Here is a 72,089-nt window from a genome sequence, read left to right on the forward strand (position 1 = left end):
ATGTTAAAACCTGTATACTTTTAATGTATAATTTTTTTTACTGGACTTGGGATGGAAAGCGCAGTCTATTATGCTATTCCATACCATTTTTTTTAATATAAATACGTAAACCAGCAGACGGAGGCCAAAAGGACACTCTTTTGGCCTCCTTCTCACAATGGAGCCCTATGGATACATTTAGCGTGTGCATCGGGAGCGTTCTCAATGTACACGCTAAACGCAGAAAAAAAATTAACGTGAACAAAGCCTAAGAAAATCCCATTTATTTTACCTACACCATAGACAGCAACCATACATTTCTGCATCATGGGTTAATGTGGAACATGTATGATACATCCCTATATAAATAATAGACCTAAACCTGCTTTGTATTGTTCCAGATGACAGGTATCAAATGCTCATTTATTCTCTTTCACTGCTTTTCATTGGACTTTTTTTTACAACAATCAGATTATTCCTGAAATGAATTGCTGAGACAGTGAAAGCTGTAGAACAATGAGACAGAACTCTCCATGATAAATAGTACAAACACGATGTTCTAGAACTGCATATGACAAGATGTAATCCAAAATGCAACAACAAAAAAAACAACCTAACGTTGAGAAGGGAATCCAGACCGTTTGAGAGCAGGGACAGTGTGGTCAGAGTCTCCTGCAGCAATGCCTTTTCCAAGGCGTAGGTCATCTATCTTGGGGCAACAGCTCCCTTTGCCTTCTGCTGAATGTTCTGGGCTTACCAATCGTAGGGTCAGCATTGGCAGTGCAAGTAACCTTCCCAGGCCACCAGGTGTGTATGTAGGAAGCGTTCCAACTGGAGGTGTAAGTAGTCTTGGCACTCGGGTATCTCGAAGGGCCCTGGGCATCAGCAGTGTTTTTATGCAGGGACTACGCAGTTCTGGCCCACCTGTTCCTGTTACCCAAAGCTTGGAGAGAGGAAGAGCCCCCACATTTGAATCTTTGAATGGCTGCTTGGTGGAGTACATAGATAAAGTGAGAGCCTTAGAACAGGTTAACCGTGAGTTGGAAGAACACATCAGGGTTTATCTGGATAAAAAAGCATCAACTGTAAGCAGCTGGGGATCACTCAGGGACAACTGGGAGAATATATACCATCAGGTAAGTGTTCTCTTATGTGGTTATTGCACATTTTTAGCTATGGACTACATTATGTATAAAAATAAGTGGAAATTTATCTTAGAAGATTATTTTATAGAACAATAACCCACTAATGTTAAACTACCACAAACAAGCCTTTTCTCATGCTACCGTACATTAATAGTACTCCAAGTACTGCTTAATTATTTTTTCCCACAATAATTTTTTCTTAGATCCTGAAGGTCTATCTGACTTTATTGTATTTGTCTAGGCCACGTAGACAAATGCAATGTAGTCAGACAAGCCTTAGCAGTCAGACAGACTTTTTCATCACATTTGTCCCAGGCTAAGATTTTTACAGCCAATCATCCAGACTAGGTGTTTGTGCAGTGTACATGTTATATAGATGTCATAAGCTTATGCACTGGATGATGGTCTGTTAAAATAACTTTGCCTGATGACAGTGAGATGGTATGTAGATACTTGTCTGTACATGAGGCTAAAATAGTAAGGGCTGGCAAATTGTACTTTAGTATGATGGGTGCAGCACAAATTTCATACTGTAAAGTCATCTGCACCTAAGTCCTAGGAATAAAGGCTACACTGGGTTTTGCATTAATGGTAGAAATACATCCCGTTTCAGATATATGGAATAGATTTTTGTTGAGTATTATGCTGCCATACACTATGTCCAATATGATAACAGTTTTTTCTAATAGGAAACAAATATTATCAAACACCTACATCACACATATTGAAAAACTTCCTGCCTCCTTACTTATTCAATGAACTAACTTATCAGATGTAATTTTTATTTAAAATTCATCGACTGAACGCAGTCAGGCTTCATTGCAGCTGTTGAATCTAAGGTCTTATGTACATTACCATATTATGACACCCTACAACCTTCAAATTGTATGTAGCCATAATATGACACCTATAGAAATCTATAGGGCCTTACTATACCTCTATATGAATTCAATTTCATACAGAAACAGAGGTCTTTTCAGACAGTTTACGCATAAATCTAACAGGAAAATTGTGGCATGGTCCATTGGATACTGAATGACGAAGCATTAGTTCTAGGGAAGAATATCTCCGTAATATGGTGCTGGACAGAGTGTCTACAACTCCAAATTACGGATCCACATATGTGTGCCTCTGCCATTTGCATAAAGTCTAAGGTTCAGACTTCATGGCAACTAAAGTCTTGGAAAATTTGAGGAAAAAAACGGTTGCAAGCAGAATTCAATCATTCTCAATAGGGAATAGTCATAGGCAGGGCTTCATAGGAGAGTGTCAGTATCACGAAATACTGCAAAACATTAGTATTGGAGTATATCATGCAAGTGATTCAACGATCCCTGGTTAAAGTCCCCTAGGAGGACAAGTAAAAAAAAAGTACAAACAGCAATATAACGTTTTTTTTATAAATAATAAAAAAAATATTAAAAGTAAAAAATAACTTTTCCCATTTTCCCTTTAAAAAAATTAACATAACTGGTATCGACACACCATAGAAGTCTGCACTATTACAGTATATCATTATTTAGTCCGCACAAAATAAAAAGTTATGGCTGTCAGAATATGGCAACAAAACTAAAATTTTATTTTTAACAATCAGTTTTTTCCTTGTTAAAGTAGTAAAACATAAAAATTACTATATAAATTTGGTTTTGACGTAATCGTATTGACCCGCAGAATAAAGTTAATAGGCCGTTTTTATCGCACGGTGAAAGCTGTAAAAATAAAACCCCCCAAAAAATTGAGGAATGAGTTTTTTTTTCCTCTTCCATCCCACAAATTTTTTTTTTTTCAGTTTCCCACTACATGATATGGTACAATAAATGGTGCCGTGAAAATCTACAACTCGTCCTGTAAAAAACAAGCGCTCATATGGCAATATTGATGGAAAATAAAAAAGTTATGGCTTTTGGAAGGTGGGGAGGAAAAAATTAAAGTAAAAAATGGCTGGGCCGGAAAAGTGTTAAAAAAAAGTGACGTATATTCATCTGCAAAGGGTTACAAAGCTATTTATATGGCTGTGGGACTTCAATGAACCACAGTAAGAGCCATTGTCACCAAATGGAGAAGTGGTATTATGTGGTGAACTTTCCCAGCAACCTATTGTCCGTGAAGTTGTAAAATATCCAGATGGACTGCAGGCCTCCTTAGCCTCAGTCAAGGTCAGTGTCAATAACTCTACAATAATAGAGACTGGACAAAAAAATGCTTTTATGGGACAGAGTAACTTCAATACTCATCTGGGTGATGCCCAAGTGCTTTGGAATAAGATTCTATTCACAACTGATCACAAATGATCAGTTATAAGTGGAACAATTTGCACATACATGGTGGTAGAATTGTGATTCTGACAGAGGGGGATGTTTTGATGCCACAGGATATTAACAACAGTTCTATTTTTTATTTTTTTTTTAAATGTCTTGTCATCTGTCCAGGGACTTAAGTGTAGCTGAGTTATGCAAAACGGCAATAATTCAAATACAAAAGTAAATTGTACAGTATATGCAGCACTCACTTCAGTCTGTGTGAACAGCAGAGGGGGGAGCAGGGGACATGCTGACAGCATTCAGGGAGAGGAGAGAGGTCTGTGATATCCTCCTGTCCCTGTATGGCTTCAGATGACCCCAGGTGGAGGGGTAAAATAGACTTTTGTTATGAATCAGAGAGCACACATGCTGTTAGATTGTCACTTATGAGGTCCTTTTTTTTTTTTTTTAATCAATAACCCCAAAGCTGACTGCAGCACCTAAGTGGTTTTATAGAAAAAAAAACAACAAAAAGCTTTTTTTCTCTTACACAATGTTTTCTTATTATTATTATTATTATTATTATTATTATTATTATTATTATTATTATTATTATTATTAATAATATTATTATTAATATTATTACTTAAGAAAAAGAGAAAAAAAACGACACATAATTATTATGAATACATTACTTAAAACACCTAAAAATACAATGCCGCAATAGCTTTTTTTCTGTTCATCTCACCTCGCAAAAACAGGAATAAAAAGTAATTAAAAAGTTACATGTACCAGAAAATGGTACCAATGCAAAGTAGAAGTCATCCCTCAAAAAACAAGTCCTCATAAATCTACATTGATGGAAAACAGAAGATGTTATGTGTCTTGGAATATGGCAACATAAAAAAGGAAAATTTTGTAAAGAAAAGTAGTAAAATATAATAAAAACTATATCAGTTTGGTATCACCATAATCATACTAACCCATAGAATAAGTTAACATATTATTTATACTGCAACAATAAGCAGCAATCTTGAAAACGTAGAGTAATTAATACAGAAAGTATATTGGAAAATTATATAATTTTTAATTATGCATAAACTAACATTAATTTGGATAAGGCTAAAATTAGTTATGTCACTAAGGGGTCAAAATGCACTTAAGGCACCTGAGTGAGGTGCCAACTATATTTACTTGAAACAAAAATTCAAAATCTACAATAAAAGAAAGTAACATTTTCATGAGGGTTTTTCCCATTTTAATGTAACTGTCAAAGGGTTAATAAATGCACTATTTAAAACTGTTATGCGTTACTCATCTTCCCAGATGTTAAAAACGACATTTTGTTCAAGGTTCAGAACAAAATAAGTGTGACAAATTCATATAGTCACAAGATGGCAGCAGATGCAAAAAAAAATAATGCCATCACCGCTCACCTCACAGCTTCATATGCGCTTTTTTTACATTGATCTCATTTTATTGCAAACTTAAATAGTAAAGCAGACTTCCAGTGACTATAATAAGAAAACACCAGGAAATGTGCCATAGGGTATATAGTAAAACTGCTGTATTTGCTTTGGAAAATCCTGTCTTTTCTTAACTGAATCTGATTTAAGTGCTGAAAGACCTGTGATCTATTAATTTCAGCAGACACTGTAGGGGCATGGCAAGACGTGGCGGAATTGCTCTGGAATTCCGCTGCGGCCAGTCCGCTGCGGAAATCCGCAGCGGACATCTTCTCCATTGCTTTCCACTGCTTTTCTCCATTGCTTCCACAGGCTGCGGTGCGGAATTTAGTGTCCGCAGCATACGCTGGCTGTTGCGGACGTGTAGCAGACTTGTTGCGGACTCATTGCGGAATTTCTCCATTGACTTCAATGGAGATTAAAAATTCCGCAATGAAATTCGCAGATGTTATGTGTGTTGCGTAGTGTATTTGTTTTACGAACATGATATTTCTTCATTCTGGCTGGACCTATGTATTTCTAGGTCTATAGCCAGACTGAGGTCCCATGCACACTAACGTAAAAACGCCCATAATCACGAGCCGTTATTATGGCACGGGCCGGCCCATAGAAGTCAATGGGGCTCCCGTAATTACGGGTGACTACGTGTGTGCACCCGTAATTACGGGAGCGTTGCTAGGCGACGTCAGGAGATAGTCACTGTCAGGGTGCTGAAAGAGTTAAACGATCGGCAGTAACTGTTTCAGCACCCTGGACAGTGACTTCCGATCACAATATACATCAACCTGTAAAAAAAATAGAAGTTCCTACTTACCGAGAACTCCCTGCTTCTTCCTCCAGTCCAGCCTCCCAGGATGACATTTCAGTCCATGTGACGGCTGCACTCACAGGCCAATCATAGGCTGCAGCGGTCACATGGACTGCCGCGTCATCCAGGGAGGTCGGGCTGGATGTCGAAAAAGGGACGCGTCACCAAGACAACGGCCGGGTAAGTATGAATTTCTCTTACTTTTACTAGGGAAAGGGCTGTCCCTTCTCTCTATCCTGCACTGATAGAGAGAAGGGAAGTACTCTTCACCTGAAGACGCAACGGCTAATCCGCATAAATTTCCTGCCCATTTTAGGCAAAGCCGCAACAGAATCTGCAACGCAGATTATGTGCGGCATTGATGCGGACAGTGGCGGCAGAAACACGCCACGTCTGGCCATGCCCTAATAGAGGCTTCCCTAGAGCCCTTCTGGGACTTTCTCAGAGTGATGTCACAGGTCAGCGGTTCTTTTGCAAACGGTAAAGATACAACTCAGGGTATGTTCACACTGCCTATTTTCAGCCGTTTTTCGGGGCGTAAACGCTCCGAAAAATGGCTGAAAATAAGGGGGCTGAACGCCTCCAAACATCTGCCCATTGATTTCACGGCGCGTAAAAAAAAGCCCCGTAAAAAAAGAAGTGCATGTCACTTCTTGAGCCGTTTTTGGAGCCGTTTTTCATTGACTCAATAGAAAAACAGCTCCAAAAACTGCCGTAAAAAAACGCATCAAAAAACGCATGATGCGTAAAAAACGGCTGAAAATCAGAGGCTGTTTTCCCTTGAAAAGAAAACAGCTTCGTATTTTACAGCCGTTTTTTGTTTGCCGTGTCAACATACCCTCATATTCATTTACAGAGAGAGAGAGGGAGGAGGATGGGGTAGCAAGGTCCAGCGCAGAGGAGTGATGGACCAAGAAGACCCTCCATCATTATTACCAACCAGTAGCATAGCTGAAGGCTCATGGGCCCTGGTGCAAAAATTAAGCTTGGGCCCCCTGCTAGCTATGACTGGTGACATTTATATGGCCTAATACGTCAAATGGACAAGAGATTTCCATCCTGAGAAAACCCCTTTAACATTCCATCCTCCTTAGTGCCCCTTTTGAATGTTCACTCTATACTAATATTTCTATTTTAATGACTTACTTGACTATACTCAATAACAAAATACTGCTATTCAGTGCCCAAATATTATTGCTAAACAATGCCTAAATTAAACTAAATCATAAACTGTCCAAATAATACCATATAATGCCCATATAATATTACCATACAGCACCCACATAATATCATCATATACAAAGAAATGTATCAACTTTTCTATGTCTGTTTTCTGGCCCAAAAGGCCCAAAAGTCGCAATTAACTGTGCAAATTGAGACTTTTGCCGTTTTTACACTGCCCTTGCCACTTTTGTGTAAAGGAAGCATGACTTCACAAAAGGGGACGGGCCAACATCGGCCTCACAAGTTGATTCGAATTTACACCAGAAAACGTATAAAATTATAGCAGAAATCAATGCCAGCTCCTAGCTGGCGTAGATTTCAGTCTTTGGGGCATGGCCCCATACCTTGCCCCAACAATCTGACTACCCCTCACCTCCTTCCCAATTGGACACTTTAAAAAATACATATATTTATACTTATTTCACGGATCCGTTTCTCTTCTCCCCACTAGGTCCCCCCTGGCTCCTTCTTCATGCCACGGCTCATTCAAGGTATTTACACTGGGCAGCATCAGTACCTATGCGGCGCAGCACGCAACGTCATCAGTGCTGCGTCACATGCAATCAATGCTGCTAGGAGTCCCTGCCTCTCCGCGGGAATACTGCCCCATACTGTAATGATATTTTCAGTACGGGACCAGGGACAGTATTCCCATGGGAAGAGAGAGACTCCTATTATTATAGGTAACTGTGATGCTAGAAACTTGGCTCCCTGAACTGTGGTCGGTCCGGGAAATATGGTCGATACACGGTCCGTATATCACAGACCGAACATGGACGTCTGAATAAGGCCACTAACTTGTCTCCTATTTTTGATGCGGATTGCGCACTGAAAATTCACTACAAATTACAATATAAGGCGATATTCAGACCAACGTGTGTGAAATCAGACGTGAAGAACGGCAGATTTGCACCCGTGCAGGACCCGTTTTCACAGATCCATCATAGGCTTGAGTCTATTGAGGGATCCGTGAAAACGCCCAAAAATAGGACATGTCCTATTTTTTTACAGGCCCTTCACATGATCCGTTAAAACAACGACCATGTGAATAACCCCATAGAAATACATGCAGCCGTGTGATGGCCATTAAAAAAAACATCCTTCACACGGACGATTAACCCGTTAAAAATCTGCATGGAATTCAGGACGTGCTGCTGATTTGTAACCCCTTAACGCGATATCATGTAACTGTACGTGATAAGAGTTAGGTATGTATGGGAAGTATAGAGCGAGCTCACGGGCTGAGCTTGCTCCATACACAGTGGGTGACGACACCTCACTGCAATGGGCGGAATCAAAGATCATTTTGATTCCGCCCCTTTAACACCTTAAATGCCGCGGTGAATCGTGACCACGGCATTTAAAGTGTTAGAAACAGGGGGCGCCCCCTAAAACAAGCCATCGCGCCAAAAAAATTCGTAATCGCTGTTTTTTGCCCATTTCACCCCACAAATATTTTTTTTTAAGCTTCACAGTACATTATGCAGTATAATAAATGGTGCCATGAAAAACTACAACTTGTCCCGCAAAAAACAAGCCCTCATATGGCTATATAGACGGAAAAATAAAAAAATTATAGCTTTTGGAAGGTGAAGAGGAAAAAACAAAAGTAAAAATCCAAAAAAAGGATGGGAAGGGGTTAAATCAGCTGCATGCCTATTAGGCTATGTTCACACGCTTAGCAAAAACCGTCTGAAAATACGGAGCTGTATTCAAGGGAAAACAGCTCCTGATTTTCAGAAGTTTTTTAAGCAAACTCGCGTTTTTTCGCTGCGTTTTTTACGGCCGTTTTTGGAGCTGTTTTTCTATAGAGTCAATGAAAAATGGCTCCAGAAACTTCTGAAGAAGTGACATGCACTTCTTTTTCGCGGCCATTTTTTTACGCGGCCGTTTTTCAAAAGGCCCATGCAAAAAAAACGGCCCGTCGAAACGTCGTTTTTTCCATTGGAATCAATGGGCAGATGTTTGGAACCGTTCTGCTTCTGATGTTTCGGCCGTTTTTCGGCTGTTTACGGCCCAAAAAATGGCCGAAAATAAGCCCTGTGAACATACCCTAATGTTGCAGAATTGTAACGTATTACATCCTTTACAATGTAAAGGGTTAATTTGCTGTAAATCTCTAGTAAATTCTGTAACGCACACATTGAGGAATTTGGTGCACAAAATCCGCATCAAAACCGCAGGTAATTCCGCAGGTAAAATCTGCACCTAATAGTGCGTTTTTTGATACATTTTAGGTGCGCTTTTTACATTTTGATGCGGAAATAGGTGCAGGTTTTATGCTGCAGATTTTTAAAAAAAATTTTAACTAGTCAGAAACAATTTGCAAGTGGAAACGCAAGATAAATTGACATGTATCATATTTTCAAATATGCACCGCAGGTCAATTTTTGTGCAAAAAATGCGACATGTAGATGAGATTTCTTGATCTCATTTACTTTGCTGGTACTGTATTACACTGCGGATTTGCCGCACGAAAATACCCGCGACAAATTTGCACGTAATAAGTATCGTGTGCATTTGGCCTAACAGAGTTTTTTTTAACTCACCCTAAGGCCACGTTCGCACATGTTGGATTTGATACGGATTCCGATGACATGCCGATGATTCTGCATCCCATGCATATGAGGTTTCCGCAACCCAGATCACATGCTGCGAAAAATTTTCCACGTGTATTTTTGTCCGCACCATGAAAAGAAACCTACCACAGTAATAAGTAGCATGCGACTTATATTACATGGAAAAGCCAAGGATGAGCAACTTTGAATGACAATGGGACTTAGGCCTTGTTCACACAGCTTTTTGCAGGCGGAAAAATCTGCCTCGAAATACCTTCAGGCTTTCTCTGCCTCCCATTGATGTCTCGCGGGAAAAAACGTCTTCGTCTCCCGTTGAAATCAATAGCAGGCGATTTCGGCTGTTTTTTGCCGCTGTTTCCAACGCGGTTTCCGCTGCAAAAAATGGGCCAAAAAACTCTGTGTGAACAGGGCCTTATTCTTGTGCGGATCTGCTACACGCTTGTGGCATATCTGCGTCAGAAATCATAGGGAAAGCCTCAGATTTTTGCTGTGGAAAACACATTGAACTTTAATGGCAACGTAAGAACGGAGCATTAGGGTATGTTCACACGCTTAACCAAAAACGTCTGAAAATACGGAGCTGTTTTCAAGGGAAAACAGCTCCTGATTTTCAGATGTTTTTTAAGCCACTCGCGATTTTCGCTGTGTTTTTCGCTGCGTTTTTTACGGATGTTTTTGGAGCTGTTTTCCATAGAGTCAATGAAAAACGACTTCAAAAACATTCCAAGAAGTGTCCTGCATTTCTTTAGACGAGCCGTCATTTTACACGCCGTATTTTGACAGCGACGCGTAAAATAAAGGCTCGTGGGAACAGAACATCGTAAAACCCATTGCAGGCAATGGGCAGATGTTTCAAAACCACAAAAAAGGCCATACTTACTAAGTGGGTGGGTGAAAACCCGTTCCCAGCAGGATGCAGACAGGTCAAGAAATGCTGCAGAAGGAGGGTGCATTAAATAGTGATAGCCACTCCCACTAGCAGTGAGGGGAGTGGCGAACTAAGTGCTCACAAGTGTGCAATAAATGTGTGTCAGTGTAATACTAAGGTGTGAATGTGTGGTAAAAAAGAAATGTGTATGCATGGAGGTGTCAGAACTGTGTGATAATGTAATAAAAAGTAAATGTGTGATGAATAGGGGTCAGTGCTGTGAATAGTACATGGGGTGTCAGTACTATGTGTAATACGTGGAGGGATAATGTGCTGGTCGGCAGGCATAGCATATGTTGCCGAATCACAGCCTATTTGTAACGCCACTACTGTTAGCTAAGACGGGCTCCTCTGCATGCCAAACCAAACGCCAGCACATCATGCCCTCCCAGTATTTAAGACCTGGCCGCATCCTAAAAAAAAGTATATATAGTAAAAATATCCATGAAACATGGGGTATTAGTTGTTATTTTGGCCAAAATACGCAAAGCTCGCAACCCAACGTCAAGGGTCCCCAGTGCCTTGCGAGTCCCTAACTAGAACTTTTCGTTCCTAATTTAAAAACACCAGCAGAAAGAATGGGATATAGATAACTTCAAAACCACAAAAAAAGGCCATACTTACTAAGTTCCGAATGGGCAGATGTTTGTAGGCGTATTAGGTGTGTTTTTTCAGGCGTACTTCGAGGCGTAAAACGTCCGAATTACGTCTGAAAACACTGCGTGTGAACATACCCTTAGTGCTCCTCACATCCTCACAAGCGCTTCCCCCTCCCTTAAGGCCCCTCCACATCATGTTGTTGCCCTAAGTTTATCGTGTACGTCAGGAAATCTCCTAACGTACACTATAAACAACATAGACGATAATTCACAGGGCTCCATTATCTCCTTATAGACTACGTCGGGCTGGTAGATGTCAGTTTACCTTATTTTTGAAGGATGGAATAGCGTAGAAGACTTTGCTATTCCGGAGTCCCCAGGCAGCATCACAAGTGCTCTACCCGTGAACTTTGTCCCTGTGAAAGCTCCTGATATCACTGTCCATATATGTAAAGTAACATCAGGGGATTCTCCAGGGCCGGAATCCCTGGCCAGAGTGTTGCCGACGCTCCGGCCATGTATTCAGTGTTTGCAAAGCTTCGGACGTCACTTTATGTATATGGACATCAGAAACAGCGCCATAGTCCCTGGGCAGAGCGCTAGTAGAAGGCTCCAGCCCTGTTCATGGACAGTGACTTCAGAAGTTTCCCCTGGGCCATTCCCCGGGCAACGTATCCCACTATATGCCATACAGTCGGATACGTCTTGGCTAAATAGATCAAAATCCAGAGCATTAACCGGTCACTGCCTGCTCCACGATTTCCTTCACTGTAATTGACATCAGACCAAAATCAGTTAATGCGTATAACGTACAAATGTGAGCGCCACAATTTCCGTTGTCCACTCCCGGTAATGGATAATGGAGTGAGGGGGGCCAAGACATCTTGGCTGTATGGGGCCCATAAATTCCTGATGGCTGCCCTGGAGCCATGGCATGAAGAGGGACCTGGAGGGGACCCAGTGGGGAGAAGAGAAGGGGATGGATGGTTTTCGGTCGTTAAATATGAAACCTTCTGACTTTCATATCTTTTATATCAAAACGATTGTCTCCTAAAGTAAGCAGCAGAGTGCAGGGCCAATAGTGGCAGATTTACTCCTAGTTACGCATCAGTTGAGTCAGTTCAGGAAATAAGAGAGAAGCAGCATAACTGTCTTTTTCTCCTTGAACCCGATCAAGATTAAAATCAGTCTGACATATCCTGTTTATTTAATTTCATGTACAAGGAAGAAATAGTCCAACCACATAAATCACACATATATTTCAGTGTTTGTCTTCATGTTGGGAATTTGAGGCAATAAACATATTGTACATTCATCAGGTATATGATTCATTATATGCTCATTTTATAAGACATAAAGACAACACTCAACTTTTGTCTATAAAACCTAAACATTAGAATTGTACTAGTTCCATCTAAACCTTTCATTTACCAATTTAGTTATCTTTTTATAGCCTGATTTTTTCCATTTATTTCTTTTAAGAGGCTTGTTTGTTTTTTTTGGGGGGGGGGGGAATGTTACACCATAGGTAGGATGATATTACTATTCCCTGTAGCAAAACCTCTAGAATAGAATGTTTGTATAATTTGATAACCACTGGTGTCCCAGAAAGAGAATATTCTCATTCTGTTAATTCATGCAACTCAGGAGCTGAATATTTGCCAATTCCTGATATGTAATATCAGTTTTTCAACTTTTATAAGATTTTAATTTTATGCAAGTTTTAACCCTTATATTCAACATATAAGAACATAACTTAAATAGGACCTGTCACCTCTCCTGACATTTAATGGATAAATTGACAACTGGGTGCCGTTGTCTTATAATCCCCTGGCATGCGCGATGCAGCCGGGAAGAGTACACCTCGCTGCACGGTGCGTGCCCAAATAGTAAAGGCAATGGTGCTTCTGAGAAAGTTGGAGGAGGCTGCAAGTGATATATAACAGCCAGGGGGATGTTAATCAATCATGGAAAGGTGGGTTTGGAGGCAGTAACTATGTGACTCTTCAGGATAGTGACACAGCCCCATGACCCTTTAATGAGTAATTAGCATATAGTGTGAACCATTTTAAAAGTTGATTTTATAGATTTTGCTGCATCTGAAAAAAACATACAAGGAAATGTTTGGAAATATTGTCAGGTCACGTATTACTGCTTGGTGGCGATTCAAGGGGTTAAAACTACCTGACAGGTTCCCATTAATTATACAATGAATTGAGAACAATTTCATCTGCTCTGCAATTTTGTTATTATAAATACATCCTATATAATTAGCTTCAGAAGCGAGCTCATACATATGTACAGTAGCAGAACAAAGCTCAATACATATATACAGCACCAGAACCAAGCTAAGTACATAAATACAACATCAGAACAAAGCTCAGTACATATATACAACACCAGAATAAAGCTCAGTACATGTATACAGCACCAGTACCAAGCTCAGTACATAAAAACGACACCAGAACCAAGCTCAGTACATAAATACAGCACCAGAACAATGCGTAGTACATAAATACAGAACCAGAATCAGGCTGAGTACATAAATACAACACCAAAACCAAGCTCAGTACATAAATACAATACCAGAACCAAGCTTAAATACATAAATACAACACCAGAACCAAGCTCAGTACATAAATACAGCACCAGCACAAATACAGCTCAATTTATGGCTTAAAACTACAACTCCCAGCATGGCCGAACGGTAAGGATATGCTGAGAGTTGCTGTTTCACAAAAACAATCATACCACCCATCATCTCGCTGCAGATCATACATTGACTACAGTACTGATTAGAGGCAGAATAAACATTTACATTAAGTGACTCACAGGTGACATCTTCTCAGATTCTAGTTGTTCTTTTTCTCTTTTCTTCTCCATCCGGTCCAGACCTCTATGATGACTTTTCCCAGCCACAGCCCACTTCTGCAGTTTGCCGCTCAGAGGTCTTCAGCTTCTCACTTTTCAAACATTTCTGTACCTATAAACAAAGATAAAATTCTCATGGTGCCACACACTATGCCCCTAAATACAATAGCGCCATACACTCTACCTCTTATTATAATACCACCATGTACTGTGTCCCTGATTATAATAGCACAATACACTGTGTCCCTGATTATAAAAGCACCATACACTGTGTCACACACACACAGTGCCCGTTGTAGATAGTGCCCCCCATAAAGCCTCCTGTAAATAGTGCCCCCCATAGAGCCCCCTGTAGATAGTGCCCTAGTGCCCCATTATAGAGCCTCCTGTAGACAGTGCCCCACATAGAGCCCCATGTAGAAGATGCCCCACATAGAGGCCCCTGTAGACAGTACCCCACATAGAGCCCCCTGTAGGCAGTGCCCCACAGAAATCCCCCTGTAGACAATGCTCCACATAAAGCCCCCTGTAGATGGTGCCCCACATATATAGTGCCCCAATAGAGCCTCATGTAGATACTGCCCACCCTAGATAGAGCACCCCATAGAGTCCCTGTAGATAGTGCACCCCATAGGGCACTCTGTAGATAGTGCCTCCCATAGAGCCCCTGTAGATAATGTCCCTGTAGATCCCTCTGTAGATAGTCCTCCATAAATCCCCCTGTAGACAGTGGCCCCCATAGAGCCTCCTGTAGATAGTGTCCTACATAGATCTCCCTGTAGATAGTGGCCCCATAGATCCCCCTGTAGATAGTGCCCTACATAAACCCCCCCGTAGATAGCCCCCCTGTAGATATTGCCCCACATATAGCCCCCATGTATTTAGTGCCCCACATATAGCTCTCCTGTAGATAGTGCCCCACATATAGCACGAGTGTAGATAGTCCCCCACACATAGATTGTGCCCCACATATACCCCCCTGTAGATAGTGCCTCCTGTGGATAGAGCCCCCCCCCCCATAGATAACACCACTCACACTTTTAAGAGAAAAAAAAACTTTGCATACTCCCATTGATCCCATTCCCGCACCATCCTCTTGCAATGCAGGCCAGCTCTCTTTTAAGCAGGTCTACTGGGGCTGAGCGACGCTTGCATCATTAAAAGGCGCTGAATGGCAGGGCAAGTATTTTTGCCAATCAGCGCCTTTCAACAACGCAATCGGCGCGATAACATCATCGTGCGGCTTGCGTCATTGAAATGCGCTGAATAGCAGGGCACGAAATGTGCCCTGCCATTCAGCGCTTATGCAACACTTAGTCATGTCATTGTATTTGCGTCCTATAGATGCAGATACAATTATAGTGCAGAAGGGGGTGGCTTGTTTCAGTGGCGCTGCCGCCCCCCTCAGAGAGGCAGCAGGCCTGATATGAGAAACTCATCTCGCCTCATGACCCTGGTAACACCCAGTTGTTAATTTATTCATACATTTCTAAGAGGAGTAATGGAGGAATGGCAGAACACAGAATTTTAAGAAAATATGTTCCGGTATTGTTTGTTTTATGGAGAATACAAGTATTTACTAAAATAGACATTTCAGGAGTGGTGTCAGATCCTCTATAATGTAATGCTATATAAACTAAAAAAAAGGAAGCAAAACCTTTAAAGTAGAAACTTTTCATGTCAATAATTTATTGACCCCAGTGAAAAATAGCTTTTCTCACTTCAAGTGTCTCAAAAAATTAAAATCAGAACTGTAACCATTCAGCAAGCGAAGAGTCCCCATCATATTTTGTTAATTTTTGTAAACAAATGTATTCCCTTTACATATATGTATAAACGACACAGTTTGTTTTTATCTAGAAGTAGCCAATATATCACAAAATTACCACCTTTTTTGCAGGTGGGAGATTCTGTTTTGGAAAATGCTCGACTTATGCTGCAGACAGAGAATATACAAGCATGTGCTGAAGATTTCAAAGAAAGGTATTCATATTTTTTAAATCTATGAAAAATATGTGTGTGTGCGTGTTTGTATGTGTGTGTGTGTGTGCGTGCGTGCGCGCGCGCGCGTGTGTGTGTGTGTGTGTGTGTGTGTGTGTGTGTGTGTGTGTGTTTTCAAGAATTTTTTTTCAAGTTTTATCTCCCAACACAGAACTGCTGTAGAACAACAAGGCATGAGGTTTAGGAGCAAAGCTGTTACTCACACTCCCTAAGTGCCACCCACAGTAAGCTGCTCAGCATTGTAAACAGTGAGCATGGCAAAAAAGAGGCTAGCAAATCTCAGTCTATGCCTTTGTAGCTAGAACGCCGGAGCTATGAAGGCCAAGTCCCGCCTCCTTGGTCGCGTCTCCCGGACCACTCACCACTCAGCGTGCAAAAGTCAGAGTGACGTCCGCTGATGTGGTCGGCCCCCTTGTTACGGCGCAGCCAATAGGATAAACATGCAGAAAAATTAATGGTAACTAGGGGAACTTAAAGCGGCCCATATTTTCTAAGTGCCGACATTATACATAGGAGATGGAATGATGCAGAAAATAGTAATAATGATAATAAGGTGGATTTTCTGGGAAGCCATCCTCTATGCTCTAAACCAAAAAGCTTTTTGATATAGCAATAGAAGACTTGGGTACATATCGCCACCACCCAAAGTGCATCGATGGTTTGTAAGACTGACCCTGATACCAGCCTCGAGACTACGATCAATAGATTTGCTAAAGAAATGGGAGAAGGAATCAATCGAGTCTTCCCTAAGATTTATGGGCATTCTTTTGGAGGAGGAGAAAATTCTCCTCACATGTAGTACCAAGGAAGGGAATGGAATCTGTGAAAGAATTTGCTAAGAGGTCTGAATTTGAGAAAAAAAGAGACAGTATTACAACAAGCCATTGAAAAGTTCACTGCACACATCAATGAAAGAAAACATTTCCAATTTGTGAGAGATACCCTGGATTTAACCCCTTCATGACATCCACCGTATATATACGGCGCTGTCGGGCAGGGCTTCCCGCAAAGCGCAGTACCATTACGTGGCGGTGATAGTGTGCGCTCAGGAGCTGAGCCCTCACCATCAGCGCCGGGTGCCAGCTGTATGTTACAGCTGACACCCTGATGTAATGGCCAGGACCGGAGCTAGCCTCCGATAGGCTGATTAACCCCTCGGATGCTGCGTTCAATAGAGATCGCTGCATCTAAGGGGTTTTTAGCCACCGACACCCCAGCAACAGAGGCGGGCTCAGAGGCGGGCCCTAAAAGGCTTCCAGTACTAACGGCAAGATGGCGCCGGCTCTACTTCCGGCTCGGAAGCTGAGCCGGCATCATCAGCAGTGGGCGTCCACTGTATGTTACAGCGGACACCCCGCTGTAATGGCAGTAACCGGAGCTAGCTCAGATCCCTGCCATTAACTACTTAGACGCAGCATTCGAAAGCGATTGCTGCATCTTAGTCGTTTGTAGCAAATCGGCAGCCCTGCCATGCGATGGTAGGGCTGCCGACTGCTACTATGGCAACAGTAGGCCTAACAATGGCCTCCTGGTCTGCCATTACGGAAGCCGATTACGCCCCACCCGGAGTCCGAGCCTGATCGCTTTGCTGTCAGTGAACAACTGACAGTTCTAATAAATTGCACTACATAGGTAATACAATGTATTAGAACAGCAATCAAACAGTTGGACCTTCAAAAATAAAAGTTGGAAAAAATAAAATAGAGGTTTCAAGTAATAAAATAAAACACAATCGCCCTTTTTCCCTTATCAAGTCCTTTATTTTTGAAAAAAATAAATAAAGCATACATATTTGGCTGCGTCCGTAACGACCTGAACTAAAAAAATATAATTTTATTTATCCCGCGCAGTAAACGGCGTAAAAAAAAAAATAAAACAAACTTTGCCAGAATTGCTTTTTATTGTTCAATTGGTCTTCCAAAAATGTAAATAAAAAGTGATCAAAAAGTCGCATGTATCCAAAAATTATCACTATAAAAACTATAGCTTGTCTTGCAAAAAACAAGCCCTCATACAGCTCCGTCGATGAAAAAATGTAAAAGTTATGGTTCTCACAACATTCTTTTTACAAAAGTAATTTTATTGTGCAAAAAGTTGTAAAACATAAAAAGGTGCTATAAATTAGGTATCGCCGGAATCGTACTGACCCACAGAATAAAGTTAACATGTAATTTATAACGCATGGTGAACGCTGTATAAAAAAAACTATACCAGAATTGCTGTTTTTTGGTCAACTTGCCTCCCCAAAAAAATTATAAAATTGATCAAAACGTCGCATGTACCCCAAAATGGTACCAATACAAGCTACAGCTCGTCCCGCTAACAAACAGCCCTCATACCACCACGTCTCTGAAAAAATAAAATAAATGAAGGCTCCAAAGAGTCAGGAAAGAAAGAATATTCAGTTGTGCAGGCCAGAGGGGAACGCTTCTTCTATTTCAAGAGGCGATTTATCAAGGCCCTAAAATTAGGGAACCAGGAAGGCGACGGCCCAAACATATCTGCTGGGAGCGAGGGCGCCCGTATTATACCAGGACAACACTTCCCAGCTAAATTACCCAAACTGCAAAGGTGCAGAGTATGGACCAAAAGGGGGATAAGAAACGACACCATTTATCAGTGCGACACCGGCCTGTGCAGAAAGGATTGCTTCACAGCGTAACACACATTTATTGTTTATTTTACCCCATTATTATACCACTCGACTATGTCCCTGATGTACTCTGCCCAGCTTACATATTGCCCCCACATAAACTAAAATACCAGTAAAACTCCAAATAGGACTACTACCAAGCAAAATCCACACTCCAAAAGCCAAACGGCGATCCTTCCCCGCTGGACCCTACAGTGTGCCCAAACATATAATATATGGCATCGCCAAACCCGGGTGAACCCTTTTAACAATTTTTGGGGTGTGTGTCTCCAGTGGCACGAGCAGGGCACAAAATATTTGCCACAGAAGTGGTATATCTAGGGAAAAATTGCTATTTTTACTTTGCACCATCCGAAGCGCAATCATTTATGGAAAAGACCTGTGGGGTGAAAATGCTCACTACACCCCTTAATAAATGCTTTGAGGGGTGTAGTTTCCAAAATGGTGTCGCTTCTCAGGGGTTTCTTTTATTATTTCACATCATAGCCCTGCAATTGTGAACCAATACTTTGTAAGTCGCCAAATGAGGCCTCAATTTTGCATGGTACTCTTTCATGCCTGAGCCTGATCGAATGTCCAGGCAAAAGATTAGGACCACATGTAGGGTGTTTCTAAAACTGGGAAACACAGCATAATAAAAAGATTTCATGATGGCACAAGCTGGGCACCACATATTGGCATATCTAAGGAAAAATTCCCATTTTCACTCTCCAACATCGAGTGCACACTAATATGGAAAACACCTGCGGGGTTAACATGCTCACTACACCCCTAGGTGAATACCTTGAGGGGTGTAGTTTCCAAAATGGGGTACCTTCTGGGGGGTTTCCACTGTTTTGGTCCCACAGGGGTTTTGCAAATGCGACATAGCGACCAGAAACGAATCCAGCAAAATCTGCTTTACAAATGTTTGGGTTCTATTTTTCCTTTATTTGTTGAGAAAATTAAACATTTTGAGCTAAATCTACATTTTATTGAAAAATTTAAAAAATAATTATTTTCACTGCCCAATTCTAATAAAAACTGCTCACTACACCCCTAGATTAATTCCTCAAGGGGTGTAGCTCCCTAAATGGAGTCACTTTTGGGTAGTTTCCACTGTACTGATAACCTCAGGGGATTTGCAAATGCGACATGGTGCCGAGAAACCAATCCAGCAAAGTCTGCGCTCTAAAAGCCAAATGGCGCTCCTTCCCTTCTAAGCCTTGAGGTGTGCCCAAACAGCAGTTTATGACCACATATGGGGTATTTACATACTCTGGAGAAGTTGCTTTACAAATGTTTGGTGGCTTTTTCTTCTTTATTCCTTGTGGAAACTGATTTTTTTTTCGCTAAAACGACATTTTAGTGGAAAAATGTAAAAAAAAAATATTTTCACTTCCAAATTCTAATAAAATCTATGAAACACCTGTGAGTTCAAAATACTCACTACACCCCTAGATGAATTCCTTCTGGAGTGTAGTTTCCAAAATGGGGTCTTTTTTGGGGTGTTTCCTTTGTATTGGCATCACAAGACCTCTTCAAACCTGACATGGTGCCTAAAATATAATCTAATAAAGAGATCCACTAGGTGCTCCTTTGATTCTGAGGCCTGTGCTTCAGTCCATTAGTATACTAGGGCCACATGTGGGATATTTCTAAAGACTGCAGAATCTGGGCATTAAATCTTGAGTTGCGTTTCTCTTGTAAAACCTTCTGTGTTACAGAAAAAATTAATTAAAATTTAATTTCTGCAAAAAAAAATGAAATTTGTACATTTCACCTCTACTTTGCTTTAATTCTTGTGAAACGTCTAAATGGTTAAGAAACTTTGTAAATGCTGTTTTGAATACTTTGAGGGATTTGCAAATGCGACATGGTGCCGAGAAACCAATCCAGCAAAGTCTGCGCTCTAAAAGCCAAATGGCGCTCCTTCCCTTCTAAGCCTTGAGGTGTGCCCAAACAGCAGTTTATGACCACATATGGGGTATTTACATACTCTGGAGAAGTTGCTTTACAAATGTTTGGTGGCTTTTTCTTCTTTATTCCTTGTGGAAACTGATTTTTTTTTCGCTAAAACGACATTTTAGTGGAAAAATGTAAAAAAAAAATATTTTCACTTCCAAATTCTAATAAAATCTATGAAACACCTGTGAGTTCAAAATACTCACTACACCCCTAGATGAATTCCTTCTGGAGTGTAGTTTCCAAAATGGGGTCTTTTTTGGGGTGTTTCCTTTGTATTGGCATCACAAGACCTCTTCAAACCTGACATGGTGCCTAAAATATAATCTAATAAAGAGATCCACTAGGTGCTCCTTTGATTCTGAGGCCTGTGCTTCAGTCCATTAGTATACTAGGGCCACATGTGGGATATTTCTAAAGACTGCAGAATCTGGGCATTAAATCTTGAGTTGCGTTTCTCTTGTAAAACCTTCTGTGTTACAGAAAAAATTAATTAAAATTTAATTTCTGCAAAAGAAAATGAAATTTGTACATTTCACCTCTACTTTGCTTTAATTCTTGTGAAACGTCTAAATGGTTAAGAAACTTTGTAAATGCTGTTTTGAATACTTTGAGGGGTGCAGTTTTTAAAATGGGGTGGTAGACATGTGGGAAATGTAAACTAGTAACTATTTTTAGTTACTATTAACTAGTAACTATCGGTTTTACAAGCAGATACATTAAAATTTATAAAAATACAAATTTTTGCAAATTTTCTCTCAATTTTGGTGTTTCTCACAAATAAATAATGAATTTATCGACTACGTTTTTTAGCGAAAAAAAAAAGGTCCAATATGTCGCGAGAAAACAATCTCAGAACTGCTTCGATAGGTAAAAGCATTCCAAAGTTATTACCACAAAAATTGACACATGTCAGATATGAAAAATAAGGCTCTGTCAGGAAGGTCAAATGTGGCTACAGGGGGAAGGGGTTAAAAGAGCGGAAAGTATTTGACTTTAATGCAAAGGCTAATACATGTCAGGAGATAGACACTGAATTATCCTCATCAGAACAGGAGCTTTCAGATTCAGATAATCAAAGATACCCTCTGAGGAAAGCACAGGGTGGTAGAGCTCAGGGCAGGAATAAATCACGTGTGAACCATAGGGGCCCAAATGGTTCAAATACAGAAGGGTTTTTAGCCAAAAGCCACCCGGATCTCAGATTATTTGTTACGAGATCAGAGGGACGCACACAGTCAGTAATTTCCCACCATGAAGATGATTTACAGATTATTAATTTATCCACGAGAGCCCTCTAGAGACAGTGATAGCACATTTGTGCTTATAGGCAATATAAATTAATATATGTGTTACCCCTGAGGACGCTCCCCTAAGTGTAACCGGGGTGCAGAGATGCGTAGGGAAAAATCACACTCTAGTGACAAACAGATCTGACGAGGATTTGCTACTGCTGATACAATTGTCCATAATAGTAACATAGAGCCAATACGCTCTGGAGATTTTGTATCAGCTAATTGGTCTGTGTGTCAATGTTTGTTTTTCGATCTATTTTTGCGATAGTGCCCATGTTTTTAATGGTTTATCAATAAACATATTCTTAAACGTTCATACAGGCAGTGAATAATTCCAATTTACCTGGTAATGAATAAATGGATATAGAAATTAGGATCAGAAGTCCAGGATCAATGGGATTAAATCTCGGCAAATATCCGCCAATTATCATTCAGTTCTCTGTTTCAATTAATACAAATATACATTGTAAATAGAGTGTATTATTCCCGGTATAGAATGTCCAAAAATAGAATTCCACTATTCACAAAATGGAAGTGTCATAGGAGATTTATTACATATTGTGTGTGGGATTGTCCTCTGATTGCCCAGTTTTGGAGAGAAATTAAAGAATGCATAGATGAACTATATAAGTCTCCTATTGGATCTGGTCATGCGCATTCGGGGGTAATAAAATAAACTGAACAGAGAATTAAGCTTTAAAGTGATAATGTAGTTGTTATATTATGCTAGGACAATGATTATGAATCAACTGAGAACTGCCAACAAGAGTAGCTTGGATATTCTATGTGAACCAGATATGGCAGTACGAAAAAATATATTCCTACAAAAACAATAGTAGTAATTATAAAATTATATAGGCGCACTCGCTAAGGAAATATAGGCTTAGTCCACACATAGTTATTTGCAGGCAGAAGAAATCTGCCTCAAAATTCCGTCAAGTGTTTTCCGCCCGCGGCCATTGCAGCTAGTGCAAGAACCACGGGTAAAAAAACGCTGCGAAAACCACTTGGAAACGAGCAGCACGGGTTTTTACTGTCTCCCATTGATTTCAATGGAAGGTCAGAGATGGAACCGCGGCAAGAAAGATCATGACGTTTCTTTCCCCGCGAGCGGATAAAAGCTGCCCTGGAAAACTAAACGCCCCTTGCCTCTCATTGAAATTAATGGGGGCCGATTTCCGCCATTTTTTGGCGCTAATTCCACGCCAAAAAACTCTGTGTGAACAGGGCCATACAAAGGATTTGGACAAAGCATAACTTGTGGTGGTTATGTGTTGTTTGTTATTCTCTCACAGTACAGGGAAGGGCTTTGGATTGAATGAAGGTAGGGGTTAATATTAAAATGATTGGAGGCGTGGCTTGGACATGGCGCTGACCAGACGTGCTGCTTGAGAGCTCCGCTCCTGCACTCCTCCCGATCATAAGCTCATTAAAAAGAATCCATTTACTTGCCTAATGGTCAGGAAATCCAAGGCCTCCACGGGGACTCCTTATTGCACTCGGCAGATGTCTGCAGCCGGCTCCATCCAGCGATTTTTGACCGACGTTGCTGCTGGAACATCTTCTAAGATGGCGCCGATGGAGGAGAGACGAGATGGCACCGGGACCTTGCTTCCAGAGGGGATATCATCTGCGTCTGGAGCTGCTGCATCAGGTACCGTTAGTACCTTCTCCTCGCGATCCGGTTCGTGTGGGCAGATCCCCTCCCGGCTGGATGGGGTAACACCGAGCTCTTCTGGGGCTGTGATGGCGCTGCCTGCGCGGGCCTGCTCGCCACGTGGTGCCTGTCATGGCGGCCGGGTCGCTCCATCATCCTCCCCTCATGTGCTGGGGCCTGCATTGCTGCCTTCTACCTCTCCTATTGTCCTAGGGGATGATTTGCTGAGCCTGAGATGACAGTTATCAGCATTACCCACTAAACAGGACATGGTGCATTATGTCAACCGTCTTGCGACGACGTACAAGTCGGAGATACAGTCTCTTACCACCAATCTATCCCAATTTTCTGATCAAGTGCAGCGTATGGAAAGCGATGTTTCCATTATCTCACAACAGCAAGTTTCTCATGCTGACCGATTGGATCAACACTCTCATCAGATTCATGCGTTATTTAACCTTGCCGAGGATCATGAAAATCGGAATCGCCGCAATAATATTCGGCTTCGGGGCATTCCTGAGGATATCGCTCCGGGTCAACTCATCCCTGCTTTACAGTCTCTATTTAACACCTTATTGGGGCGCCCTGCTGATGACCCTCTGGAGCTAGATAGAGCCCACAGGACTCTAGGCCCTCGGAACCCAGATCCTGATAGGCCTAGAAATGTGCTATGCCGTGTCCATTTCTTTTCTCTCAAGGAGCAGATAATGAGGAAGGCCCGAGATAAAGGCGAGGTTTTATTACAGGGGGTCAAGATCCAGCTGCTATCTGATTTATCCAGGATGACTCTGGATAAGCGCAGAGTGCTACGTCCTTTGCTGGATGTGCTGAGGGAACATGAGATTTCTTATTCCTGGGGTCACCCCTTCCAGCTGCAGGTTCGCAGGGATGGGACATTGCTGAGTGTTCGGGACCCAGGAGATGTTCCGGACTTCTGCACTGCTCTCCGTTTGCCTCGAGTCTCCCTACCTGATTGGCCTTATGTTCCCGTCCCACCGCCGCGTCCGCGGTCGCGCAGGCGAGGTCGTTCTCCTGCTTCTCCTAGGCGGCGTCATGAGGGTCGCCCCGTTGAGCCGATATGATATCCTTCTTATGTCTCCTCGCGGCCTGTTGTCAGAGTTCAATGCAACGGCTCTTGTGTTCTTCATCTGAAGCAATTGCATTCTGTGTTTCTTATAGTCATTGCTGTCTGGGTCTGCCTCTCGTTATAAGTGATTGCTGCTGGAGATCTGATAGTTAATTGGTGTAGATTGATTGCTGTTAATGCTCTACAAATGTGAATGCTTAATATTTCTATACATTCCATGTATTGCTAACCTATATGTGCACTTATGATGACATTGAATGTATCCAGGAGTGTTCTCTACTGAGGCATCTTTAGGTCTATACTAATGCTGCATACCTTTGTCTTACTACTATAGGGTATCATGCTAAGTGCCTTGGTTTTCCTTTCTTTTATGTTATATCGTTATTTGCTTTATTGTAATTTGCCGGGTTGGGGGGTGCGGGGCACTGGATAGTCCTTGTCCTGACACTTCTCCTCTTAGGGACTCACTGGTTGACTCCGGTGTCTATTAGATTGTTTCTCCTTGAGTAGCTCAAGGAGTGGGTGATTATTTCGCCCGTTCGTCTGTCTTTGTTGTCGTGTCGCCCTTCCTTGTCTGTCTTGTTCTATCCACCACTGCTTTAGCGCATTCTATTTGTGTGCTCCTCTGGTGGGAGGTAGTGATGGCGCAATTTAAAGTCTGTACCTTTAATGCTAGGGGGCTTAATGTCCCGGAAAAACGCTCGCAAATTTTATATAACATGCACAAAGAGCGAGTACATATTTTGTTCCTACAGGAGACTCACTTCCAGGTGGGCCATACGCCACAATTTACAAATTGATATTTTCCGACTTGGTTTCACAGTGCCAACCCGGAATCCAAGTCCAAGGGGGCTAGTATATGTCTCCACAAGTCACTCTCTCATAAACTCATTGATGTTTTGGTTGACCCAGGAGGTCGGTATGTTTTTCTCAAATTGTCCATACGCAATAAGATTTTTACCCTGGCTAACTTGTACCTCCCCAATCAGGACCAGGCTAGAGTGGGGCGATTGTTTTTGAAGAAATTGGAAGAGTTCACCGAGGGCGTTTTAATTGTGGGAGGAGATCTTAATCTGACTTTTGATTCCAGGCTTGATACCTCCTCGGGCAGGTCTACTGTTCCTAAATCGCACTTGGGGGCACTAAAGACTGTGATGCATTCCATGCAATTGATTGACGTGTGGAGGATTCTGCACCCTCAGGTAAGAGAGTATACTTACTTCTCCCCATTGCATAATATGTACAGTCGGATAGACGCTTTTTTGATTAGTCACCATTTGCTTACCTGGCATCCTACTACTAATGTGGGTCCCATGATCTGGTCAGATCATGCCCCGGTGTTTCTGACTCTTACGTTTCCTGACTCGGTTCCGAATTTTCAGTCTTGGAAACTTAATGATAATCTATGACGGGATACAGTGTGTGTGTCGGCCCTTAAGGACTCGCTTTCCGGTTTTCTCGAGGTCCATGAGCATGACCCTACTCCCTTGCCACTCCAGTGGGAGGCACTGAAATGTGTCATTAGAGGAGTCCTAATACAACACGGGGCACGTTTGAAGAGAGAGAAAGGGGTAACTATTGCGCGTCTCCTGACTCAGATTCGGGATTTGGAATTATGTCATAAACGGATTCCATCTTCACAGGTTTTTGCGGATCTTACTACAGCGAGAGAATCCTTACGCTCCCTCATAGATCAGTCCCACGCTCGGTTCAGGGATCGGATGAGGAAGCACTCCTACGAATTTGCGGACAAGTGTGGTAGGTCTTTGGCGCGGATATTGCATCCCCGTACACAAGCGTCCTACATCCCTAAAATTCTATCTCCCTCGGGCAGCGAGGTTTATGACCCGGCGGGTATTACTGATTGCTTTAGACATTATTACTCGGCCTTATATAATATTAAAGGTCAATTTCACGATATGCAGGCTGAGGCGTTGCGGGATAAAATCGATCATTTTGTGCACAATACTGCGTTGCCGTCTTTGGAAGATGGGGAGGCTTCGGGGCTCGAGGAAGATTTTGTGGAATCAGAAGTGGAGCGTGCTATTGGAGACTCACCCTTGGGCAAGAGTCCAGGGCCCGATGGGTTTAACAACAAATTCTATAAAACATTTAAGGCTCAACTGGCTCCCTTTTTGACGAAAGTCTTTAATTCTGTGTCTTCCTTGTGTCCCTTTGCGCCCCAGTCCCTCGAGGCTCACATCACCCTTTTACCAAAGCCAGGCAAGGATCCAACATCTTGCGCTAACTTCAGACCCATTTCACTAATTAATGTAGATGTAAACTTTTCGCGAAGCTGCTTGCCTCTCGTCTGTCGCCGTTGTTGCCTGGCTTGATATTGGATGATCAGGTGGGGTTCGTACGCGGTCGGGAAGCGCGGGATAACACTAACAAAACTCTCCTTTTAACTTCATACTGCCAATCCCGTAAGATACCGATGTGCTTACTCTCGGTGGATGCTGAAAAGGCCTTTGACAGAGTGCACTGGGTGTTCCTCCGCAGTGTCCTGGCGCAGGTTGGCCTTGGCACTACTATGGTGGATAGGATAATGGCATTATACCATAGACCTACGGCTCGGGTTCGTGTTAATGGACTTCTATCTGATTCCTTGTCTATTGCTAATGGCACGAGACAGGGGTGCCCACTCTCGCCTCTATTATATGTTCTGGTCATGGAACACCTGGCCGTGGCACTGCGGAGCAATCCTAATGTTCAGGGTGTACGTGTTGGATCACAGCATCATAAACTGGCGCTTTATGCAGACGATCTCCTTGTGTACATTACAACTCCCATGATTTCTTTGCCATCTTTGACTGAGGAATTTGAGCGTTTTGGCCATCTAAGTAATTTTAAAGTTAATTACTCTAAATCTGAGGCCTTGAATATATCTCTTAATGCTCCGCTGGCTACCCATCTCGCTCGGGTTTTCCCATTCAAATGGCAAACTACGTCCTTAAAATATCTGGGGTACATGTTCCCACTCAACAGGCAGACCTGTTTGCTTTGTATTACACGCCCATTCTGCAGCGTACTCTGAAGGAATTGGCAGAGTATGGTGGGAACCATATGTCATGGTTTGGGCGTATCAACGCGGTCAAAATGGATATTTTGCCCAAATTTTTATACCTCTTCCAGACCGTACCTATTGTAGTACCATCGGGCTTTTTCAAGACCTTACACAGGGCCATAACTAAATTTGTGTGGGCCTCCTCTAAGCCTCGTATTCGTTTTGCTGTCCTTAGTCGTCCAAAAGTAGATGGGGGCGCGGGTCTCCCAGACTTTAAACGTTACCATCAAGCTGCATTGATTATGAGGGTAGTGGATTGGTTCCGCTCGGAAACAGGTAAGCAATGGGTGCGCATCGAAAGAGATATGTCTCCTCTTGCATTAGCCTCTCTGCCGTGGTTGACTGTCCTGCAGCGCCACATGCTATCTTTGCCTTTCCTCACACGTCAGTTTCTTGCAGTCTGGGAGCGAATCTTTGGTGCTGCGGGCCTTGTTCATCGCCCGGGTCCTCTGACTCCTTTCTTTGACAACCCCTCCTTCCCTCCGGCGGTGGGTGTTGATACATTCCTCTGTTGGGAGAGAGGAGGGGGCGGATATCTGGCTGAGACCCTTACTCCTGACGGTGCCATCTTATCAATGAATGCTGTCTCTGGGGCCTGCCCGGGGAGACGATCAACCTGGTGGTCATACTTGCAGTTGCGTTCCTATCTTTCTTCCATGGGAGACTGTCTGGTGTTTTTACAGGACAAGACTCCTTTGGAACATTATTTATCTTTATCTACTGCTCCCTCCCATGTCTTGTCCTATCTACATGGGATTCTTCTACCCAAATTCTCTTTCTCTCAACTGTCCTTCACTACTGCATGGGACGAGGAAATGGGGGTTCAACATTCGGAAGAGGAATGGGGTACTTCTTTCCTTTTAGCTCACAAACTACCAACGTCTTGTTTTGCTCAAGAAAAAAACTACAAAATACTCACCCGGTGGTATCGTTGTCCTGCTTTGTTGCATAGGATATTTCCTGATGTGTCTGCGGATTGTTGGAGGTGTGGGGAGGCTCCTGGAACCATGTTGCATATTTGGTGGGACTGTACCAGGATACGTCCCTTCTGGGGAAAGATTTTTGACTTGGGCAACAAGCTCTTTCACACTGAGGTCCCGACCTCGGCTTCTATTGGATTACTCTCCATGGTTCCTGGATCACTCCCACACCTCAAAAGGGGTGTCTTTAGGCATTTCCTGACTGCGGCAAGAACGGTGATACCTCGTCACTGGAAGTCTCATACTGTTCCTTCTTTGACGGAATGGGTAACAGAGGTGAACGGGATTATGAGGATGGAGGAATTGCTGTCCGCTGACAGGGGCAAGTCTGTGCTCTTCGTCCAAACTTGGGCAGTGTGGTCTGGATTCCGGGGTGGTACTGATATACCTTTCTGGCTGGATGGAAGGTTCTGAGCAACTTCTGTGATCTTACTCCATGCGCTATGTCTGTCTGTGTTTCCCTTTGTTTCTGGTGTCTTGTGTTGGTGTTATATTATATTTATGGCACTTATACGTACCAACTCTTACTTCACTTGGGCCTGGTCCCCATGTTTATTGCACTATCTTTATGTGAACATGGTACAGTTAGTACCACCGTATTTTGATTCATACTTACTTTAGATGGCTGGGAGGTTACCTCCCATTGATGTTCATGCATTTCATATACTGTTCATACACTGTGAAAATGTGTATTTTGTATTTTGTACTGCGTGCAAATTTTTTTGGGCAATGGTGTACAATGTTTTATATGCTGTTACATTTTTTTTCAAAATAAAAATCTTGATAAAGAAAAAAAATAAATATTAAAATGATTGTGTATGTTAAGACAAATAATTTATACAAATATTTTGTTTAGTGAAGATAAATAAAAAAAATAAAAAAAAGTACCTCGTCTAACATACAGTGCAGCTGAAACTTTTTTCCTTTTAACTAAAAGTAACGGTTGTATATTTATGTATTGGTGTACTAGGCTTGACAATGTAGTTGAAACTTAAATTACTTAGGCCCCCTACACACGACCGTGCCCGTAATCGCGGGTATATATACGGGAAGGTGTCCATCGGCCATAAAAATGAATGGGTCCGCAATTACGGACCATAATTATGGTCCGTAATTATGGACAAAATCTATGGTTGTGTGCATGGGGCCTTAATCTTTAAATGATTTAAACTCATGAAGAGTGTAATTTCATTTGTCAGCCAGTAATTTATTTCCAATACGGACCAACCAAACTGTGAAAAGATAAAGAAACACTAAAAAAACGGTCCAGCCTACATTAATCCAAATTATTAGCAAAAGATCTTAAAATGTGGCATAGACATTAAAAGGGGGTTTTAGCTCCATAAAAAAAAAAATTATGGTTTAAAATAACAAAAAATATTGGTCCACATTTACTAAGGCTGGCGTTTCAAACGCCAGTCTAAGAAAAAAGAAAGTTGTAGTGATTTGCATCAAATTTATTAAAAAGGGGAGCTTTGTCTACACTTTTCAAATCTAGCAAGTGTAGAGAAAAGTCACTATTTTTTTTTTACAATATGGCTTGCGCCATGATCTCTGACTTTTAAGGCACAGTATATGCTAAAAACTGTGTCAAGACGACACATCATTGCTACAGCAAGTTAACAAAGACCGGCAGGAAATGGATCAAAAAGAGAAAAATTGCACAGCGCCAGATGGTTCTGCTCACAACACTGGTGTAGACAAGGCGGTAAATAATGATGACAGCTGCAGCTATTCCCCCGCCGGTAGACAGTAATGTTTTCCAATAATCGAAATTGGAAAAAAATCAGGAACTTGATACCAGCGCTGCTGACATCAGGCAAAGACAAGTAGGTTTGGTTTCAAAGAGATTTATTTGGCTATGCGCTTCTACTCTAAACGAGCATCTTCCTCAGGCCATATAAGGTTAAGAATGAAATAAAATTACGCTGTATAAGAAAAAAAATACAATAAACACAAGTTTATTAAAAACGAATTAAAAATAAATATAAAAAATATAAACGTATCCCCATGCTCGTATTGACCGATAAAATAACATTATTTTGTCAATTATGGTAAACAGTATAAAATAATTATTTTGGAATTGTATTTGAATACATTTTGCCATCATAGGAATTTCTAAAAAATCTGCAACTCGCCTGCAAAAAACAAAGCCTCAAACAGCTACGTAGATATACTGTATACTGTCAAATAAAAAAAGCTGTGTTTGACAGAATGCGGTGAGGCAAAAACTAAAAAATTCCTGTGGCTTTTAAGGCCAGAATTGACTTGATCCTTAAACTTCCACGTGTGTACACATGAATATATTCGTTTGTGAGTATAGATATATAAAAATAACACATCTATCAATAGTATAGTTCATTTACACTCATGGGCATGTAATAAAAAGTCATTATATTAAATGTGAGCCTCCCTGTGCTGGAAAACAAGGAAACTTTTCTCCTGGCTAAAACGGCCGGGTCTCAGCAGGAACTCACCAGGTAAATAAATTCATCAAACAAATTAATCCATGATCTATGAATGTTGTCTGCAATTCTTACATGTTCTTTGCGGTATAAAATGTACTTTGTAAAATATAAATAAATATTTTGTTTTTTTGACATACCCTTAAGCATTCCTACATATAAACATGTAATGTTCCCAGTACATGAATGGGGGTGTATCAGGGGGTGGATTAGAGGTGGTGATGTGTTACGTTACATACTGAATCTAATCTTTGTAGAGAGTGTTGCAGTGAGCAGCTCCATATATGATTGGCTCTACCCCCAATCCCCATCCCCCATGATAACATCTTTCTGAAAAACGTGCATGTATATATGTGAATGCCATTAGTAGCTTATTTATATGTGCATATTTTAGTGTGGCTCGATAATGTCCTGTATAATAATTTGGCTATTTTTTTTTTTTTATACACACAGAGAAATCTGTTTTATATGTAATTTAAATAACAATTTTATTATTATGCAGATAAGTGTGTGCAGAAATGCATGAACAAATATGGTAAAAATATGGCCAATTTCTTTAGAAACAGTGCTGCTATTTACATTCTTTTAGCTGGGACTCCTAGATGCAGAGATTGAATTAGCAGAAGGAAAGTTTTTTAAAATATCTCCCATAGGGTATATTCCGTTTCTGCAGTTTTTGAGTACAGTTTTTGAATCCACAACAAGGAGTGGATTAAAAAAAAGAGAAGATATACTTCCAGTCCCACCTGGTTGTGGCTTCAAAAACTGCATAAAAAAACTGCACCAAAACTGCACTGAGTGAATAAGGTCATAGAGGAGTTCAAATGCATTGTTTAGAGGACCTGTACCTTCATCTATGTTTATTTCCTTAAATAAAAAGTTTTGTGACTGAGCTCTAATAATTTAAAGCGTACCTATTCATAAAAAAATCACCACCACCTTAGGTATTTGTAGACGTGTATTAGAAACGTTGCTGGTAACCTGCATATTTTGGGTCTTTTCCTCCATTGTGCATTCATAAATGTGTGGGCAGGCTGTCGGGTTGTGATGTCAGAACAGTGCTATGTGATCTGAGCCAATCAGATGTCTCCTCTCTGCGGTTCTCCTCCCCCTATCACAGCATGCCTCACACACAGGCTGAGGCAGAGGGACAGCAACATGATCTCCCCTACTCCTATGATCCCTTCCCAAAGCTTGAGTCCAAGGCTATGTTCACAGGCTGAGTCAAAAACGGCTGAAAATTACGGAGCTGTTTTCAGAGAAAACAGCCTCTGATTTTCAGGTGTTTTTGAAGCTGAAAATGAAGCTTCTTTTGGAGCTTCTTTTGAGGCTTCTTTTCAGGCTTCTTTTGAGGCGGTTTTTGAGGCGTTTTTCAAAGTGTTCAATGGAAAATCAGCTCCAAAAAACTCCTCAAGAAGTGACATGCTACTTCTTTTTAAGGCTGTGTTCACACGACCTATTTTCAGGCGTAAACGAGGCGTATTATGCCTCGATTTACGCCTGAAAATACGGCTCCAATACGTCCAATCTGCCCATTCATTTGAATGGGTTTGCCGACGTACTGTGCCGACGACCTGTAATATACGCGTCGTCGTTTGACAGCTGTCAAAAGACGACGCGTAAAATTACAGCCTCGTCAAAAGAAGTGCAGGACACTTCTTGGGACGTTTTTTGAGCCGTTTTCTCATAGACTCTATTGAAAACAGCTCCAAAAACGGCCGAAAAAACGGCGCGAAAACGGCGCGAATACGGCACGAAAAACGCCGCGAAAAACATGAGTTGCTCAAAAAACGTCTGAAAATCAGGTGCTGTTTTCCCTTGAAAAAGCTCCGTATTTTCAGACGTTTTTGGCTCAGCGTGTGAACATACCCTAAGGAGCGTCTTTTTACGTTCCGTATTTTAAAAGAGAGGCGTAAAAAGACGCCCCATATGAACTAAATGCTGTATTTCCAATTGATTTCAATGGGCAGATGTTTGTAGGCGTTCAGCTTCCGTTTTTTCAGGCGTTTTTTTCAGGCGTAAACGCCCTGAAATACGCCTTAAAACACTGCGTGTGAACATACCCTTAGGCCGAATTCAGACGAGCGTATATATCTCATCCGTGTAATGGCTGTTAAAGAAAACGTCCGTCACACGGAAGCATGTATTTCAATGGGGCCGTTGTTTTAACAGACCGTGTGAAGGACCCGTGGAAAAACAGGACATGTCCAATTTTTGTCCATTTTCACGGATCCCTCAATAGACTCAAGTCTATGAGGGATCCGTGAAAACGAGTCCCGCACGGGTGCAACTCGGACAGGAAAAACGGCTCTTTTTCACGTCAGAGTTTGCACTCGTTCGTGTGAATCTGGCCTTAAACAGACACCGAGGGAGAGATACTGCTGCAGCTACTCCATTCTCCCGGTCTAGTAATAATTATTTTATACTAGAGTGGTGAGAGAACAGGAGTCTAAACATTTACAGAAAGCCTGCAGGCCAGGAAAGTGGAACTGCATGTTGCTGGAAAGTGAGAAAGATGTCACTTCCCCATATAAGATATATTACAAAGTTTCATATATTTGCAGGTATTATTGATTTTTACAAAAAAAATGTTATGATAGGTCTGCTTTACTAAAAAAAAAAGTATAAGGGTATGTTCACACGCTGAGTCAAAAACATCTGAAAATATGGAGATGTCTTCAAGGGAAAACAGCACCTGATTTTCAGACGTTTATTTAAGCCACTCGCGATTTTCGCGGCGTTTTTTATGGCCGTTTTTGGAGCTGTTTTCAATAGAGTCAATGAAAAATGCCTCAAAAAATGTCCCAAGAAGTGACCTGCACTTCTTTTTTGCGGCCGTTGTTTTACGCGGGCGTTTTTCAAAACGGTCGCGTAAAAAAACGGCCCGTCGGAACAGAACACCGTTTTTCCCATTGAAATCAATGGGCAGATGTTTGGAGGTGTTCTGCTTCCGATTTTTCGGCCGTTTTTCGGGTGTTTACGGCCGTGTGAACATACCCTAACAATGAATGCATTATATAGAATGTGTTACTAGAACAGACCCCTTGAAGTAAGCAGAGTCTTAGCTATTGTAGGTTATCCTTCACCCGGGCCAAGGATTCCGTTTCATACCGTAGCCTAATGTCTAAACTGCCCTAACCAAGACAGAATGGCTTGTTGGAGCCCTCTTGACACCCAGCACCAAGGGCACATGACCCACCAGCCCCTTGTAGCTACATCCCGGCCTAAGAACATCTCTTAGGCTTCCGTCACACTCAGTTCTTTTCTTGTGTTTTAAACTGCATATGAAAACGCTTCTAAAAATGCAAACGTTATAAAAATGTAAATGTATTTTATGGTGTTTTTCGCTGCGTTTTTCATTTAGTGCATGCTCTTTCTCTGGCATCTTTGAAGTCATTTAGGCCTACACACAGAATTTTTCTGGCAGTTTAAAAAACGCTTCTAAAAATGCTAGCATTATTAAAATGAAACGTGTTTTTTAAGGCGGTTTTAGTGGCGTTTTTCATTTGGTGTCATTTTGTACATGCTTTTTTTTCTGGAGTTTTTGAAGTCCAATAAAAAAAAGCCTATGGGATGCCTGAAAAAACACTATACCAAAGCATGCTGCATTTGGGAAAAAACGCCACTTACCACAAAATTGCCTCAGAAAAGCCACAATCAAAAACGCAATTGAGTGTATTGTATTTTATATTTTACTATAGACCTGAATGTAACATCTGGCCGCACAAAAAAAAAAATGCACCACAAAACCCTCGCAAAAAATGGCATTAGAAATGCCATAAAAAAAGCAGCAAAATAGTGTGTGTGTGAATCCAGCTTTAGGGTATGTTCACACCCAGAATCAAAAATAGCTAAATATGACAGAGCTGTTTTCAAGGGAAAACGACCTCTGATTTTCATCCGTTTTTGTAGCCGAAAAAGTTTTTTAAGGTGTTTTTTTTTAAGGCGTTTTTTTAAGCCGTTTTTGGAGCTGTTTTTCCATTGACACAATGAAAAACAGCGCCAAAACATCTCAAGAAGTGACATTTGCATAGACTATACGTTTTAAACAGGTGAATGGAGGGTTAGGGCATCTTTTAGCGAGTGCTAGTACTTGCTGAGCTGTTTCCTATAGAGCATCTAATAGCTGCTTCTTTTTAACTAATACTTTTACTAATTAAATGTGACCTTTTACCATATACTAAATGAAGTATGGATTTTCTGATGTAACACTGCTATTGCATTTGCAGATATGAGAATGAACAACCTTTTAGAAAAGCCGTGGAGGAAGAGATACGCTCATTGTACAAAGTGATTGATGATGCGAACCTGACAAAAATGGATTTGGAAAGTCAGATAGAAAGCATGAAAGAAGAGCTTGGCCTACTGTCCAAAAATCATGAGGAGGTAAAATAATACAGTCTTACCCTAAATCAGGGGTCTCAAACTCGGTCGGGTAAGTGGGCCACATATAGAAAAAATATGAAGTTGACGGGCCGCATTACTTTCAAATTTGATACAATACAAAATTATTGTTAATCAATTAGTTATTTGAACTACTATAACACTATATTACTATAATAATAATACTACACTACTATAATAATACTACATTACTATAATAATACTACATTACTATAATAATAGCGCTAGGTTTAAAATTTGAGATATTTCTCCACATGCTTATTTCAACAATCCAGTTTTCCAGTTTAAGTGTCACTAAATGCAGTCCGGCGGCTCAGTTAGCAGCGTTTGGCAGACACACATGTCAAGATTGGGAAGCCCCTTTTTAGATAGTGCCACAGTGCCCTCGGTGGATGCTGCCGCAGTGCCCTCGGTGGATGCTGCCGCAGTGCCCTCGGTGGATGCTGCCGCAGTGTCCTCGGTGGATGCTGCCGCAGTTCCCTCTGTGGATGCTGCCACAGTGCCCTCTGTGGATGCTGCCGCAGAGCTCTCAGTGGATGCTGCCCCAGTGCCCTCGGTGGATGCTGCCCCAGTGCCCTCTGTGGATGCTGCCGCAGTGCCCTCTGTAGATGCTGCCCCAGAGTCCTCTGTAGATGCTGCCACAGTGCCCTCTGTAGATGCTGCCACAGTGCCCTCTGTAGATAATGCCACAGTGCCCTCTGTAGATAATGCCACAGTGCCCTCTGTAGATAATTAAACACACCCCTAGATAATGCCACAGTGCCCTCTGTAGATAATGCCACAGTGCCCTCTGTAGATAATGCAACACACCCCTAGATAATACCACAGTCCCCTCTGTACATACTGCCACAGTGCCCTCTGTAGATGCTGCCACAGTGCCCTCTGTAGATGCTGCCACAGTGTCTTCTGTAGATGCTGGCACAGTGCCCTCTGTAGATGCTGCCGCAGTGCCCTCTGTAGATGCTGCCACAATGCCCTCCATTGATGCTGCCACAGTGCCCTCCGTAGATGCTTCCACAGTGCCCTCCGCAGATGCTGCCACAGTGCCCTCCGCAGATGCTGCCACAGTGCCCTCCACAGATGCTGCCACAGTGCCCTCCGCAGATGCTGCCACAGTGATGTCAGGGGCTTGCCCAGAGCTGGAGTCCCGGAGCAGAGCCGCTTCTAGCACTCTGCCTGGGATTCCACTCTGCCTGGAATTCCAGCTCTGCTCCTGACATCACTGTCCATATATGGACAGATGTCAGGGGCTCTTCCTGGGACTCTAGCTGTGCTCCTGGCATCACTGGGACTCCTGCTCTGGGGAAGCCCCTGACATCATTGTCGATGTATGGACAGCGATGTCAGAGGCTTCCCCAGAGTCCCGGAGCAGAGCCTATACTAGCGCTCTGCCCGGGACTCCGCTCTGGTGAAGACCCTGACACACTGTCCATATACGGACAGCGATGTCAGGGAATTCCACAGAGTCCCGGAGCAGAGCCTATACTAGCGCTCTGCTCGGGACTCCGCTCTGGGGAAGACCCTGACACACTGTCCATATATGGACAGCGATGTCAGGGAATTCCACAGAGTCCCGGAGCAGAGCCTATACTAGCGCTCTGCACGGGACTCCGACTCTGGGGAAGCCCCAGACATCGTGTGTCCAAACATGAACACCGATGTCAGGAATTCCACAGAGTCCCGGAGCAGAGCCTATATTAGAGCTCTGCACGGGACTCCGGCTCTGGGGAAGCCCCAGACATCGCTGTTCATATGTGGACAGCGATGTCAGGGAATTCCAGAGTCACGGAGCAGAGTCTGTACTAGCGGCCCTGTGTCCCGCGGCCCGCAGATGACAGCCCCAGGGGCCACGACGTGCTTGGGACCACTGCCCTAGATGAACAAATTATTTTAATGCAGAGTATATAAGACTGTGTTCACACGTTTATTTCGCAAAGAATCCGTGACAGAAATCCAAGGCTGACATTCTGCTTTTCCATGCGGAATCTGTGGACAAAAACTGCACAATTTTATTCCGGGGCATGTGAATGCGGTATATTGGTTGCGGAAAGTTAGTAGATTTTATATAGATTCAGCCACGGAATCCGCACCTAAATACTCTAAATCTTAGATATCATAAATATAGACCGGGCAGTCTGAAGAAGCGCCAAATCTATCACAGTGGCATACGATGTATGATAAATTTGGTGCATCTTGCTAGACATGATTGACACTTTTCTCTTACTTATACCAACTCTTTATTGGCTTAGTTTTCATTTGGCGCTTTGGCGCATATTTAAGCCATGCCCTGTCCCCACTAAACTACACACCCCTTTCTACACACTTTTTAAAAGTGTTTAGTGAGTAGCAAAGATCTGTTCTTACATTAGTATAAAATGAAATGTGTCAAAATGTGCCAATTTGCACCAAATTTTGGTGAATTTTTCTACATATTCTAAACGCATAAATAGTATTAAACAGGGACGTAACTAGAAAAGACTGGGCCCCATAGCAAACTTTTGACTGGGGCCCCCCCTCCCCTGGGTGTCACACAACCCCCCCTTGTAGATAGTGCCTTTCTTACAGCCCCCCCTGTAGATAACGCCATACAGCCCCCCTGTAGATAACGCCATACAGCCCCCTGTAGATAGCGCCATACAGCCCCCCCTGTAGATAGCGCCATACAGCCCCCTCTGTAGATAGCGCCATACAGCCCCCTGTAGATAACACCATACAGCCCCCCTGTAGATAACGCCATACAGCCCCCCTGTAGATAACGCCATACAGCCCCCCTTGTAGATAACGCCATACAGCCCCCTCTGTAGATAACACCATACAGCCCCCTCTGTAGATAGCGCCATACAGCCCCCTCTGTAGATAACTCCATACAGCCCCCTCTGTAGATAGCGCCATACAGCCCCCACTGTAGAGAACGCCATACAGCCCCCCCTGTAGGTAACGCCATACAGCCCCCCCTGTAGGTAACGCCATACAGCCCCCCCTGTAGGTAACACCATACAGCCCCCCTGTAGATAATACCATACAGCCCCCCCTGTAGGTAACACCATACAGCCCCCCCTGTAGGTAACGCCATACATCCCCCCCTGTAGGTAACGCTATACAGCCCCCCTGTAGGTAACGCCATACAGCCCCCCCTGTAGGTAACGCCATACAGCCCCCTCTGTAGATAACACCATACAGCCCCCCTGTAGGTAACACCATACAGCCCCCCCTGTAGGTAACGCTATACAGCCCCCCTGTAGGTAATGCCATACAGCCCCCCCTGTAGGTAACGCTATACAGCCCCCCCTGTAGGTAACGCCATACAGCCCCCCCTGTAGGTAACGCCATACTGCCCCACCTGTAGGTAACGCTATACAGCCCCCCCTGTAGGTAACGCTATACAGCCCCCGTGTAGGTAACGCTATACAGCCCCCCCTGTAGGTAACGCTATACAGCCCCCCCTGTAGGTAACGCTATACAGCCCCCCTGTAGGTAACGCCATGCAGCCCCAACCCCCAAAAAAATCCGACCTACAGTGTGTCCTACAAAATACATGTATCCCCTATCCACAGGATAGGGGATACATGTGTGATCGCTGGCAGCGATAGGGAGAACGGGGGACCGAAAGTCCCCCGAAGTTCTCCATGACTAACTTCTGAGTTCCGGAGTCTGCGCAGCTCAATAAAAATGAAAGGAGCGCTGGTCACGCATGCGCACAAGCGGGATCGGCGCTCCATTCATTTCTACGGCGCTGCCGACACAGACCCCGGAAGTCCGAGGTTTGTGATGGAGAACTTCAGGGGATTTTCAGTCCCCCGTTCTCCCTATCGCTGCCAGCGATCACACATGTATCCCCTATCCTGTGGATAGGGGATACATGTCTTTTGTTTAATGGCAGAGCGGGGAGATACCTCCCTGCTCTGCCGTAGTTTTCAGTGTCGTCGTGCTGTAGCAGCCATAGCGGCAGCTAGCAGAGCCTCCGGCCATGGTGGGGTCCCGGTGGGTGACACGGGCCCCCTCATGCTGCGGGCCCCGTAGCAGCCGCTATGGCTGCTACGGCGGTAGTTACGCCACTGGTAGTAAATATGCCCTGGTGTGTGTCGTTTCCAGTATATAAAAAAGCTGTTTATGTATACAAAAAGTGCATAGGGGAAAGGAATCACTAGCAAAGGATAAAATGGGCCTCTTTATGCAGGTTCAGGTCCTCAGAACTTCCATACCTGGACAGTATTGCCTGAAGCTCTTGTAATGGCCCAAACACAGATTAAAAATGGATTGTTATCCACATGACACCAGTTTATCAATGTTTCATTTACTAAGGAAAATTAACCCATAAACAGCATGAAGAAGAATTTAGAAACAAAGTGAGAGTGAATTTACAAGTTCACATTTCATCTACATAAAAATTCCAGTAACTTTGTAAGTACATTGTATTACTTCTCTTGTACTGATCACAAGATATAGCTTGTATTATAGTACACAGCTGCATTCTCTATTTTACAGGCTACGGAACTAAAATCTTCAAGGATTCTCTGTTTGCTCAGTTTCTGTGCTGAGCTTGCTCCGTAGATTTGCATTTTAGGTAATGTAGTCTTTACACCAGGGACTGAGTTACGTTCTGTGTTAGGGCTTGTCCACATGTAACGGATTTGCTGCAGAAAATTTCCGCAGCATTTAAACATAAACTAGCAGACAATCTGCTGTGGACAATCCACACCATTTCATGTGTTTTTTTACTGCGGAAAACAGTGCAGTATTTTTTTTGGTGTGTTTTTTTCGAGGGCTGTCTGATGATAATTCTTCATCCTGTGATATCATTTCCACCCCCTGTAATAAATGCAGGAAATCAGTCCACTTTCCGCAGCAATAATTGACATGCTGCGGAACTAAAATTACGCACCGCATGTGAATTTCTGGACTGAATTTTTCCGCAGCAATTCCGTTACACCCCTATAGTCCTGAGATGCATTTATAATTCTGCTAGTTGTTCTTGGAAACAGTCAATAAGCTTGTCCACAGACACAATCCTAACAGCTTTGCTGAACTCCTATAATGCAATGGGAGGATTAGTTACTTCGCAGATTACTGTACTGTGCCTGGTGTAAAGACTACATTTCCCAGAATGCAAGTCACCAGAGCAGGTTCAGCGCAAACCCTGAGCCGTAAACGCTGTGGAATTTCCGCAATGGAATTCTGTGCGTAAATTCCGCAGTATTTACAGTAGCCGCAAAGTGGATTAGATTTAGAAAATCTCATGCCCACGCTGCGAAAAAGAAAACGACAGTGTAAACGTTAAGAAATTGACATGCAGTGCAGAATTTAAATCCGCAGCAAATTATGCTGCGTTTTAGTTGATTTTCTATTGCGGGTTTTCCTTATTAAATTCAATGGGGATGCAAATCCCGCAACAGAAAGCCAAGTGTTGCGACTTTTGCGGAGTATTCGCAGCGATTACATTAAAAAAATCATACTTACCCAGAAGTCTGTGTTCCTTCGTCCAGACCTGCCTCCTGGGATGACGTTAAATCCCATGTGACCGCCGTGGCAGACAATTACAAGCTGCGGCGGTCACATGGGCTTCAGCGTCATCCAGGGAGGCCAGACCAGACTGCACAGGAGAGACACGTCACCATAAAAACAGCCTAGGTAAGTATGAGCATTTTTTACCGCTGCCTTCTGAAAATACGCACCACAATGTTCCAGGTCGAACACGCTGCAAGATTTTTACAGAGCGTATTTGACCCGTGGGAACCCGGCCTTAAGCTCCGATGCCTGAAAAATTATGAATACTCCACTTTCTACATAGTTACATAGTTAGTTCGGTTGAAAAAAGACACATGTCCATCAAGTTCAACCAAGGGATGGGAGAAAGGAAAGGGATATAGACAAACTCTAGGGCTTTGTTTTACCTCTTTCCAACCAGAAGAAGGCTAAGAAGAAAAAAAATACCTAGAAGGCATTAACCAATCTGCTCTTAAACTAAAAATATCCCTTCTGATCCCAAGTGGCGATCAGACTGGTACAACATTCAAACAAGAATTATCTACATTGACATAGGAGCTGATATTTTTTTTCTCAAAGAAATTATGTAAGACTTTTTTTTAAAGCCATCTACTGTTCCTGCTGTGACCAGCTCCTGCGGTCGGCTATTCCACAGATTCACAGTTCTCACAGTAAAGAAGACTCGTCGCCTCTGTAGATTGAACCTTTTTATATTTCTCCAGACGGAGGGAGTGCTCCCTTGTCTTTTGAGGTGATTTTTACATAGAACAGTTTTTCACCATATTTTTTTGTAAGGGCTATTTATATACTTATGCAAGTTAATAATTTCCCCCTGTAGTCATCTACTTCAAGGCTAAATAAATGTTATTCTTTTTATCTTTCTTAAAAACTAAGATTCCCCATGCTCCTTATTAGTTTATTTTGTCTTCATTGTATTTCTTTTTAACTCCAGGGCATCCTTTCTATGAACTGGAGCCCAGAACTGAACTGCATATTCTAGTTGAGGACGCATCAATGCTTTATAAAGTGTTAAATATGTCCCTGTCCCACAAGTCCATGCCTCTTTCAATTCACAACAGAATAATTCATAATTTATTAAATATCTGTTGGAAGGTACTGATTCTCCATGCGGAGATCTAGCTCACAGGTAGTCTTTAGAGCAATCCTCCCTTGGAAAAAGTATGCAAAATGCTGTAAAATGTGGTCAATAACATAGAGGTCAATAATATAATTCGCAAATTGTAGTTCTATAAATCACATTCATTAACACCGTACATATGGCAGCTGTAGTACAATAAAGAGGTGTCAAAGCAGCTGTCAAAATGTCCTCTGCGACCATGGACAAAACAAATATTGCACTCTGGATACATTGAACAACTGGCAGAGTCTTGAAGTGCCTGTGTGTCCCAGCTGTATTATTACAGATAAGTTAAGGCTCTGTTCACATCTGCGTCGGAGGCCTCTGTCGCAGATCTGGCAGGGTTTACCGGAGACAGTAGCGCAGCATTCTGTGCTATTGTGTCCGGTAAAATCACGGTCACCCTGACGGAAAGCCGACGGAACCCATTAAAGTCAATGGGTTCTGTCGGCAACTGGCGGTATCCATTGTGCAACAGGACCGTTGGATTCGTTATTCCCTTCTTTTGCTCCTCTGACGGAGCAGAACAACGGAACTGCACAACCCAGATGTGAATTTAGCCTAATCTGTAATATACACTCACTGAAGGGTATTAATTACATTAAAAAAATAACCATTTAAAGGAACACTAAACAAACAAAATGCACAAAAAAAAAAAATCCCAGTAATTCCTCCCTTAATCTCCTCCCCCACTTTGTCTCATATTGAAATTAAAACTGAGATATATATAAAGACAGCTTTTCTATGTGTCCCAGGAGATCAGCGATTCCCCCCTCCTCACAATCCTGTACATGACTAAAAAAAAAACAACTGGCTGCAGCAGGAGCCTTCCCCCTCCACACTGTCTGCAGTAGGAAACACAGATCATTAAACACTACCTCCTTTGCTAACCCTTATCCACTCAACCATTCACCAGCCAAAAATGGAACAGATCAGCAGGGAATTAACCCGTGTTCTCTGCAGGATTTCTGCAAGACTGTTTGTTTAAGGAACATGTAGAAAATCCTGCAGATTGGCAAATAGCGAGAGCTAATGCATCTCCTGTCTACATTCATTATTCACTTCTAGCTTTAGAGTTCTTTTAAACAGTCATCCCCAGTTCCACTAGTAAAGAAATAATGGCTCATGTGAAAATGTTAAACTTGGGAGCAGTTTTATATGTCCTCTACAGTGTTTTTAAATGATTAAGTAACCTTTCAGGATGTGAAGATGCTATACAAGCAGTTGGCAGGGTCTCAGCTGGAAGAAGTAGATACTCCAATTGGCACAGGACTTGATGATATATTGGAGACTATCAGAATTCACTGGGAGAAAGACATTGAGAAGAACAGAGCTGAATCTGGTGCTCTTCTTCAAGCTAAAGTAAGTGACTATTTCCCTACATATTGTACTATATATATTCAACACCCTGTGAAATGTCCTCCTAGCAGGAATGGTACATCATAAGTCTGAGTTATCTGCTACAAGTTTAAAGAGGTTTTCCACTCCCTAAAAATTGATGGCCTCTCCTCAGGATAGGCCATCTATGGCTGATCGCTCAGGGGCCGACTGCCATTGAAGTCAATGGGAGTAGGCTGTAATACTGTGAAACGCCGCTACTGCTGTGTCAGAGAGTCACAATACGAGCAGTGACCGGCAGTGATCATACAAGCGCTGCGGCCCTCTTTTAAAACAGCTGATCGGCGGGGATCCCGGCATTCAGACCCCGAGTGATCAGCTATCCAGAGTATAGGCCATTAATTTTTAGGGACTGTTTGACCCCTTTAATGAAATGATAATGTCAAGTAATATTAAAACTCAAATGAAATACTGCATGTAGGAGTAATGTAGGTGGTGTTCCATGAAATACTTTGAGACATATAATCCCTAGGGCCTTTAAATGAATTTAGCAATCACATGAAGCTAATCATTCTTGGAACATGATAATGTGGAATTTATTATCTAAATCCAACAACATCTAACTAGTATATCCTCTATTCAACAATATGCAACAGCTTTCTTAGAAATAAACATACCCAGTATGTCATGCTGAAATTACACAATTTGTTAATAATAGCACCATACTAGGGCAAGAGTCATCTTGAAGCAGGAGGTATGTGGAATCTAAAGCAGGGGCAAACTAAGAATTGCCTGGGCCCTTTGGTTATAAAGGCACTTCCTCTTTCTTTACTTTCATTTATTTATTTCCATGAGCAGTCTTCCTGACCTGGTAATATATGGGAAAAAATATTGTAATGTACTCTAGTGCAATGACTAGGCTGCCATGACACTGCACCCATACGTGACCTCACATCAATGGCTGCCACTGGACATTACATCCTTACAAATACTTTGACCACTATGGGCACACTGTCACTGTGGCCTAGTCGCCACACACAAGGGTAAAGAACCAGTGAGAAATTTTGAACTATCATAGCAGCTGTGTTTCATACAACCAGCATTAGGACGATATGTGCGTCTGTGGGTATAATGTTCTGACGCTGGCTGGCATCAGGACCTTGTGTAAGGCGGTGCCCAAAAGTGAAGAGAACCCAGGAGAGGTAAGTAAATAGAGGAGTTTTGTTTGGTGGTCTAATTTTTTTAATTATTTTTTTAGGTCTGGTCTGGGTTCTAAAATTTATTTATTTATGGTCTGGGGACTGAATTAATTTAGGGGTCTAGTCTGATGTCGGAATTTATTTGGGGGGGTCTGCTCTAGGGTCTAAATTTATTTAGGGAAGTGTTATGGGGTTTCAATTTATTTTGGTGTCTTACTTCATATGGATTTATATATGTAGTTTCCATTGAGCTCAATGCTAGAGGTGGCAGCAGGCATCCAAAGCCAAAACGTTATCAATTAAACAGGTTATGTGGGTTTCCTTTTTTTTTTTAGCCCTTTTATTTATGAAGGATAAGAAGTATTTTCAGTTACATGTTTTTCAAACTAATGTACTAACCTTCCACAGCTTATGTGGACATCAGAATAGTAATCAGAAACATTAGGAGCAGGGCTTCTGACCCAGTCTCAGGAGACGGTTTTCTGTACAAAAATAAAAAGGTTTATCCTTGACAAAGTATCTTAAAATGCAGCGTTATTTCATTGTGCACAAAAAAAACAACAAATGATAGCTCCTCTTAAAGACATATTCCTGGCAAAAATCTGTGTTTTGTTCCCTACACCCCTGAAGGATTACCTGCCACTGTGGCTTTGTTATGTAGATCCATTGCTGGGATAGCCATGCTCATTAATTCTTCCAGTGGTGCTGTAACTGGTCTCATGGTAGGTTGTGAAAGACTGCCCCCCTTATTGCCTGTATTACAAAACTGAGAGAGCGAGCGAGACACACTTGTTAAAGGGAAGGTATCTTTAAAAAATGACAAATTATTAAAATCAGATTTTTATTATAAACATATTTAAAAAACTTTTGGTGGTGTTATTTTATTGTTTATTATGTCACTATCAATATAAAAACAATCTTAAAACTTTCCAGCTTTCAAATTGGTCACTTGAGCAGTCACAATAGGCTGACGCTTCTTTTTTTCTGCAGCTCACTTCCCAGCTTTGCTGTGTAGACTGGGACAGAGTGAGCGGAGTGTGGGGGATTTAATGACAGCTCTATTTTACTGCTGGTGGCCTACACAGGGCAGAACTATACACTATTTGCACATATCTGTATGCATCATTCCTGAACTCTGGGGAAGGGGGCTGTACCCCATCACTGTAATAGTCTATGACATTTAAGCAGCTGCCAGAAATCACACATACTCTGATGCACTGTCTATACAGACAATGCTAAAAGGAGGTGCGTGTCTTTAATATGTCCAGGGACGTTTTTAAAAATAAATAGCTACATCATTTAAAAAAAAAATATAGAAAACATCATATTAAGGCTTCATTCAGATCTTTGTCAGGGTTCCGTTCGTGGGTTCCGTTAGAACTTTCCATCATGGGAACCCACAAACGGAAAGCAAACGGAAACCATAGCATTCCTTTTGCATTACCATTGATTTTAATGGTAACGCTTTCATTGCTAATGGTTTCCGTTTGCCTCTGTTCTGTGAAGTTTCAGTTTTTTGGGGAGAAATCAATAGCATAGACATTAAGACCTGTCATGAGCACCAGGACAATGAACAAGCTGGACAATCTTCAGGATGTAGCCATTGTGCTATGTAATACCTCAGAGGCTGAAGTGAATGACTTGAATTCGAGCAAAAACTCAGATTATAAGTATTGCCCAAAATATTTATTCATGGGTGGTTGTATACCTCATGTTTGTGCAGTGATAATTGCTGTATGAACATATTTCATAGCGATCTTTCGCAACTGAAAATGAATCAATAAAAATCTGCGGCTTCTAAAATGCCACATTTTCGTGATCACGAAGAGTCTTTCAGTAGGCAAAGGAATTACTGTGCATTCAATTTTAGATTGCGATAGAGTGATTAATAGCCTCCTACAGAACGATTGTTGAATGGGGTTTTAGGTTCCTTAACTCGTACTGTTATGCCCTAATTGTGGCCTAGTGACTGCAATAGGGAGTAATGGGTATGCCCCGTGGATAGCACGGGCTCCTCGCTGTAATGGCCGGGAACAGAGTTAGGGGTAACAAAGGCCCCCAGGCTTGCCATGGGTATGTGCCAATTAGGCATTGCCTTAGGTTGCCTGTAGTTTTACTCTAACAGACAATAATAATGTGGTATACTAAGTATACCAAAGCATCATATAAGCGATCAGTACTTTGAAGTAGCGGGACTAAAAAAATAGTTGATTAAAGTTTAATAACGTTTATTAGGGAAAAAAAAGTGTTCACAGTTAAAATAAAATAAAACCATATATTTAATATTTAGCAAAAGTGTTCCATTTTTTTAATAATACACATATATTGTATCACCACGATCGTATCGACCCGTATAATAAATTCTACACACTATTTATACCACACGATGAACCATGTAAAAAAGGCACAAAAAAAGGGCAGAATTGCACTTTCTTTTCCTTTCCCCCCTTAGAAAAATCATAAAAAGTTAAGCAATGGTTCTATAAAAAAAAATGACTCAACCCACAAAAAAGGCCTCAAACAGCTACATTGACTGATAATAAAAAAAGTTATGGTTCTTGGAATGCTGTGACATAAAAACTATTTTTTTCCATGAAATATGCTGTTATTGTACAAAGTAGTAAAATATATAAAAAAAAAACGATACATACCGTATTTAAAAACGCCGTTATGGTGGAATTTTTTCATTCCCCCTTAAAAAAAGTTCATAAAAGTTAATCAATAAGTTATTTGTACCCCAAAATGGTGCTATTTAAAAATACAACACGTCTTGCAAAAGAAACAATCCCTCATACAGCTCTATTGACGGTAAGAACAAAAAAGTTATTGCTCTCAGAATGTAAAATGAATTTGTGCAAAGGTAGTAAACCATGAAAAAAACTATATACATTTTTGAACGCCATAAAGACGAAACCTAAAAAATAATGTACCCCGCAAAAAAGATTATAAAAGTTTTTTAATACATTATGTGTACCCCACAATGGCACCATTAACAAGTACAACTCTTCTTACAAAAGTCCTCATACGGCTACGTTGATGGAACAATTAAAAAGTTATGGCCTTTAAAATGCGATGAGAAAAAGAACAAAAAATGCTGTATCCTCAAGGTCCAAAATAGCTACATCCTTTAGACGTTAAAATTGATGGCCTCTCATTAGGAAAGGCCATCCAAATTAGATCAGTGGGAGTCCAACTGTATGCACCCCCCGCCAATCAGCTGGCAAACATTGCTGCCCCTTCATTGTTCACACTGCTCCGTAAAGCACTGCTCTGTACTTTTTAGTGGCTGTGCCTGTTATTACAGCCATTCACTTAAATGGGACAAAGCTGTACCTAATTATAATACCAGGTACAACCGCTACTAAAAGTACGGAGCTGTGCGTAGGAAAAAAAAATGAAGGGGATGCAGAATTCATCGGAGTGCCACGGCCTTTTCAAACAGCTGATAGGCAGGGGTGCTAAGAGTTGGACCCTCACTGATCCTCAGGATAGGCAATCAATTTTGAAGAACTGCAAAACCCCATTCTATTTTTATAATTTTTTTACAATCATCTTAATATTCGGATCGCAAGTCGGATCTTCATAGACCTGTAGTGTGTAAACCCAGCCCTATACATTTAATAACAGCTCCACGATACTTAGATTTATCTCACGATTTTCTCAAAACAGCAATCGGCAGCGCTGCCAGCATTACAAAGCCAAGAGGAGGAAGTTGTGGAGAGTCTGAGAGAAGAGTTCCATGATACAGCTTGTAAAATCCAGAGCCTGCAGGCTGAGACTGAATCCCTAAGGACATTGGTAGGTTCAATAGTCATAATGTACTTGGAATCTTGACTGTTGGTATTTTTGTATTTGTTTTTGCATTGGAGTTGACATATAAGTCTGCTTAGTGCAGAGCTAGGTTTACTTTCTGTCCTTGAATACAGCACTTAATCACTTCCACAATACACATCGCCTGTTCTCAACACTGTAAAGCAAAGTGATGTCATATACCCACCTCAATTACATTGCATATATAAAAAAAACTTATAAAACATGTTTTTGTTTTTTCATTGAAATAGGTAACAAATATTGTGCTGATTAATGTAATCATATATTGTTATTGGAGCTATGTGTTTCTGATAATAATCCTGCTTCACTTCCCACAGTCATAGAGGTAAAAGATAAACTTAAGGCTGCCTACATCCACCACTAGGGGGAGCTTAATAAAGACTGATTTATTATTGAATTCAATTGGGAGTATAAATCTGTCTTCAGAATGCTCCTAGTGGCTGCTGCAGGTAGCCTGGATTTTATCATTTAAAGAGGCTCTGTCACCAGATTATAGGTGCCCTATCTCCTACATAATATGATCGGCGCTGTAATGTAGATAACAACAGTGGTTTTTATTTTGAAAAACGATCATTTTTGAGCATGTTATGAGCAATTTTAGATTTATGCTAATTAGTTTCTTAATAGACAACTGGGCGTTTTTTATCTTTTTACCAAGTGGGCGTTACAAAGACAAGTGTATGACGCTGACCAATCAGCATCATACACTTCTCTCCATTCATCTCATACACTTCTCTCCATTACTCAAAAATGATCGTTTTTCAAAATAAAAACCACTGTTGTTATCTACATTACAGCGCCGATCAGATTATGTAGGAGATAGGGCACTTATAATGTGGTGATAGAGCCTCTTTAACTCTATAGCTGTATTAAGGGAAATGGGGGATTTGGACCCCTTAACAGAAAAACTGAGCTCCAACCCCTATAATGATTGAAATGAAACAACACAAAATTTTAGACATAGTACAAAAAAAACATGAAATATAGACACTTTAAGTAGTGTTACTCCTTTAAATAGAAAACTAAAACCTGCATTCCAATGTAAATCCTTGAGTTGTCCTCCTTATCCAGTAGTTATTTATTAATGATATCTGAATTCCCCAAACACCTTAATTCTGCCGTGCTATATAGTGATACAGGATCACTGCATATCTAGGCAAATTTGCTTTTCGGAAGCCTGCAAAAGATCAGTGACAGCCCCTCTTTGAGCTGTAATGACAGCCATATTCCCAGAAACATATATAGCTTACAATTACTGAATACCCTTAGAAACAACTTTACAAGAGAAAAACCTCAAGGTGATATATTTATGTCCCCACTGTTCTGCCATTGAAGTGTAGGTCAAATAGTAATTCCGGCACATTTATAACTTCCACACAGAATTACCCACGACACTACAGCAGCTACACAGTAGTCTTAATGGAACTGATGCAATCAAATAGTACTGCCCTCACGATAGTTACTACTACAGCAGTCCGTCGAAGTACCCATTGATTCCAATGGGTTTGTTTTAACCTTAGTTGTGCTCTGTTTGGCTCCATTCCGTCATGTTTCCGTATTTTTGCAGGAAAGAATAGCGTAGTCAGCTGCACTATATTTTTCGTTCAAAATTACGGAAAGTTGACGGCAGGGTGCTTCAATTTTTTTACAATGAAGTCAATGTATGATGGACACAAACGGAATGTCTTCCATTTGTATTAATTATCTATTCCCTTTAAAGGATTGTTTTTTCATATTACACATGCGCATCACTACTACATCCCAAAAAAATAATAAATAAATATAGAAAATTAGATCCGTTAAAAAGTATAAGTCTCTGTTCACATCTGCATTGGAGGCTCTATTAGGGGCCTCCGTTGCAGATCCGGCCGAAAATACCAAAAACAATAGCACAGCATGCCGGTAAAATCACGGACACCCTTACGGAAACCTAACAAACCAATAAAGTCAATATGTTCCGTCGGCCGCCGGTGGTGTCCGTCATGCAACTGAACTGGCGTTTCCGGTATTTTCATTTTCCTGCCCTTTTAATGCAGCAGAACAATGGAAATACCAGCGCAGATGTGACCAAGGCCTAACAGATGGCAAACTGAAAGAAACGGAAGGTGAAGTTTTAGTTTTTTTTTACGGACCCAGCGAACCGATGCGTAATTTTTTTTAATGTTTTCCTTCCATTTGTTTCAGTTTGGCATCCGTTTCCGCTAAATTTGACAGATTTGTTAAAAATGGAAGGGCCAACCGAGCCTATCAGGAATGTGAGAAGCCAAGTTGGGCAAAAAGATCACAGAATGCTTATGAAATCCTGCACACTTGTTCGACATGAGTTAGTAGGGAGCCAGACAAAAAGGGCCCACAAGCGCCATGTGGCAATTCTGGATATATATAAATTTGAATGCCCCACAACAAACTTTAATATGCCAATCACAGTGCTGTAGTGTATAATAAGCCAGCAATAGTCCCAGTAAAACAACTTGGTAAAAAGGTAAAAAACGCCCAGTTGTCTATTAAGAAACTAATTAGCATAAATCTAAAATCGCTCATAACTTGCTCAAAATTATTGTTTTTTCAAAATAAAAACCACTGCTGTTATCTACATTACAGCGCCGATCACATTGTGTAGGAGACAGGGCACTTATAATCTGGTGACAGAGCCTCTTTAATATCACAATAAACGGCTATTTGGACTGATTTCACACGGGCGCATTTGGTCTGTAAAATACAGTCCGTATGTCGGCAGTATTTCCCGGACTGAACACAGTTCAGATTATGTAGGAGATAGGGCACTACTAATCTGGTGACAGAGCCTTTTTAAGTGCTGTCTAGGATGCAATTTAACAAAACACATTGTCAGCCTTTTTTGATGTGGTAGTGAAATACGATGAATGCTCCAACCTCTTGTCAGAATAAGGATCTATTGTCCCCTGTTGCGCTGTTTACTCAAAAGAAGGAAAAGTACGCAGCGATCTGCATCATAGTGTATAGGAGTTAGGGTATGTTCACACGGCCTATTTACGGACGTAAATCGGGCGTTTTTGCCCCGAATTACGCCCGAAAATAGCGCCTCAATAGCGCTGACAAACATCTGCCCATTGAAAGCAATGGGCAGACGTTTGTCTGTTCACACGAGGCGTATATTTACGCGCCGCTGTCAAATGACGGCGCGTAAATAGACGCCCGCGTAGAAGAAGTGACCTGTCACTTCTTTGGCCGTAATTGGAGCCGCTATTCATTGACTCCAATGAATAGCAGCGCTAATTACGCCCGTAATTGACGCGGCGTTCAAGCGCCTGCACATGCCGGTACGGCTGAAATTACGGCTGAAATTACGGGGATGTTTTCAGGCTGAAACATCCCCGTAATTTCAGCCGTTACGGACCCCCGCCGTGTGAACATACCCTTAGGGTATGTTCACACGGCGGGGGTCTGTAACGGCTGAAATTACGGGGATGTTTCAGCCTGAAAACATCCCCGTAATTTCAGCCGTACCGGCATGTGCAGGCGCTTGAACGCCGCGTCAATTACGGGCGTAATTAGCGCTGCTATTCATTGGAGTCAATGAATAGCGGCTCCAATTACGGCCAAAGAAGTGACAGGTCACTTCTTCTACGCGGGCGTCTATTTACGCGCCGTCATTTGACAGCGGCGCGTAAATATACGCCTCGTGTGAACAGACAAACGTCTGCCCATTGCTTACAATGGGCAGATGTTTGTCAGCGCTATTGAGGCGCTATTTTCGGGCGTAATTCGGGGCAAAAACGCCCGAATTACGTCCGTAAATAGGCCGTGTGAACATACCCTTACAGAAACAGCCAAGTGTGCCACCACCTCCCCTGCGTCTCCTCCTTCTTGCAGCTGTAGTCGCCGTGTTTTACAGGCGTTACTGGGATCCCACCTAGCAGAAATATATGCCGTAAATCTCATTTGTTGAAATAACCCCTTAAGAAAATATTGCAACACGCCCAAATAGGTTGTTTCTTTCAAGGTAATAGCTGTGACTGTAAATATTAACTAAGCTCCAAACTGATCATTTTATTTTCTTAATGGCAATGGAACCAACAGAGATTGGAATTGGATGGAAATGTATCACTTCAATATACATTAGTCATCTATCGGCTATATCCATATATTAATCTTAAGAATTAATTGAAATGTGTCATTATTGCATCGGTGTGCTTGCCAAGAAAACATTTAATGGCCAACGGAAAAAAGACCACAACTGGAGACCCAAATCCCCTATATAGAAAAATATGTGAAGTAGTTATATTCCAAAATGGATTTGAACATCGCCACAATTTTTCTTGATAGAACGCATACTTACGATATCCTGCTAAAATAACTTTGAGAAGGAAGATTAGACGTTGTTAGGTTCATATTTAGCTTTACATGAGTATAATGTACAGTAAGTTCAAGGTTAAGATTTGTTTGTGTCTGCAGAAAAGAGGTCTGGAGAACTCTTTGCATGATGCTAAACACTGGCATGACATTGAGCTTCAGAATTTGGGCTCTGTGATCACGAAATTGGAGGCAGAACTGGAGGAAATTAGAAGTGAAACTGAGCAGCACCAACGAGACCGAGAGCATTTGTTGTCCCACAAGTTGCAACTAGAGAAGGAAATAGCAGCATATCACTCTATTCTGGATGGAGAGGAAAACAGGTAGGTGCACAATATGGCAACATCTCTCTTTGTGTTTGGTATACTTTATACTGTACATTCAGATGGACATTCACTTCAAAGGGGTTGTCCACTACTGGACAACTGATGGCCTATCCACCGGATAGGTCATCAGTATATGATCATGGGGGTCTGACACCAGGACCCCACACCGATCAGCTGCTCCGGCTGCCAGACGTAAAATGCCGGGAGCAGATGGATCCGGCCATGGAATAGCGGCCAAGCTCCACAATCGCAGCAATTCAGCAGTTTGGCAGCACGACCACTATGCAATGTACGGAGCCAACTGCTTCCAACTCCGTACATTGCATATTGTGCAATGACATCCGGTGCCCGCAGGCAGCCGAAGCAGCTGATAAGTGCAGGGTTCGGGTGTCGGATCATACTGATGACCACTCTGGTGGAAAGGTCATTAGTTGTCCAGTAGTGGACAACCACTTTAAGTTTATTTTCAGCAAGTCATTGAAAGCTTCTTCTCGAGGTGTTCCTCAAAATTAGCACCTGGCACCAGGGGCATGTGTCCTGGTTCTTTTTCCTGGTGCCCTGGGTATATTAGTGCCAGCGATCAACACATTCAATTGTATCTGTACCTTCCCACTTTTCCTGTGCCCTACCAATACCCCTGATTATAACACAATTTTTTTAAATAAAAAAATAATAATAATGGAATTACTTACTAGATTTCATAGCTAACCCTAAGAGGACAAGGTTGTACTGCCAGCTCCAAGATGCATATGAGCTACCATAGGAGATTCGGCTTCAATGAAGGAGTACCTTTACTGTACTAATCCAAACAGGTTTAAAAGGCACAGGGTATCACTGTGACAATAATAAATGCAAGCATGAACAGATATGGAGAGAGGAAAAGGCAGGATGACAGCAACTATGTAATAGTTCTCCAAAGCCTGTGAATTGGCAGGCATTAGTGCCTGGCCTCATTACTGTTGTAGTGGCATGATGGGCGGAAATCCTTGCCAGCCTGTTTCAAAATGTAGTGTAAAATCTTCAAAGACAAGTGGATGCTGTTATAGTAGCAAAAATTTGACCGAATCTATATACTACTACTGCCATGGTTTTGGAAGGAGATGCTTTACATATGGATTTGATGTTACATAGTCCTCCTACATTTAGGAAGTGCGGCCAAGGTTGTATGCTTCAGGGCTCTCCTGTAGGGGAGACACCTATACAGCTGTTCCCTTCACCATGTGTGTAGTTACTCTTAGCAATCCCAGGTGGCCATCTATAGTCAGACAGGGCCCAGCTGGCATGGAGGTAGGGAAACTCAAGCAGGTATGGTTCGCTTTCAGTCAATTATGAGCTGAGGAAAAGTGTGGGTGAAGTGTGGTTAAATATTTGAAATGTTAAAAAGAAACGTAGCTTCTACCACTTTTGATAGCTAGTTGTTTCTATTCGGTGTTTACCAAATCAAGCAAATACTGACCTTATATATATGCTGTTTCCATAATGATATAGATTTCTTTGTACATGCCCCATAATGGTAACTAACAGTTTCTCTCAGTTTTGATAAAGAGCCAATTGATAAAAGAAACCCTATATCCTTTAAAGACATGTCCAGTTGTTTGCAATTTCGGTACAGTATGCAGTATGAACATACGAAAGTTTGCAACATGGACTGATCAGCTACAGCTAAACTGCTTGCTGATGGTATCCAAGAGGACAATGTATGAATAGTTTAAATGGCAATATTCCCTAATCATAGGGATAAGTTTCCACTGATAGGTACTCCGCAAATTGTGGAATGATAATTAACTAGAGCAAAGTAGGAGTTTGTGATAAAATTTTACTTTTATTACAGCATCATTTAAAAAAAGATTCCTTTGAGTACAAAAAATAGGAAATACATAAGATTCATGCATGTTTGAACAGAGATTAACAGATGTATTTGTTTTCTTCTCTTATATGCAAAAAATATGAATAAGGTTCTCAGTCTATGAGTTTTTTTCAGTGGTGACTGCCTTTGCAATATAATGAACTTTGTTGCCACATGGTGCTACATGAAAAACGAGTGGAGTGTGTATAGTCTCTCTTATCGGCAGGGTTCCCATAAATCTACATCACAATTTATAATTGTAGTTTTGTTTGGGGTTATATATAATAACCCCCCCCCTACCCGTTCCTGTAGAGATTCACTCCGATGGTTTATATTTGTTTTTAAGGGGAATCCCGTCTGCACTCTCACATCAAGAATTTTTCTCCCCAAAAAATTATTGATATGAGAGTGGGCGAAAAATGCTATAAACTTATGCTTTAGTAAAAGTTTAATTTTATCACAAACTCCTGCTTTGCTCCAGTGATTTATCCAAGAGGACAATAAAGATTTTTGAAACCAACCATTCTGACCTACAGATGACAAAAAGCTTGATAGTGTGAATCTGGATTTATAGTTAAAGGGATTATCCCATCAAGAAAACCCCTTCTTGTCCCTTTCAGGATCAGATCTGTTTTGGGTTTTGTTTCTACCTGTTCACTGTGCGTACAAATGACATGTTAACCTTATTCGGCGGGTAATGCATGTTTGCGACAAGTTCTCCCTGGTGGGAGCTGCTCTTTCCAATGGCTGTTTAATTTGGCCACGCTTTACGATCCATGCACACGACAAAGCTGCATTGCACTGACCCTGTACAGCAGAAGCCCCTTTTACAAACCCAGTGTCCCAAAATATATTCTGTGTGCCAAAATATTCTGCCTCTGTGGGGCACCATATTCTATCCTAGAGTCAATGCTATTAGAGGAGAATACCTTTGTAATATGATATGCAATGAATCTGTGAGAGAAATGGATGTGAATCTGTATAAAATTTGAGGCACAAGGAGATACAGCATGGCCCCATAGCAAGGTCGTATACTTAATATAGCAATGGTCATAAGCCCTAAGGGTAACAGAATAATAATTTTTGACTGAGGGACATACATTCTGCCAAAACATCTACCATACTTTAATTTTCTTTTGTCATTCTAAATTTTGTTATTACTGGAACACTTTTAAATAGAAACATTTTCTACTTGCATCAAGGTGTCTGCATGTATTTATATGGATAACTGCTCCCTTAATAAAAATAAAATTTGGAATATTTGTCTGCCATCAATCTTACTCAGTTGTTTGGCAGAAAGCCCATTTAACTACATCCATATAAGCCATCTAAAAATTGAGGAATTCTCTTACATTTTTTGCCTTATGACTGCATGATGTGATATGACACAGTTATGTTTCAATCTTTTTTGTTCTATTTGCAGATGATGTTTAATAAAACAGTCCTATGACCATAGAGCAACTGATGAAATTTAATTGGGATTTGCAACTGTGAAATGGAATGGTTCTGTGAAATATTTAGATAAAGAAAACTTGGCCTGGTTGTTATTTCGTGTGCATTTAATTTAATTTCAAAACTGAAACACTATTCAACAATGTAGCAAAGAGAAAGTGATTTGATATAGTTCTAATCTTTTCACCCTTCAAAATGAAATCTGATTCTAATAAAAACTAAGAACCCAGTCTGCTGGCCCTTTTTTCTGATTTATGCATCAATTTTCATCTGCCAGCTTTGGCACTAAGAAATACTACACTTGGGTGGTGAATATGTACAGATCATTGCAGCATTCAATGTGTTGCATATATGCTTATATCCTATAAGGAACTAGTAAATGGAAATGAGTCTGTATTTTGGGTTTGGTTGTACTAGTATATTCCTTCCTCCACTACATCTGCTACCTAATTGAAGTCTGCACTATTTGATCCATAATAAGGATCAATTAAAGAAAAGCTAGAGTAAAGTCCCAACTTGTAGTCGAACGGCGTTGGGTGAGTATAAGTTTTATTTTCCAGTGGCACAAGGGTGGGAATAGTTGGGTATCTTATTCCGAAGGGATAGTAAAAGAGGAATGCATCCTTGCTTTGAGTTAGGGTTCTCTTACACAGCCCGAAATGGGCCGTGTAAACGAACATCGATCAACGAGACTACTTGTTGATCGGTGCTCGTTTGCTATGTTTGGGGACGAGCGATCGTTACTACTCTTTTTATTCTTTCATGTCGGCAGAACGTCTCACTTTACACAGGGAGATGTGCTGCCGACAACTATACTATTTCTTGAAGCATAACCGATACAATCAACCGACAAACGAGCAATCATCGGAAAGAGCATTCACATGAACGCTCATTTGCCCGAATTGACCCGTGTAAAAGGGTCCTTAGTGTAAGCTGACCACCTGCTGATTATCAAATATACAGGGGTTAAAGGCTATGTACATGTTTGAAGCAAAGCATTTATTTATTTATTTTTAAATAAATCAATGTTTTATGTAATTTTAAACAAGTTTTAAATTGACTGTAATGACCGGGGGGGTAGGGAAACGGACAAGTGAGCCCTAATCTACCCGCCACTCTGTCCCTGCCTACTTGCAACGACCCGCCCTAGGCGACGGGGTACAACTGGGCGGCGGTCCCTGCACTCAGTAAGTGCACGACAAACACGACGAACATACAAGGGAATACAAGCAAGGGAAAGGGGCAGTTGCCCACGGCAACACCGTGAGCAACCAGAGTGGTGAACGAGCCGAGTCAAGCCAGGAGTGTGCGAGGTACCAAACGAAGAGCAGAAGAGTAGTCAGTAAGCCAGGGTCAGTATGGAGCAGGAACAAAATAGAAGGAGCTGTAGCTGGGCCAGGAAACCACACGAATAAGAATAACAAGCAAGGAGGAACAGGAAATGCAGGTATAAATAGACAGAGGGCGGGAGCTAGCTGAGTCTGGCCAGGCTGCGATAGGCTCTCCCACTCCTAAGCCTGCCAGCCTGAGTGGTGGAAGCTGGAGTCAGTCTCAGGGATGTAGATTCAGGTGCTGACTGATTAATTAAGGGAGTTAACCCCGAAGCTGTGCCTGGCAGATCCTTTACAGTACCCCCCCTTTTATGAGGGGCCACCGGACCCTTTCTAAGTGGACCTGGCTTACTGGGGAAACGCAGGTGGAACCTCCTGACCAATACCCCAGCGTGAACATCCCGGGCGGGTACCCAAGTCCTCTCCTCGGGCCCGTAACCTCTCCAATGGACCAGGTACTGGAGGGAGCCTTGGACCATCTTGCTGTCCACAATCCTGGCCACCTCGAATTCCACCCCCTCAGGGGTGAGGACGGGAACAGGAGGTCTCCTCGAGGGAGCCAAGGACGGGGAGCAGCGTTTAAGGAGGGAGGCATGAAACACGTCGTGTATACGAAAAGACGGGGGTAACTCCAGCCGGAAGGAGACAGGATTGAGGACCTCAATGACCTTATACGGCCCAATAAACCGGGGAGCAAACTTCTTGGACGGAACCTTGAGACGCAAGTTCCTAGACGACAACCACACCAGATCCCCGACCATAAACAGGGGGTTAGCAGAACGTTTTCTATCAGCCTGAGTTTTTTGTACGCTCTGGGACGCCTCTAGGTTCTTCTGAACCTGGGCCCAGACTGTGCACAGTTCCCGATGAACGACCTCTACCTCGGGATTGTTGGAACTACCAGGTGAAACGGAGGAGAACCGTGGATTAAACCCAAAATTACAGAAAAAGGGAGAGACCCCTGACGAGTTACTGACCCGGTTATTAAGGGAAAATTCGGCAAGGGGAATGAATGAGACCCAATCATATTGACAGTCAGAGACAAAACACCTTAAGTATTGTTCTAGAGATTGATTAGTCCTCTCCGTTTGACCATTGGTTTCAGGATGGAAGGCAGAGGAGAAGGACAGATCAATCCCCAACTTCATACAGAAGGCTCTCCAAAACAATGAAACAAATTGTACCCCTCTGTCCGAAACAATATTGACAGGGACCCCATGGAGACGCAGGATGTGTTTGACAAACAAGGTAGCCAACGTCTTGGCGTTGGGTAGTTTCTTGATGGGCACAAAGTGGCACATCTTACTGAAGCGGTCTACCACCACCCACACCACCGACTTGCCTTGGGATGGAGGCAAATCGGTGATAAAATCCATGGAGATATGTGTCCAAGGTCTCTGGGGAATGGGCAACGAACACAGTAAGCCCGCTGGTCGGGACCTGGGAGTCTTGGACCTAGCACAAACCTCACAAGCGGCGACGTAGGCCTTAACGTCTTTAGGCAACCCAGGCCACCAATAGTTTCTAGTAATGAGGTGTTTGGTACCCAGGATGCCTGGATGACCAGATAGTGCGGAGTCATGATTTTCCCTAAGTACCCTTAGCCGGAATTGCAGGGGAACAAACAGCTTGTTCTCAGGAAGGTTCCCGGGAGCTGAACCTTGATCAGCAGCAATTTCAGAGACTAAATCAGAATCGATCGAGGAAATGATTATACCTGGAGGCAAAATACAAGCAGGATCTTCCTCCGAAGGAGGGCTGGCCATGAAGCTACGCGACAGTGCATCAGCCTTAATATTTTTAGACCCAGCCCTATAGGTAACCAAAAAATTGAATCTGGTAAAAAATAATGCCCATCGAGCTTGTCTCGGGTTTAGCCTCCGGGCAGATTCTAGGAAAACCAGATTCTTGTGGTCGGTAAGGACCGTTACCTGGTGTCTAGCCCCCTCCAGGAAGTGGCGCCACTCTTCAAATGCCCATTTAATGGCTAAGAGTTCGCGGTTGCCAATATCATAGTTACTCTCAGTTGGCGAAAACTTCCTGGAGAAGTAGGCACAGGGGCGGAGAAGGGTGAGGGACCTGGTACCCTGGGACAAGACAGCCCCCACTCCCACCTCAGATGCGTCAACTTCCACGATAAATGGCTCCATTTGGTTGGGCTGAACCAGCACCGGGGCCGAGATAAAGCACTTCTTAAGGACCTCAAAAGCCTGGACAGTCTCAGGAGGCCAGTGGAGGAGATCAGCACCTTTGCGAGTGAGGTCCGTAAGAGGCTTAGCGATGACCGAGAAGTTAGCAATAAATCTCCTGTAATAATTAGCGAACCCCAAAAAACACTGTAACGCCTTCAGGGAGGCAGGTTGGACCCATTCCGCCACAGCCTGAACCTTGGCGGGGTCCATTCGGAATTCATGAGGAGTGAGGATTTGACCCAAAAATGGTATCTCCTGTACCCCAAACACACATTTTTCGGTTTTGGCAAACAGTTTGTTTTCCCGAAGGACCTGGAGCACCTTCCTGACATGCTCAATGTGGGAGGACCAGTCCTTGGAAAACACCAGTATGTCATCAAGGTACACTACAAGAAATATCCCCAGGTAATTTCTCAAAATCTCATTTATGAAATTCTGGAAGACCGCAGGGGCATTACACAACCCAAAGGGCATGACGAGGTATTCGAAATGGCCTTCGGGCGTGTTAAACGCAGTCTTCCACTCATCCCCCTCTTTGATGCGAATAAGGTTATACGCCCCCCGTAGATCCAATTTAGAGAACCATTGGGCCCCCTGAACCTGATTAAAGAGATCAGGAATCAAAGGAAGGGGATACTGGTTCCTTACCGTGACCTTATTCAGGCTACGGTAGTCAATGCATGGCCTAAGACCACCATCCTTCTTCCCCACGAAGAAGAAGCCAGCACCTACCAGAGAAGAAGAGGGACGAATGTAACCCTTGGCCAGGGATTCCTGGATATACTCTCTCATGGCTTCACGTTCGGGACAAGAAAGATTAAATATCCTACCCTTAGGAAGCTTAGCTCCTGGTACCAATTCAATAGCGCAATCATATTCTCTATGAGGAGGTAACACTTCGGAGGCCTCCCTAGAGAAAACATCAGCGAAGTCCTGAACAAACTCGGGTAGCGTATTAGCCTCCTCAGGGGGAGAAATAGAATTAACAGAAAAACATGACGTACAACATTCATTACCCCATTTGGTTAGCTCCCCAGTATTCCAGTCAAACGTGGGATTATGCAACTGCAACCAGGGAAGGCCTAGAACCAAATCGTACGATAATCCCTGCATCAACAGTACAGAGCATTGCTCCAAATGCATGGAGCCAACAAGGAGTTCAAAAACAGGGGTATGCTGTGTAAAATAACCATTAGCAAGAGGAGTGGAGTCGATACCCACTACCGGGACAAGTTTAGGCAAATCAATCAGAGGCATAGCAAGAGACATAGCAAATTCCACAGACATAATATTAGTAGAGGACCCTGAATCCACGAAGGCACTGCCGGTAGCAGACCTACCACCAAAAGAGACCTGAAAGGGAAGCAAGATCTTAGTACGTTTCCTATTTACTGGAAATACCTGTGCGCCCAAGTGACCTCCCCGATGATCACTTAGGCGCGGAAGTTCTCTGGCTGCATTCTTAGGGGGGATTCACACGAGCGTGATTTGGCAGCGTGTAGGGCGCGTGGTTTTCGCGCGGCACGCAATGCCCTATAGAAGTCTATGGGGCAGTACACACAGTCCGTGTATTTTGCGCAGCGTTTATTCGCTGCGCAAAATACGCGACAGGTTCAATAACTCTGCGTATTTCACGCATCACGCACCCATTGAAGTCAATGGGTGCATGAAAACCAGGCAGGTCGCACGGAAGCACTTCCGTGCGAACAGCGCACGAGCTGTCAAAAGGATGAATGGAAACAGAAAAGCACCACGTGCTTTTCTGTTTCCAAGCATCCAAACGGAGTGAACCCCGACAACCGAAGCTAACTTCACCGGGTTCGGCCAAACTCGTTTTGGCCGAACCCGGCAAAAAAAATTCCAGTCCGCGACGTCGGGAGACATTCACTGTGCATGGTGCTGAAAGAGTTAAACTGTTTCAGCACAGTGACTTGTGATCCCAAAATACATGAACCTGTAAAAAAAAACGAAGTTCTAACTTACCGATTACTCCTGTCTCCTTCCTGCAGTCCGACCTCCCGGGATGACACTTCAGTTCAAGTGACAGCTCCAGCCAATCACAGGCCAAGCACAGGCTGGAGCCAATCACAGGCTGCAGCGGTCACTTGGACTGCCGCGTCATCCAGGGAGGTGGGGCCCGATGTCAAGAGAGGCGCGTCACCAAGGACGCGTCACCAAGGACGCGTCACCAAGGCAACGGCCGGGAAGTTCTCGGTAAGTAGGAACTTTATCTTTTTTTTTTTCCGGTTTTTCGCTGTTGTGTTCGGCATTCACTGTCGAGGGTGCTGAAAGATTTAGCTCTTTCAGCACCTTGGACAGTGACGGGCGTTGACAAGCCTCATCTCTATGATGCCGGCTGCGCGAAAATCACGCAGCCGCGCATCAGACACGCATGACACACGCAGCTGTCAAATGGTTTTTGCGCTCGCAAAACGCCGCGTTGTTTGCGCGCGCAAAAACGCAACGTTCGTGTGAATCTGCCCTTACGCTTAGGACAGTTGTTCACTTGATGCTTGTCATCCCCACAGTAGAAGCAGAGACCATTCTTCCTGCGGAATTCTCTACGTTGTTGGGGGGACACGGAGGCCCTGAGTTGCATAGGTATCTCTGAGTCTTTCGGGGAGGAACGAAGCAACGGAACTTCGGGAGGCATCATGGGGGAGTCGGAGGAGAAAACACATAAACGTTTATGTTGTCGTTCCCTGAGACGTCGGTCAAGTCGTACCGCTAAAGCCATAGCCTTGTCTAGGGAGTCAGAAGAGGGATAGCTAACTAGCAGGTCTTTCAGGCCATTCGACAGACCCAACCTAAACTGGCACCTTAAGGCAGGGTCATTCCACCGAGAAGCTACGCACCACTTCCTAAAGTCAGAGCAATACTCCTCAACAGGTCTCTTACCCTGACGTAAGGTCACCAGCTGACTCTCGGCAAAGGCAGTCCTGTCAGTCTCGTCATAAATAAGTCCGAGAGCAGAAAAGAAACAATCAACGGAGGAAAGTTCAGGGGCGTCAGGAGCCAAGGAGAAGGCCCACTCTTGGGGCCCTTCCTGGAGCCGGGACATAATTATACTCACCCGCTGGCTCTCAGAACCTGAGGAATGAGGCTTTAAACGAAAGTAAAGCCTACAACTCTCCCGAAAGGAGAGAAAAGCCCTCCGGTCCCCTGAGAACCGGTCGGGCAACTTGAGGTGGGGTTCAAGAGGTGCGGTGAGGGGAACTACCAAGGTAGCATCAGGCTGGTTGACCCTCTGAGCCAGGGCCTGGACCTGTAGGGAGAGACCCTGCATTTGCTGAGCCAGGGTCTCACAGGGGTCCATAGTGGTGTCAGGGACCAGGGTAGACTAGGTATGGGCTTGTTATTATGTAATGACCGGCGGGTAGGGAAACGGACAAGTGAGCCCTAATCTACCCGCCACTCTGTCCCTGCCTACTTGCAACGACCCGCCCTAGGCGACGGGGTACAACTGGGCGGCGGTCCCTGCACTCAGTAAGTGCACGACAAACACGACGAACATACAAGGGAATACAAGCAAGGGAAAGGGGCAGTTGCCCACGGCAACACCGTGAGCAACCAGAGTGGTGAACGAGCCGAGTCAAGCCAGGAGTGTGCGAGGTACCAAACGAAGAGCAGAAGAGTAGTCAGTAAGCCAGGGTCAGTATGGAGCAGGAACAAAATAGAAGGAGCTGTAGCTGGGCCAGGAAACCACACGAATAAGAATAACAAGCAAGGAGGAACAGGAAATGCAGGTATAAATAGACAGAGGACGGGAGCTAGCTGAGTCTGGCCAGGCTGCGATAGGCTCTCCCACTCCTAAGCCTGCCAGCCTGAGTGGTGGAAGCTGGAGTCAGTCTCAGGGATGTAGATTCAGGTGCTGACTGATTAATTAAGGGAGTTAACCCCGAAGCTGTGCCTGGCAGATCCTTTACATTGACTTAAATTTTTTTTTAATTTACTTTTTAAGATACAACTTCTATGTATCCTTTATACATAGAAGCTGTATCGTTCTGTCAAAGCCGCAACCGTCAGTTCCGCTGAGCTGACAGCTTGGCTGAAAGCTGGTTCTGCATGTTTCTGACACACAGCATATGCTAACTTCATAACTTAGGCCCCATGCACACGACCGTAGAATTTATCTGTAATTACGGACCCATTCACTTCTATTGACCACAGATACCTTCCCGCATAATCGCATGTATTGTTTTACCTTTCTTTTTCCTTTTTTGTTTAAGTTCAGTTTGTTTAAGTGAACTGTAATCTTTGCTGAGGAATTATTCTTGTAAACCTTATTATTCATTTGAATACAAAATAAAAAGCATTTGTTTAAAAAAAAATCACGTAAGACATTGATTTAAAATAAATAAATAAAGTTGCTTCAAAGGTGTTAATAGCCTTTACCTTTACAGCAACTTTACACTTAATTTCTTTTTTGCCACTAAATCATTCTAATCGCCCGTATAGGAACATGAACATGCTTTCTATTGTTGCCTCTATAGCTTCTTGGCAATATTTGATTTCACATACGCCTAAGTCTGAATGTTACCCCCTTCGGTTACTTCCCCTTCGGTATCTTTCCTCCTTTACACCGGAATTAAATGTACTAAAATGGGAGGCAGCTGGGGTTGAAACGATCGGTTCCCTCTACGATTCAAAGGGAATGCTGCCTTTTAATAAATTGGTTGAAATATATGGTATATCCACTCATGATTTGTACAAATATTTTCAGATCCGTCACATCTTAAACAGTAGAAATTTAGATGGGCTACTATTCCCAAGAAGCGCTTTTGTGGCTTTCAACTCGGCTGCGCCTAAAATGAAGTGCATCTCGTGGTTTTATTCTACAATTTCTAATGTTCAGAGATTAGCTAAACCAGGGTATTTGCTTAAATGGGAGGCAGAACTGAATATGGTTATTACCTTAGCAGAGTGGCACCAGGCGATGAATTGGGTCCCCAAAATCTCAAAGGGAGAAAGTCACAGAGAAATAGCACATAAAATATTGCTTAGATGGTATAGAACCCCAACACTGTTGAAGAAATTTAACCCTTCCTACTCTCCTCTTTGTTGGAGGAATTGTGGCATGTGTGGCATGTGTGGTGGTACTGTCCTTTAGTCTTTAACTTTTGGGAAATTACTTTTGTTTTTTTGTCCAGCATTTTAAGGTATAAAATCCGTCCCTCTCCTGCATTGGCTTTGTGTTTTGTTGGTCTTGTTGACATTCCTAGAGACTTAAAGGAACAGTGTCATCACAAATAATTTTTTTATATGTTAAAGATGTTAGTGCTTTATTAAAAACGTTTATATTCATTTGTGTGTTTGTGTTTTACTTTTTCTTATTTTTACACTTTTTCTTCCCTATGGGGGCTGCCATTTTTTGTTCCATTTCTGTGTGTGTCGATTAACGACACATACAGACATGGAATACGGCAGCCACAGTCCCATAGGGACTGCGAACGGCTCCCGTCCCATTGACTTCAGTGTACGGCGTCTGTGTGGGAACTGCGCATGCGCCGCTCCCACACAGTCCAATTCGAAATTGGCGCCGTCCGGCGCCATTTTCCTGTGGACCGGAAGTCGCGGCCGGACAGTAATATTACTACTTCCGGTCGCGGCTTCCGGATTTGTGCACTTGGACCAGCGGCAGCAAACGGAGCGGACGGGCCGGAGGGAGCCGCGGCGGCAGGAGCAGGTAAGAGATTTCAATGTATGTTCGTGTTTGTGTGTGTTTACTACTGTATGTAAACCTACTACACTGTGTGTTAGCTCAAAAAATGGCGACACACAGTGTAGGAGGTTACACCGTTCAAACCCCTCGTTTATCCCGGCACTAGCCAGGATAAAGGAGGGGGGATGCTGAGAGCTCACTAGAGCGAGGGCTTTTTACCCAATTTTGCAAAGCTGCAATTTTGGGGATAGCTCCATCTAGTGACCAAAAATGGGTAGTATTATAAATTAGAATTAATTTATAATATTTCCTGACTCGTGAAAAAAATAAAAAAAATGTGAACAATGTTTAATCACCCACACACTAAATGTTTCATTTAAAAAAAACAAAAACATGTTTTTCTGGCAACACATTCCCTTTAAGGTGTATAACAGGACATGTCATTCTGGCAGCCAGACTGTTGATAGCCAGGTCTTGGAAATCTTCAGACCCCATTACGATCACTGAATTAACTAATCTCATTCAATTTGATTATACTATGGAAAAAATGGTAGCGGTTCGTTCTAATTCATACGGAAAATTTCTAAATGATTGGACGTTATGGTCAGTCTATAATGCCTCAAGAGCATTTCCTTTCTAGACTATAAATATTGGAAGTGTATCTAAGTGACTGGCGTAAAGATATCAGGATATAGTTGTAAGGTCCTAACAAGTCTAGGCAACTGATCTATAGTAGATTATATAGATAAAGTCTTGCATTGCCAATTATATGTATATAATTAGCGGAGCTGTACCTGGGGAAAGAATCGCAATTGCCTTGTGTATATATATATATATATATATATATATATGTATATATATATGTTGTAAGCTTGCCTCTCTTCTTTTTCCTTCCCCCCTTTTTTTTATTTTTTTTCCTCTTTCTTCTAAATGTTTTTATTTATATTGTCGACTAATGAAAGGATATTTGAAATACATGTTGTATCTATTGTAAGATGTGAATATGTTTGAGAAAAAATTAACCTGTTTTCTTTTTTTGTTGTTTATGTTATGTTGAAAAATAATAATAAAGAAATAAATAAAAAAATAAAAAAATAGCCTTTACCTCATGAAGACATTATTATGCGATCTATTATATAAAATTATTACAATTATATATTAATGTATCTATGTGTAGGTTTATTCTGACGTAAAATTCTGTGTTTCTAAAAAATTCTCATTCTATATTCGCATGGCACCGATTTTTTAGAAAATCCATGGCAGGAACCCACCTTACTCACATGTGGATTATCCCTATTGATTCAATGGAGCTAATCTGTGGCTTGAGCATGCTGTAAATCTTCAAATCTGCAACGTGTTCATTATTCCATGTAGATGTTTTTCTGATAGAAACATGAATGTGTGAATATGGCCTTAAGAAAGATCAGTTCCCACTCTGAGAGACATGACGTGGACATACACTATATGTGCAAAAATATTAGGACACCTACACATTACACTTACAGGAGCTTTTTTTGCTCATATATTCAGAAGAGCATTTGTGAGGTCAGACACTGATTTTGGATGAGATGGCCTGGCTCACAATCTTTCTTGTAGTTCATCCCAAAGATGTTCCATGGGCTTTACTGGCCATACTCTCCCAACCATGCCTTTATGGACCTTGCTTTGTGTACCGAGGCACAGTCATGCTGGAACAGAAAATAGCCACTGGAACTGAAACAACCCTAAAAAAAAACCCTATAGTATTATTCCTCCTCTACCAAACTTTACCTTTACAGTTATCACAATAAAGTCATGCAGGTAACGCTCTCCTGGCATTTGCCAAAGCCAGACTTGTCCATCAGGCTGCCAGATAGAGTAGCTTATTCATCATTCCACAGAACACATTTCCGCTTCTCCAGAGTCCAGTGGCGACGTCCTTTATATCACTTCATCTAACGCCTTGCATTGTGCTTAGTGATGTATGAGTCAACAGTGTTGGCAACATTTATGCACTACGTGCCTCAGCACTCGGCGACCCTGCTCTGTAAATTTACTTGACTGTGGATGAGTTGATGTGGTTCCTAAACACTTCTACTTGCAATAATACCATTCACAGTTGATTGTGGAATATAACAAAAGGGAAGAAACTTCATAAACTTCATAAACTGACTTGTTGTGACGATGGCATCCTATTAAATTACCACGCTCAAATTCAGTGATCTTTTTGGAACGACCCATTCTTTCACAAATGTTTGTAAAGGCGACTGCATGGCTAGGTGTTTGATTTTATACACCTGTAGCAATAGCTATATAGCGTATATTACATGGTCACTTATTCATTTGAATTACTGCCATGTAATACTACTTTTCCCCAGCAAAGTGAGTCGCTAGTCACAACTTCCCCCCTGGTGGCTTCCTTTAAAAAATGTGGTTCTCTTGTTAAAACGACATCCTTTAAAGAGAACCTTTCACCTCCCCAAACATGTGCAGCTGAGTGCCAGTTGTTACGCCACTGGTACACACTAGAAAAAGCTACCGATGTATACGTTACACCTAGGCTGTGATGAATGTTTAAGATTGGCATCCGTCGCTCATAGATTATCATGGGAGCCGATTAACATATATGTCATGGACTTTCATATACATTAAACGAATGCCATAATAGTCTATGGGTAATGGATGCCACTGTTAATGCCTAACAGTGTCATTCATCACCCGTAGACTATTATGGCATCTGTTTAAAATATACAATGCATTCGGAAAGTTTTCCACATTCAATTTTTCCACATTCTGTTATGTTGAGGCCTTGTGTTAAAATAATTTTAAAAAAATACGTTTTTACCCATCATTCTGCAATTAATACCCCATTGTGATAAGGTGAATACAGTATGTTAGTAATCTTTACTAATTTATTGAAAAAGTAAAACCTAAATTATTGCATTGACATAAGTATTAGGACCCTTTACTCAGTACTTAGTTGAAGCACCTTTAGCAATGAAAACATCCTCCAGTCTTCTTTGTTATGATGCCACAAGGTTTGCACACCTGGATTTGGGGATTTTCTGCCATTCTTCCCTGCAGGTCCTCTCAAGATCTGTCAGGTTGGATGGGGAATGTCGGTGGACAACATTTTCAGGTCCCTCCAAAGATGTTTGATTGGGTTCAAGTCAGGGCTCTGGCTGGGCCACTCAAGGACATTTACAGAGTTGTCCCTAACCCCACTCTTGTGTTGTGTTGTCTTGGCTATGTGCTTAGGGTCATTGTCTTGTTGAAGGTGAACCTTCGGCCCAGTTTGAGGTCCAGAGCACTCTGGATCAGGTTTTCATTAAGAATATCTCTGTACTTTGCTTCATTCATCTTTCCCTCAACCCTGACCAGTCTCCCTGTCCCAGATCCTGATAAACACGCCCACAGCATGATGCTGCCACCACCATGCTTCACTATAAGGATGGTATTGGGCAGGTGATGAGCAGTGCCTGGTTCGAAGATCGGTTGCACCATAATAATGTACGGTTTCGTGGCATTTCTGAGTCAGTTAAAGGAGACCAGTTGGTAGAGTTTCTCACAGATCTTTTTGTGGCGATATTACCCGATACACCGCAACTGGACTTGATGATTGACAGGGCACATCGTATTCCCAAGCCCAAGTCGTTGCCTTTATCTTCTCCGCGTGATGTGATTGCACGTATTCATTTTTACCGCTTTAAGGATAAATTGCTGTTTGCGGCGAGAAATGTGACATCCCTTCCTGAGCGGTTTCAAGATGTTAAATTGTTTGCGGATCTTTCTGCAGCTACGCTGCTTCGTCGGAGAGAGTTTTCATCTGTTACCACGATTTTGCGGGATAATCAAATTCCCTATAAATGGGGATTCCCTGTCAAGCTGATCATTACCTACAAAGGATCTAAATATGTGGTGGACTCCCAGCGGAAAGTTCAAGCTCTTCTCACTGATTGGCATGTGACTGTGATGTCTCCTGCAGGCTTACGGGTCTTCTCATCTAGACAGCCTACTTCTTCACTCAAGGATCCTCCTATTCTGAACACGGACTGGCAGAAAGTCTCAGGTCGTAGATCCTCTGTATCCTGAGAGTGTTTTGGGTATCTTATGGTGCCTTCATATGGTCCTTTCTTGTTTTACTGTAAGGGCAGTTAGTTTTTTCATGTCCTTATTGTATATGCATTCTTGACTTTAAATAGCCTGGGTTTAGCTCTTGGCTTAAACCACCTGCCTAGTGGCCTTAAGTCTTCCACCCCCCACCATGGCGCCAATTTTCTATCATGCGCCAACACAATTGTTTTTGTTTCTACTTTCTTTTTCTGTTCTGTTGAACGTTTTGCTCACCATACTCACCTTCTTGAGATTGTCATTTCTTTTTTTTTATATGTTTATGCATGTCATGTATTTGGAGAATCTCTGTAATCCTAAATTGAGGGGTAATACTATTATTGTGATTTTATCCTTTTATAGAGTTTTTTATTTTCTTTCATTATGGTGCTGACCTTTTCTTCCTTAAATGTCAAAGGGCTTAATAGCCCATTTAAGCGATCAATGTTGTGGGCGAAAACCAAGCGCCTAAAACCTTCTGTATTGTGTTTGCAAGAAACACATCTAAATCAATCTGATGCCTTTAGACTTAAACACAAAAATGTTCCCCATATTTACACTGCTCCGGCATTTCTAAAAAATGAGGTGTGGCTATAATACTGGACAAATCGGTAGCCTTTAAACAAGACGCTGTTCATATAGATTCGGAGGGTCGCTATATTATTCTTGTTTGTCATTTTAATAATATTCAGTATACCATTGTTAACGTTTATGCGCCAAATGCACATCAAACCAGATTTGTGAATAAAATACTTAGGTTGGTACACAAACATAAACAGGGGTATCTTATGATGGTGGGAGACTATAATAAAACTATGTGGCCTTCTCTTGACTCATCTGCTTTAGGTGCATCGCACTCTCCCTCAGATCTATTTCAAACTATTTCCAAAGAAGGTTTGATGGATGTGTGGCGTTTTCAACATCTCACAGAACGCGATTATACTTTTTTTTCCCATCCTCAGAGTACTTACTCTAGGATTGATTTGTTTTTTTGTGGATAAACCTTTATATGATCGTACTCTTTCTTCACATATTGGTATGATCTCGTGTTCGGACCATGCCCCTATTACACTTCGAGTATCTGAAGATTTTAACAAACCCCCTACATTTCCATGGAGGATTAACCATTTTATTTTACAGTCTGCCAAATACCAGCAATCCCAAACTAAGATGTTAGAAGAATTTTTTGAATTTAATGTCACCCCTGATGTAAGCTCTGCCACGATCTGGTGCGCTCATAAAGCCTTTGTGAGAGGTCATTTTATTAGTCTAGCAGCTAAGGATAAGAAAGATAGAGCATCCAAAAGACTTCAACTCTCTAACGAGATTTTACGACTCACGCAATTAAACAAAGGCCTGTTATGCTCTGCAAGAACTAAGTTGATTACTCATCTTCAAACCCAATTACATCAACTGGACCTCTATAAGTATGATCTGGCGTTGCGGAAATTGAAAGCTAAGTATTATAGACATAGTAATAGAGCTGGTGCTTTATTGGCGTCGCAACTAACACATCATGCATATAAAGCGAGAATTCCCTACCTTTATGACCAAAATAATACTTTATTGTTTAATCCTCAGGACATTGCGAATTCTATTGCGCAATATTATTCTTCCCTTTATCATTTAAATGCAGACTCTTCCACTACTCAACCATCCCCGAATGCCGTTGCTGATTTTTTGGTCTCTGTGTCCTTACAATTGGAAACTTTGGCTAATCCTTTTCTTTTATCAGAAATTAATGATGCCATACTAACACTAAAATCGCAAAAATCCCCTGGCCCTGATGGCCTTACTAATGATTATTATAAGAAATACAATAGTATTCTAGCGCCTCATATCCTACAGCTTTTCAATCATATACATTCTACCGGGCACATCCCTTCCGAAATGCTACGGGCCACCATTGTTACTTTACCTAAACCGGACAAACCAGCAGATAGACCACAAAATTTCAGGCCCATTCGTTTGCTTAATACGGACTTAAAATTATACTCTAAGATTTTGGCATCTCGTTTGTCTAATATTTTACCAAACTTGGTTCATCAAACTTGGGTTTGTTAAAAAACAATTTTCGGTTGATGGCACTCAACGTTTTATTAATATCGTGGACTGGGTGGGGCGCCGTCGTATGCCCTCTCTGCTCCTATCATTAGATGTGGAGAAGGCATTCGACCGTGTGCATTGGGGTTATCTAGATGCTGTACTGGCTAAATTTGGTATCATCGGAGCGGCGCGGGATATTATTATGGCGTTATACTCTACATCCTCGGCTACTAGTTTTAACTTCGGGATATCAATCTACATCTTTTGAGATATCTAATGGTACACGCCAGGGCTGTCCTCTGTCCCTGTTAATTTTTACATTAATTATGGAACCCCTGGCAGAAACTATACGTTCGTCGCCACTTATTCAAGGCATTAGTGTTGGTAATTCCACGCATAAAATAGGTCTATTTGCTGATGACGTGCTTATC

At 42.2% G+C, this 72,089-nt stretch overlaps 1 protein-coding gene across 1 annotated transcript; it reads left to right on the top strand.

The window, feature by feature from the left end:
* Positions 1–659: 659 nt before the first annotated feature.
* BFSP2 (beaded filament structural protein 2) lies at positions 660–56,481 on the top strand. Its single transcript, XM_075828596.1, has 7 exons — positions 660–1,115; positions 15,740–15,822; positions 35,218–35,374; positions 43,215–43,376; positions 48,221–48,349; positions 52,817–53,037; positions 56,310–56,481. Exons 1-7 carry the CDS (start codon positions 660–662, stop codon positions 56,311–56,313), a joined length of 1,212 nt encoding a protein of 403 aa, XP_075684711.1. The 3' UTR covers positions 56,314–56,481.
* Positions 56,482–72,089: the final 15,608 nt, after the last annotated feature.

Source organism: Rhinoderma darwinii, chromosome 5, assembly GCF_050947455.1.
Source record: "Rhinoderma darwinii isolate aRhiDar2 chromosome 5, aRhiDar2.hap1, whole genome shotgun sequence".
Taxonomy (NCBI): Eukaryota; Metazoa; Chordata; class Amphibia; order Anura; family Rhinodermatidae; genus Rhinoderma; species Rhinoderma darwinii.

Coding starts and splice junctions, on each gene's coding strand:
- BFSP2 (XM_075828596.1), top strand. CDS start 660: ATGCCTTTTCCAAGGCGTAGGTCATCTATCTTGGGGCAACAGCTCCCT. Junction 15,823..35,217: donor GCTGAAGATTTCAAAGAAAG/GTATTCATATTT, acceptor TTGCATTTGCAG/ATATGAGAATGAACAACCTT. Junction 35,375..43,214: donor TGTCCAAAAATCATGAGGAG/GTAAAATAATAC, acceptor GTAACCTTTCAG/GATGTGAAGATGCTATACAA.